The 53945-nt window shown below is 32.3% G+C and overlaps 3 protein-coding genes and 1 pseudogene across 5 annotated transcripts; 3 read left to right on the top strand and 1 right to left on the bottom strand.

Moving 5' to 3' along the window:
* LOC109358013 overlaps nt 1-2514 on the top strand; it is an 8640-nt pseudogene extending 6126 nt beyond the window's left edge.
* LOC109358703 (U5 small nuclear ribonucleoprotein 40 kDa protein) lies at nt 23875-26916 on the bottom strand. Its single transcript, XM_019603101.1, has 2 exons — nt 26785-26916; nt 23875-25271 (listed from the first exon to the last, which is right to left on the bottom strand). The coding sequence occupies exon 2, from the start codon at nt 25206-25208 to the stop codon at nt 24171-24173; it is 1038 nt and encodes a 345-aa protein (XP_019458646.1). The 5' UTR covers nt 25209-25271; nt 26785-26916; the 3' UTR covers nt 23875-24170.
* Nucleotides 35203-40594, top strand: LOC109358888 (uncharacterized protein At3g03773). Of its 2 annotated transcripts, none has more exons than XM_019603370.1 (6): nt 35203-35321; nt 36019-36202; nt 38607-38766; nt 39640-39685; nt 39793-39838; nt 40396-40594. In XM_019603370.1, exons 1-6 carry the CDS (start codon nt 35317-35319, stop codon nt 40510-40512), a joined length of 558 nt encoding a protein of 185 aa, XP_019458915.1. In that variant the 5' UTR covers nt 35203-35316; the 3' UTR covers nt 40513-40594. The 2 variants fall into 2 exon arrangements, with proteins under 2 accessions (XP_019458915.1, XP_019458916.1); XM_019603371.1 differs by having other exon boundaries at nt 35204-35321; nt 39660-39685.
* LOC109358886 lies at nt 43222-51201 on the top strand. 2 transcript variants are annotated; one of them, XM_019603369.1, is made up of 11 exons: nt 43222-43372; nt 44596-44833; nt 46110-46211; nt 46869-47038; nt 48010-48143; nt 48250-48427; nt 48933-49339; nt 49382-49530; nt 49755-49867; nt 50136-50388; nt 50914-51169. In XM_019603369.1, the coding sequence occupies exons 1-11, from the start codon at nt 43311-43313 to the stop codon at nt 51115-51117; spliced, it is 2010 nt and encodes a 669-aa protein (XP_019458914.1). In that variant the 5' UTR covers nt 43222-43310; the 3' UTR covers nt 51118-51169. The 2 variants fall into 2 exon arrangements, with proteins under 2 accessions (XP_019458914.1, XP_019458913.1); XM_019603368.1 differs by having other exon boundaries at nt 48933-49530; nt 50914-51201.

The following is a 53945-nucleotide window of genomic DNA, read 5'->3' as shown; positions in this document are numbered from 1 at the left end:
TAAGAAAAATAAATTGATAATTTTTAATTTGAATTTTCTACAATTAGTATTAAATTATTATTAACATATAAAATATATAAAAAGTAGGAAGGAAAAAATGTGAGGAGGATGTGACATGTGACATGAAGGAAAAATGTAAGGAGAAATTGACATGTGGCATAAGAGAGTTTTTTTTATTATGTTAATAGAGAAAAATTAAAATTCAAAGAATCTGAACTGTAATATTAAAATTCAGTGCGAAAAATGTCAAAAAACTTTGATGAGATGAAAAAATACAATTATTCTTATATTAATGGTAAACATTAAATTATATAGATATATTAATGTAAAGAAATAATTTGAATATGAAAAATGATTTCAATTTCATCTAATGTTCAATGACTATTACTTTTTAACATAACAAAACATAGATCTTGTAAACACTAATTAATATTAAATTATTATTAACATATAAAATATATAATATATAAAAAGTAGGAAGAAAAATATGTGAGGAGGAGGTGACATGTGGCATGAAGGAAAAAATGTAAGGAGGAAGTGACATGTGACATGAGGGAATGAGAAAGTGACATGTGACATAAGAGAGTTTTTTTTATTATATTGTTAATAAATACTAGAGACTTCAGTATTATAGAGGAATTCATTTAAGTTATATGATAGTTTGTGAGACCCAAATAAGAATAAAAATAAGAAAGATATTTATCATGTAAGGAAAAAAATATATATTATATTTAATTTATGAGGGTGTTAGAAATGTGTATTAAATTATAAAATATTTTGTGGAATATAAATAAACATAAAGTTGATATTCTCTAATTAAGATGTTAGTCGCTCATTACTCTCACTTGCGGCATGAGGTACCAATGTCACCTTAGTCTCGAGTTATGACTTAGGGAATGACACCTTAGTATTGAGTCATTAAATACTCACATTGGAGACCTTGGTGTCATTGCCTTAATCTTCTCATTCAACACTCACTTGTGATCAAGGATGGTGAAATTGATACTTTAGATTTAGTCCTTCACTACTCTCCCATTCCACTTTGGATTTAGTCCTTAACTACTCTCCCTTGTGAATGGGGTGCCAATACATGTTAATGTTGATTCATGTAATACTCTCAATTGTACTAGTGACACCATAATCTAGACTCTTGTACACCTCTCACTTTTGACCTAGGAGCATGGGCGGATCATCCATAGTGCAGGTGGGGTAGCCCCCCAAATATTTTTAAAAATTACCATAGATATATTTTTTTGGTATATTTTAAAATTCAACAACAAAACTCAAGAATAAGCATGTAATATTTATGTACTATCAGTATAAAGATTTATACGCAGTTATTACATCATCTATCGTTCATTTAAATTACTTCTTTAAATAGTAATTGAGTTGGATATGATTCGTATGCGGGTAAGGCCCAAAAATCAACTACGTCCTCTAAATTTGAATTAATTAACAGCGCCCAACTCTCACTTCATGTAGACTTGATTTTGGCATTTTAGCATTAATCCAAGTTAACATAACGCATATGATATATAAGGTAACATACTCATGTTATTGACTGTGATGATTACACAATGCCTATGATATGGGAGTAGTATTGAAGGAAAATATCATGTTTACAATATCACGAGATTGGAAGCTGAAATGAATTATTTGATTACAATTATGGTGGTGGAAGCTGGTCAAACTGAAAAGGCCCATGCATCACTGGGAAGTTGTGCAAACTGAATTATTTACAATATCATGAATTATTTGATTACAATTATGATTACAATATCTCTACTCATGTTGATACCAAGGAAGTTGTTCAAACGGGAAAGGCCCCTGCAACATTGGATCCATATTCTCAAGCGATCAAATCCAACATTCTTTTTGTGTCAGGTGTTCTTGGCCTTGTTCCTCAGACTGGAAGGTTCATCTATGATAATGTTGAAGATCAAACAGAGCAACTTCTAGAAGTGTGGAGAAATCCTTAAAGTTGGTGGTGCTAGCTACTCATCGGTTGTTAAAGCACCAATTTTATTGGCTATCTTGAAGGATTTTAGGATAGTCAAAGAGACTTATGCTAAAAACTTCCCTTCACCTGCCCTTGCTAGTGGAACATATCAAGTTGCTGCATTGCCAAAAGATGCCACAGATTTAAGAAAATGAAAACGAAAACCTGCCTGAAACATCAATGCTATAATTTCATCATAAGTGACAGTTATTCACAAGCAGTAAAAACGTTATAATCAGGTATGTCAAGGGGAATGCAACCAGCAAGAAACATCAGCAATGGGAAGCTAAAATGATGCTAAATCCATGATAATCATGCACGTATTCTTGGACAGTTACTGAATAAATGGCAATCAAGGATAAGTTATACATTTAGAAACCAGCTATGACATGGATTTCAGCAGGCAAAAAATTAAAGTCAGCCATGAATCAGCATAAAGTGATATGAAACAGATGCATGGCAGTGTTATTGTGATGTCAGTTACAATTTTGCTAGCAGTTATTTGGGCAGCCTAAGAGGTGCTCTGGATCAACTCCAAGACCCTTATAAAAGGCAGTCAAAACATACATTGCAGGGGATCAGAAGAAAAGTTCATACATATGAACATAACAGTCAGAGAGGAGAACACATACATATCACACATACATTGTGAAATCAGCATACCACAACCATACACACCATATAACAACTAGAGAGCAATCCCTATAGCACGTGCAGGTAGAAATCATATAGCACGTGCATCACATGAATTCAGGAATAGATACACACGGAGACATCACTCAGCAGAATCAGAGAGATATCTAAAAGGAAGCACAAGTTCAGAGATAATACGGTAAAACGATACAGCCAAACCAAATTGCTACCTAAGGTTAGTATTAAAATCCATATTCAGACTTCGTGTCATGTATTGAAACATTATATTTCCCATTCATATAGATGTAATATTAACATTAACTTTTGAGTGTATATGTAGAATATTAACAATTATAAATGTGTTTGTATAAGCATTTATTTGTTGAAATTCACAAGCAGTAAAAACGTTATAATCAGGTATGTCAAGGGGAATGCAACCAGCAAGAAACATCAGCAATGGGAAGCTAAAATGATGCTAAATCCATGATAATCATGCACGTATTCTTGGACAGTTACTGAATAAATGGCAATCAAGGATAAGTTATACATTTAGAAACCAGCTATGACATGGATTTCAGCAGGCAAAAAATTAAAGTCAGCCATGAATCAGCATAAAGTGATATGAAACAGATGCATGGCAGTGTTATTGTGATGTCAGTTACAATTTTGCTAGCAGTTATTTGGGCAGCCTAAGAGGTGCTCTGGATCAACTCCAAGACCCTTATAAAAGGCAGTCAAAACATACATTGCAGGGGATCAGAAGAAAAGTTCATACATATGAACATAACAGTCAGAGAGGAGAACACGTATATATGAACATAACAGTCAGAGAGGAGAACACATACATGTCACACATACATTGTGAAATCAGCATACCACAACCATACACACCATATAACAACTAGAGAGCAATCCCTATAGCACGTGCAGGTAGAAATCATATAGCACGTGCATCACATGAATTCAGGAATAGATACACACGGAGACATCACTCAGCAGAATCAGAGAGATATCTAAAAGGAAGCACAAGTTCAGAGATAATACGGTAAAACGATACAGCCAAACCAAATTGCTACCTAAGGTTAGTATTAAAATCCATATTCAGACTTCGTAATTTCCATGGTTGGTGTGTTAATGTCATTATTTTTCTACTGTTCCTGCACTTAAAAAATCAGCATAGAACATATATTTTATGGTATAATGTCTCCTCTTGGTTGTCATAGCCTTATGTGACACTATTGGCACACCCAAATATTAAAGTGACCTACCCATGTGTCCTTACGGAACCCCTTATCTAACCATTTGTCCTTGTCTCCTGGGTTACGTTTATCTGACATGTTACAGCTAATTATCAATGGTTCGAAACTAGAATAATAATCAAACAAGACTGTACATCATTGTAATGAAAGGTAATGCATATAGGTTTGTGTAATTAAATCAGAACGCGGTTAAACAAAAAAATGAGGTAGATCGTAAAGCGATAATAATGGAAGTAATGCATTACAGTGACCTTAAACCAAAATAATACAATTCATTTCCAGATTAACATCAACCCGTATACGTTTTTTTTATATGCATATCGTCAATCAAAAATAGCATGCAATAAAAGAAACGTAAATACCAATATGAGGGATTTGGTCCCTTACCGATTTCCCGCGGATCTAGAAAACCACCGCGAGCCACCACACAATACCGTCTTCATTCTCCCTTAATTCACCTATTGAAAAAAAAACCAAACAGTAACCAAAACCAACGAAATAAGAACGAAAAGTGAAGAAGAAGGAGAAAGGGAGAAGACAACATTGTACCTTATCATCGTTGCTGGACCCCGAAAATAAGAAGGGAAACCATCTCCGGTGACCCTGTCCAACCTTCATAAAGGATGCATGGAGAGAGTGGAGACTAGGGATTCGAATCCCTTCTGGATTTAAGAAAAGGAGAAACCGCGACCCCCCTCCTAACATCATTGAAAGGAAAGGAAAGGGAGAATATAAGCCAGGGGAGAAGAAGATTGGTGAAGAAAAGGGCATTAGGGAATCCCTTTTGGGATTTTGGGTTCTTAAAAGCCCGTATGCCACACCCCTGTTGTTTTGTTTTGTTATGTATGTTTGTTTTGATTTCTTATTTGTGTTTTATTATACTAATTTGCTTGAGTAATTTTTTTGTTATGCTTAATTCTATATATAATTAAACTCAAACAATCTTAATCCAACATATAACCATATCCAATTAATTCTTATCACTTAGTGAAATTATGGTTCGAGTTGTATCTAACTTCTCCAAAAATGAGAAGAATGTCCACGACCTTATTGTCTCTAAACTATTAACTATATATATATATATAATTAATAAACTATTTTATTGCTAAGTTCTATTTGTATAAATAATTAGAAACTATTTTACCAAATAAATTTTATGAGATTTTTATAGTAACATCATGGTTCGAGTCGTCTCTAGCTCTCCTGAAAATGGGGAGAAGGTCTACAACTAAATCAAAACGAATATATATTTTAAACAATTTCAAATCAGTCAATTCAATAAATCAATACTTTCAAACATATTGGTATATTTCTAAATCACTGACAACTAACCAAACTGATTAAACAATTTTCGAACTAGAACTACGTAATCTTTTGTCAGACTTAAAAATAAAAGTAAATAAATATTTTTTTGTATACAAATTTAAATTTAAATAATTCAAGGGTATTTAAATCATACAATTGGTAAGGGTACCGTTTAATTACAGGCAGACGAGGTGCTAATACCTTCCTCGATCCGTAATCGACTCCCGAACCTGAATATTACAATCCAAAAGCCCAATGTGATTGGGTTTTAGAGATTTTTCTACATTTTTAACCGTAAAATGTAGTGACGACTCTAAGAGTTCGCGTAGCCGCAATTTGGGGCGCAACAGTGTATAAAACTCATACGTTAAGTACATACATTTTTTTCCAAGAAAAATACTTCTACACGACCTATTGGACAAGAAAAAATTAACTATTATCTTCAAAACTCTCACCCCTTATGAAACTTCACTCTCTTGAGTATCACATGACACATTCTCCTATATTTCGTATAACTTCTGATAACTCTCCAACTAAAACCTCATTTATTTTCACCTTAAAAATATCATATTTACTTTTTATAAATCAGTTTTCTTCAATTGATTTTTCCATATGCACATTATTATATGCCTATGAAGTCATGACATGATTACTTATGATTTGTTTGTTTCTTTCATCAATTTTTATTCTTCTGGGTTTAAAATATAGTGAACGTTTATAAGAGATAAGAAACTTATTTGTGCTTATGAATATTTGAAATTTCTTGTTATGTTAAATTTCCTATTATGTTTCTTAGGAATTTAAACGAGAAAATAATTCATTTTTACATTCAAAATTTATATATATTCTAATGATTCTATATATTATTTATTTATAAATCATAGTAATACCCTTATAAAATTATGGTCAAAATCTGCCACTGCCTAGGAGTACCTTGTTGCTCTAGTCTCAAGTCATTCACGACTATAAATATATTTTTTAATCAATACTTTATATATATATATTTTACAATTTTATTTTACTCGATCACTCTCTCCTAAGAAAGGGTAAAATTTTGAAAAGTTGAAAAGAATAATGAGATCATGTTTTTAATATTTCATCTAACATATCAATAAAACAACAAAATTTAGTGATTGAAATAAAATAATTTTTATAGTATTACTTTTGTGATAATTATTTTAATATATATTGGTTATTAAATGATATATAAATATATAGTTAGAGTTAACATCAATGTGTTCCTTCATAATTTTTATACTAACCAAATTAGTTTCAAATAAATTTAAATTATTATTTTAATTTTCACTTTTTAAAATCATGACTCATGTTAGTTCCGCAGTTAATGTTTGTCAATTGATATAATGGTTGATGTGACAAGTTTTCTGCACAAGCGAACATACTTAGTGTTTCCATGTTGAAAAACTCTTTACCCAGTCGAGATTATGTCATTTTGGTCAGAAATATTTTAGAAAGATTTAGAAATGACATCATTTTATATTATCTTTTTTCCTTCTTCACCAGCTTCAGCTATAGAAAAAATTTCTGTTTAATCACTAAATAATTTTTGTAAGTATAATATTTGTGTTATTTCATTTCTTCTTGATTTCTAAACCACACTAAGAAAAACAATCAACCTAAAATCATAAGAAACCACAAAATCTAATATTTATAATAAGGTTTCGCTTCACGTGCCATTGTAGCGACGATTGCTAGTGTTCGATGGGGTAGCACCTTGCACTCATTCTGCATAAAGGGGAGTTTTGTAAGTTTGGTCTTGATTGCAAACATGGTCATCCTTTAGCAACACTAAGTTATAGCCCATCTTTACTTCTATTTCTCTCATATTCTTCTTCATATTCTTGAGATAAATATTGTCAATATTTCATCTATTTTTTTGACCAAGAAACCAATACGATATTCTGAAGCATTGTTATTCTTCAACAAATATTATTCATATTTCATCATATTCTAGATTTCTCTCATTCTTGGGGTCAAAAAACCAAGATGGTATTCTTGAGCATTGTTATTTTTTAACAAGCATTGTTATTCTTGAGCAAGCATTGTTCATATTTCATCATATTCTAGATTTCTCTCATTCTTTGGCCAAGAAACCAAGATCATATTCTTGAGAATAATATCATCTGATCTTCTTTTTATTGTGTTGATTCTTGATGAACAACATCGTTACTTACAATTTCAATTCATTTTCTTCTAAGAAATCTTCTATTAATTCTCTTAGCACAACATTTATAGTTTCATGTGCTATATTTTGAAGAATTCTTCTATTATTTTATATTTCTTCTATTCAATAGTTTTCTTTGGCTGTCATTCTATGTAACCCTTAAGTTGCATGAGTGTTAGTTACAATTGGTGAACAAAAACCTCCTCACGACATATACAAATTAGACAAAGGGACAAATATAAGTGCATGCATACCTTAAGTCAAAGGCTTTAGATCTTTCTTTATTCATTTATATTTTATCAAGAGTTGTCAACGTCCACTCTCCAACTTAAGGGGGTGTTGAAATACATTTTTGATATTTTGAGCTAATATTGTGTTGGACTAATAATTAGTTTAAACACACTTACCTTGCATAAGAACCAGCCATTGTAAATTCAATTTCAATAATTAAAACATGTGCACAATATATCAGTTAGTTAGTTAGGAGTTAGAAGGTAATATTTGTTAAAACAGGTTGTTAAGATCCGGAAGAAGTTTCTGCCTATAGTGGTTAAGCGTCAGTATTGCTTCACATTCAGATTTCAAGACTGGAAGACGAAGATTCACTCACCAACAAGAGGAGGTATTAGAGTATATCATAATGTTCAACACAATCATTTCAACCTTGGAATGTACGATACATTACAACTTGCGGGGATGTTAAAATAGTTGTGATTCTATTTTATATAATCAATTAACAATATTGTTAATCTATTATCTAGTTAGTTGCTTCATTTAGTTAAGTTGAGTTTTGTATACAATAATCGATCATCAACAGAGTTAATCAATTACATTGTTAACATTTTTTCTATTTTATGTTTTCTTCTCTTTTAGTATAAAAAATCATTTTTGCACCTTTGTAATTGATTCAATTCAATAATTATAATATTATTCATTAATTTCTCAATATTTCTTGTTTAATCGAGATTTTTTATAGCCTCCTTCCATTTTAACAGGATTAAGCCTCTTCTATTTTCTATATTATAGATTGGTTAATTTCTTTGTAATCCAATCCATTCAAATGATTTAAGTTCAATGAATTCATTCATTCTGAAATACATAATTTTTTTCTTGCTCTTTCATTTCTAATACATAATATTACACTTAAGTTTAAAAATGTTGATTCAATATTATGAAGTTTGTGATCATTTGTAACTTATCTAAAATAATGATGGTGGGTTAATAACATGAATTTAAGATTTGATGCATGCTCTTTCATCGTGACCTATGAGTGGTAGGAGGCCAAGTGATGAAATATTATCACTATGTAATTGCTGCTAACTTAGGATGAGATTGATGAGTTACAACAACATCTCCACACTCTACAATCTTGGGTGGGGACATGGTAATTTGGGTCTCTAGATATTTGGAGAGTTAAATTTTAGGTTAATGTGTTTAGGATTATTATTTTAAGTAATCAAATTAAAGTGGTCTAATTCAAATAAGGTATATGACTATAAATATAATTGTCATGAAAATTATAGTATATATACTAAAAGTCTTAGAGAAAAGATGTATGCATTGATAATGTATGAATTTTATATATTGTCACTGAATCATCCACTATTTATATTTAAGTATCATTGGTTATTCAAAAAAAGTAATTCAAATGAATAATGAATGATATAGTGACTGTGTATAAAACTGACGGTGCATAAATAATATACTAAAAATTCTATTTATATTTTATGATGGGCAAAATTGGAAATAAAAGAATCAAGTAGCATCACCATTTATTGAAGAAGATTATAAACTTCCTATAAATAAGGGGTTATGATCCTCAATTGATGACCACGTGCTGAGACATGCAAAACATTAACTAAGCCAAGTTATCATCTTCTCTTCATTCATTAGAGGAGAAACTAAGGCTAAGTGTGGTATCCAATTGCAAGGTCAAAGGACCTACATATTCTACTATGAATATGCATTTGGATACAAGGATAAGGGGCGACATTTGGATACAAGGATAAAAGACATATAAAGTATATTCGTCGTATTCTCTATGGATATAATAATTTACGCTTCCGCTCAAACACTAGTTTTATATTCTTTCTCAGTGATTTGACTATATGATGATAGTATTGTTCATCATCTTTAGTATGTATTATGTATCTTTTAAGTTTAAAGTCTCCTATCATTGAAGTCTATTAAATATTTCTCTACAAGTGGTATAAGAGTCACTTTCATGTCATGTTATTGGAAAATAAGATTTTCAATTATCATGTAATACTTTTGTGAGTATAGTTGAACTCTGTTTATGAAAATTCATTGTCTTACAATGATGTCATGTTAAGATTAAACTTTGATTTCAATATCTTAGAAATATTATTATTCTTCTTGTTAGAATCTTTATGTTATATAATGAAAATATGTCTTATTGAGTTGATTTAGTATTATTTATTGTCATGAGCCAGTGGCAGAACTTATTAAGGGCGGGTGGGGGCAACTGCCCCCCTGATATTTTCTTAGTATTTTTCAAATATATTTTTTAATTTATATAATTTTGTGTGGTCCTTCTAAAAGTTATAGATAATATATTAAATTGTATTATCAATATAGATGTTAATATTGCTTATAAATACTATTATTTTATGATGATTTTATACATAAATAGATTATTGGTTTGCAAATTATCTTTGTTAACTTTACTACAATAGTCTTAAGATTCAATGAATTTTTATAAATCACTTAATATTGGTAACGTGTATTTTATGCAAAAATCTATCTTAAGGATTTCAATGAGAAAAGAAAATTAACTTCTGATGTCAATTCCAATATTTTATTGTTGACGTCATTAGCTATTCATGTTTGAAAAACCCTCAACAATATCTAAATTAAGTGCAACTTTAACAATATGGGGAAAGTGAATGCATATTATTTGTTTGATTGAGTTATTCTGAACTATTATAGTTTAACTACTATAGAAATATTATTTTTAACAATCAAGATATCAAAACAAAATCGTGTAGTAAGATAGAAGATAAATTTCTTACTGACAAAGAAAATAGCTGAAATTTTATCTACAATTCAATAATCGATGAGTTTAAGTCTTTAAAAGAACGAAGAGCAACGATTCAAATTAATGTACATTTTTCTTTTAATGTTTTTAATTGTTAATTATTGTTATTTAAAATTAATATGTAATTTTTAAACTTTAAAACAATTATATATATTTCTTTATATTTTTTGTTACTCTATTAATTATCTTAATTTAAATTTTAATTGAACATTGTTGTCCTCCTAAACTTTATGTCAAGATCCGCCACTGCATGAGAGCATAAATTATAATTTTGATTCAAGTTTTTTTTTGTTTCCACAGATATTCTCGCACTGAAGGAAGTCATGTCCAAGCCGAAATATCTGCAGATGTGTAGGGCTAACTCTCCAGCGGATATTTTTCTATCTACAAGACTCGAACCGAGATGATACAATAGATTATTGATGGATATAATAGATAATTCTATAAAAATAAATTATATTTGTTGTGTACACTTCTTACTATATTACTATGATTAACATTAAGAATATCATTATTCAATTCGTTTGGTTCATATGAACAAATTTAACAAGTTTAGAACCATATGGGCTATAATGGGCTAATGTCATAACTATGCTGAGTTACCACTTAGGAGACAAAGAAAGGTTGTGCTATAATGGGCTAATTGAGAAGGTTTATGCACCAATTCTTGGTTGGTATAGAAAAGACCATTCATGAAAAAATGACAAAACTCCTTCTAGAGCCCGGTCTATGTATTATTGACATCTTAATTATGTTTTTGATAGAAATATGATTTATTTATATACATGTACAAATATAAATATAAATATTTATACTTACAAACACACATATAGATATTGCAAATTAATGTGTAAGCCTCCCAACCATATTATCAAATTAAAGAGCAATAGTTGATAACAATTACTTCATAAGCAAATGAATCAAGGTATAGGGAGAAGTACCAAATGTACCTACATGCCATTTCCTTATGAAATTTTGGTCACGTATCTACACTGAATGCTGAGTTGCTAAATTTTGTCATGCACAATGGTCACTTTTACGATGTTATCTGTAAAAAGAATTAGGTTGTATGGAAGATAAAAACAACCACCCACCTCTAGTATCACAACTTAAAGGAGAATACAATCAACAACACCATGATGCATATCCAATTAGGGATGGTAGTGAGTAAGTGCGGGTACGCGTAGTAGCTATCCGCTACCCGTTTCAAAATAGGAGAGCATTGCCCATACACGTCCGTACCCGTAAGGGTACTCGCGTGCAGATTTTTCGTGGATATTTCTGAGTATCCGTGGGTACAACAGGTACCCGCGGGTTTCCTATATTATAAATGAATTTCTAACTTCTTACTTCTATTATATTTCAAATGAGATAAAACTTAATTATTTTTGTGCGTTTTGATTGAATATTCAGCAAAATTGCTAAATCTATTGATGTGTTCTATTTGTGTGATTTGTTATTCTCATTTTCTTAACAAAAAGTATATACTTTGCAAGACATGTGTATTTCTACACATGTAATAATATTTGTAGGGCGTTTCACCACTAAGTTTAATAAAAGATGTAAACAAGGTAAAAAATATATACATAGTATAGTCTAATGAAGGTTAGGATAGTTTATTTTTTATTTTAATTAAAGATAATTAAACTTTAAAACAATTATATATATTTCTTTATATTTTTTGTTACTCTATTAATTATCTTAATTTAAATTTTAATTGAACATTGTTGTCCTCCTAAACTTTATGTCAAGATCCGCCACTGCATGAGAGCATAAATTATAATTTTGATTCAAGTTTTTTTTTGTTTCCACAGATATTCTCGCACTGAAGGAAGTCATGTCCAAGCCGAAATATCTGCAGATGTGTAGGGCTAACTCTCCAGCGGATATTTTTCTATCTACAAGACTCGAACCGAGATGATACAATAGATTATTGATGGATATAATAGATAATTCTATAAAAATAAATTATATTTGTTGTGTACACTTCTTACTATATTACTATGATTAACATTAAGAATATCATTATTCAATTCGTTTGGTTCATATGAACAAATTTAACAAGTTTAGAACCATATGGGCTATAATGGGCTAATGTCATAACTATGCTGAGTTACCACTTAGGAGACAAAGAAAGGTTGTGCTATAATGGGCTAATTGAGAAGGTTTATGCACCAATTCTTGGTTGGTATAGAAAAGACCATTCATGAAAAAATGACAAAACTCCTTCTAGAGCCCGGTCTATGTATTATTGACATCTTAATTATGTTTTTGATAGAAATATGATTTATTTATATACATGTACAAATATAAATATAAATATTTATACTTACAAACACACATATAGATATTGCAAATTAATGTGTAAGCCTCCCAACCATATTATCAAATTAAAGAGCAATAGTTGATAACAATTACTTCATAAGCAAATGAATCAAGGTATAGGGAGAAGTACCAAATGTACCTACATGCCATTTCCTTATGAAATTTTGGTCACGTATCTACACTGAATGCTGAGTTGCTAAATTTTGTCATGCACAATGGTCACTTTTACGATGTTATCTGTAAAAAGAATTAGGTTGTATGGAAGATAAAAACAACCACCCACCTCTAGTATCACAACTTAAAGGAGAATACAATCAACAACACCATGATGCATATCCAATTAGGGATGGTAGTGAGTAAGTGCGGGTACGCGTAGTAGCTATCCGCTACCCGTTTCAAAATAGGAGAGCATTGCCCATACACGTCCGTACCCGTAAGGGTACTCGCGTGCAGATTTTTCGTGGATATTTCTGAGTATCCGTGGGTACAACAGGTACCCGCGGGTTTCCTATATTATAAATGAATTTCTAACTTCTTACTTCTATTATATTTCAAATGAGATAAAACTTAATTATTTTTGTGCGTTTTGATTGAATATTCAGCAAAATTGCTAAATCTATTGATGTGTTCTATTTGTGTGATTTGTTATTCTCATTTTCTTAACAAAAAGTATATACTTTGCAAGACATGTGTATTTCTACACATGTAATAATATTTGTAGGGCGTTTCACCACTAAGTTTAATAAAAGATGTAAACAAGGTAAAAAATATATACATAGTATAGTCTAATGAAGGTTAGGATAGTTTATTTTTTATTTTAATTAAAGATAATATAATAATCATATAAATAATGGGTACCCGTGATCACAAGTACCATAATATTCATACTCACTCGTATGTACTACGAGTATTTTTAAATCCTGCAGGTCCCATTTGTGATCTGTACCCATGCCCATACAAGTTTTACCCATGGGTACAAGTTTTTTTGCCATCCTAAATCCAATTGAAGTAATGTGGAAACAAATATTAAAGTATAAAATATGGTGGACATATGTTGTTCTAAGACAGTGTACCACTTCATGTGACATGACTTATGATTGGTCGGACAAATAATTAGTTATTACAATTTTAATTTTAATATATTTTTTCAACTAATCGTAAGCAGTAGCACATGGAGTGACACACTTTATGGAACAGCAGATGTACTCCCATAAATATACTGTATAACTTTGACTCAATCTCCATTAATTTACAACCATAAATATGCAAAAAAACTAAAAATAGTTTAACACCTTCCTAAATATATTCAGCAAGTTAATGACCCTTCTCAAGATTCTAAAAAACTGTTTTACATTCATGTTCCCATAGAAATGGCATTTCATTTATTTGTGGAAAACAGTAATTTGATTACAATGTCATTATAGTCTATGGAGATTGGGTATTCCAAGTATAAAGAAAAAATCTTATATTATATAAAAGTTGATGAGTTGAATAACATGTAAGTAAATAAATTAATAAACTCAACAACTTAAGGTTTAAGGTTTTGAATTAAGATGTGATATCAAATTTATTTATTTATTTTATTCACTTGGCCCAAGAAAAAACAATCTAGTTCATGAATGAGAATCTCATAACGGTGATTCTTGAAACCCGCTCACAATTATGATTATGAACATGCAATTTGAAAAGGTACCTCTAAACATCATCACTAATCAATTAATAAATTACACCATATTGCCAAATTATAATAAATAAATTTTCAATTTTCACACATATCACAAACATGTTTCCCTATGTGCACCAATGACCCTCGAACTTTAGAAATTTATGATAGTAAAAATTAGTCAAACTCAAGTATGAGTTAGTCCAAGTGACTTATTATATAAGCAAAAGTTGTTACAAATAATAGGATGATAAACCCAAATAATAACTAACTAGAAATAAAAGTATACTAATAAAATGGAATTCACTAAATCCTATATATGATAACAATCTATATATGACTACATCCTCAAGCTAAAGCTTAGTAAGCTTTAAGCTTATTACAAAGAATTCATTTAACATGAAAAAATCAAACTAATTAGATGGAGTCCCTAAAAAAATAGTTGAAATGTGTTGTGAACTACAAAATCTGCATATATAATCAACACTAGATTGATCATCAATATGAAAGGAAGTCACGACTAATATAATTCACCATTATAAAAAAAAGGTGTCACCAGAATGATCATAAGTGAGAAGGAAAAGTATTGGTATAAGCACCATCAGAATGATCGTCGATGAAAAAGAAGTCATTACTAGCAAATTTTTCAATTAGAGAAAAAATACGTCACCGGAATGAACATCAATGGGAATAGAACACAATGATATAATCACCATTGGAATTATCGTCGATGGAAAAATAATCACCACTAATATAATTTGTCAATGGGAGAAAATGCATCACCAGAATGATAGTCGGTGAGAAGAGAACTCACTAGTATAATCACTATCGGAATGACCGTCGATGAGAAAAGAAGCTAGTCCTCATATAATTTATCACTTGGAGATAAAATATCATTGAAATGATCATCATTTTGAGGAGAAAGCAATAAATATAAAACGGAGAAATGTATTTTTGTATTGGAGCCTAATTATATTTGTTTATTTAGATGACTTTTGTATAGAATTTGGAATTATTAGGTTGAGGAAAAAATGAATAAAAGTTGACACGATGTGATAAACAAAGAGAGATGACTAATTGGAGTTCCCAATTTTTGGCATCTCGACAGCAGAATAATGAACAAATAGCTCATGGAGGATGAGATCACTCTAATATCATATACACTCCTCAAATTGTTCTTCATTGTTGGCATCACAAGAATCACTTGGTAAACTTTATTGTGTCCTTTAAAATCATACTTTAATTATTTATGTCTTATCTTCCTTTTATCTTCACTTGACTTTGCTCTTTAACACATGCTTTTGTCCTCACTTTCACTATCACCATATTATCATCTACACATTCCATTACCTTTACAAGGCATTCCACTAACAATTCAAGCTTCCTTATCACAAAGAACGCATGTTCCTTAACATTGTGTGTGTTTTTGGACTATTTTGGTTTTGACCAACTTGTAAGGTTGTGTTTGGTTTTAATGAAAATGGAATAAATGAAAAGATGGAAGGGAAAAGGGAAGAAAAATGATTTTTCCTATGTTTGGTTGACAAGGAAAAAGATGAGGAAAATAAAAATTTATGGGCCCCATGCAAAAATATTTTCTTCTCAAATGTGAGAGAAAAACACATAGAAAATAATTATTTTGATGAAAATGACTATAATGTCATTGTTTTATATCTAAACTCTCACATTTCTCATATTATCTTCTCAAACTCACGTTCTTCTTTTTTTATCCTCAAACTCACTTTCTCCTAAAATGAGTTTGTCACTATAATAACAAAAACAAATAGAACTTTAACATTTCAATTCAATTTTTTTTTATAATTTCAATAAAAGAATATACTTATTTTCCTACTTTTTTTATGGATAAAAGGGAGCTAAAAGCTCCAAACAGAAAACATATAGAAAATGTTACATTCCTCTACTATAAACAATATAGGCACAATCCAATAACAGTTTAACCGAAAAGAAATTAGGAGCTATATCAAACAATCAAAAATTATAGTCAACCTCAAGGCCAAACTTAGCAAGTTCGTCCGTCACTGCATTAGATTCACGGAAAATATGACCGCAAGTGACATGACGAAAAGATGCCATGAGAGATCGAATTTGTTCCACTAAATTTGCACAAGGGTGGGTGTGGGAACAACCAAATTTGATAAGGAGGATACTACTTGCAGAGTCAGATTCAAGGGAAACATGCTGAAAACCCCTTTGGTGAAGTAGCTTCAAACCAATTAATATCCCCCAGAGCTCCGCTTGAGTCACTGTACAATGACCCAGTTTTTTGGTGAACGCGAAGATGAAAGTCCCGAAGTGATCCCGAATAACACCTCCACAAGCAGCCATTTTTTTGAGGTAGAGAAAGCCCCATCAATGTTAAGTTTAAACCAACCGTAATCATGGGGAAACCACTTTATTATGGGAGCATTCGGGAATGCAGACCTCATGATCGAATCATTTCACTAATTTGTAGCTTTGATAATATTGTTGCATCTGGCTATAATCTCGTGACAAATATGTTTAGGAAGGACCGTTAGATTATCAAATATCATATTGTTTCTAAACCTCTATATTGAGTCAATAGCAACTCCAAAAATTTGTTTCCACTCCACATTACCTCCCACTAAGTTGGAGCACTTTAAATTGAGCGAGCACCATGCAATGAGATCTCCCCGGAAAAACTTATGAGTGGCTAGAATTTTAAGGAGGTATTTCCAAATAGTAGCTACAAAAGGGCAATCCCTAAAATGTAATTTAGTTTCAAGAGTTGGGCATCTTGGACAAAAATATGAATCAAACATATTCCGGTTATGACGCTGCACATTTTTCGGAAGGCCTTTACGCATTAACCTCCACAATAGAGTGTTTATGCGATAGGGGTCCTTCTAATTCCAAACCTCCATCGCGAGATAATTAGTAGGGAGATTGCAGTATCTAGCTAATGAAGAGTATGCCGAAGCTACAGATAATGCTCCATCAGGAGACGACATCCAAGCTACTTTATCTTCTAAATATGGATCTGAAGTAGTCGGTAAGGCCACATATCTATTCGCAATCTCCTCTAGAACAGTAGCAAAAATCAAGTTTATATTCCACTCCCCATAAATAGTTATAAAATCAGCCACAAAGTATTTCGTTGAGTCGACTCTGTGCTTAGCCCCAAAATGCTGAATCAAGGATCCAACATTAGGAACCCATTTATCCTTCCAAAAATTTATGCGCCTACCATTGCCTAACCTTCATCCCATATTGTCTTTGAATGTGGTCTAGCCCTGCCTGATGCCTTTCCAAAGAAAAGACTCCCTCGAGAATCGATTTTTTGTAGGGATTAATTCTGAGCCACACTTATATTTAGCCCAAACTACCCCAACCCAAAGGTCATCCTTGTTATTGATTAAATTCCAAGTTGCTTTCATCATAAAGCTTTGGTTGATTAGCCGAGAATGTATAAGACTAAGCCCGCCGTTCTGTTTTGGTTAACACAGAGTCTCCCAATTCAGCCAGTGAGGCTTCCTGGGGGTTGAATTCCCACCCCAAATAAAGGATCTACAAATCTTGTCCAACCCGTCACAAATAAATGTTGGGAGAGTATTAGTCTACATTGCATAAGAAGGGAGAACATGAAGGACTGAGCGAGTAAGGGTCAATTTGCCAGCGAAGGAGAGATGCTTAGCTTTCCAATTACTCATACACTTCTGGGTGTTTTCCAGGATATAGTTATAATTTTGCCTGCGAGATCTCGGATGAAAGATGGGAACCCCCAAGTATCTACCCAAATCACAGGTTTTGGAAAAGCCGAATTCGGAGCTGATTTGGTAGCTGACTGCGTCGTGGACATTGTGCGAGAAGAAAATTCGAGTTTTGTCCTTATTTATTTTTTGACCAGAGCGCTTACAAAATAAATCTAGGCAGGAATTAATAACGGATACATGGTTCAAGGAGGCTTCAACGAAGAGGATAAGATCAGGAGAAATCTCATGACCATTTCTACAATTCTTGATAGGCTTCCAATGCCCTGAGTTAGTAGCAGCTGAAATCAAATAGGAAAGTCTTTTCGTACATAACACAAAAATGTAAGGTGAGATGGGATCCCCTTGTCTTACTCCCCTTTCGGGTTTGAAGGCATCAAGGGCGTCACCATTCCAAAGAACCTGCATGCAGAGATTTGTAATTCATTCCATAATCAACCTAACCATGAAGGGCAGAAGAGCTGCATCCATTAAGGAATCTCTCACGAAATTCCAATTCAACCTATCGTAAGCCTTTTCAAAATCAATTTTTATGGTCATCCACCCTTTTTCCCCTTCTTAACATGCATGGAATGAATGACCTCCTGAGTTATTATAATATAATCACTACTCTTTCTTTCGGGGATAAAACTGCTTTGGTACGGACCAATTAAAGATTGCATTACATAACGTAATCTGGAAGCCATAATTTTTGTAATGATTTTATGCGAAACATTGCAAAGGCTTATAGGGCAGAAATGTTTCAAATGAGAAGCTTGATCAGATTTAGGGATGAGGGTTATTAAAGTCTTATTGAAATCCCTTACAAGACTAGGTTCAGCGAAAACATTTTGTACCAAATCACAAAGTTTAGCGTCTACCAGATTCCAGTGGTTTTAATAGAAAAGGGCCTGAATTCCATCCTTTCCTGGCGCTTTATAACTTCCAATACTATAAGTAGCATGTCTGATTTCCTCCACTGAGATCAGAGCTCCCAGTTGGGCAATCTGATGATCATCCAGAGTAGAAAAGCAGCCATATATGCAGTAAGGAGTAGCAATATCCTCCTGCTTATACAACTTCTTATAGAAGTCCATAGCCATTACCTCCAATTGATTTCTATCAGACACCCAGTGGCCATCATCATTTGAAAGGCAATAACATGTTTCTTTCTTCTTCTAATAATTGTGGAAGCATAGAAAAAGTGAGTATTTCTATCCCCATAGGTGAGTCAGTTGCTACGAGACTTTTGGAACCAAAGCAATTCCTCCTGACCCAACACCGACTGATGTTCTTCCCATAACTCCTTGTGCAAATTTTCATAATAAGTATTAGGGCCATGAGCTAACTTCCTTGTGATGCCATTGAGTCTTCTAAGCATGGATTTCTTTCTATGGAATATATTTCCAAAAACCACTTTATTCCAAATTTTGAGATTATCTTGCAGAGGACGGATAGTGGCGTTCCACGGTTGGAGCGACTCTCAAGAGATCTGCACTTGCTCCACAAAATTCGGGTGGGAGAGCCACACTGCCAACAACTGAAAGGGTCTTCTATTTCTGTTTGGATTTGGGATTCCGTCCAAGTCGACGAGGATGGAGGAGTTGTCAGATTTTAGTGGACTAAGATGAGTAACCGTGGCATTAGGGAACATTAGCCTCCAATCCAGATTAGCCAGACCTCGATCTAGTCTCTCCTTCAGATTTCCTTTTCTCCAAGTGAACCAAAGGCCGGAGAAACCCAAGTTAATAAGATTACACTCACTAAGCAAAGAGGCAAACTCTAAGGCACCCATTGGCGGTCTAAGGCTCGAACTCCCTTCTCTTTCTTGGGGAGAGGGTACAACGTTGAAATCTCCCATAACACACCAAGGTCTGTCAAAATCTTCTGCCATTATGCGAAGGTCATCCCAAAGGCTAAGCCTTTGAGAAAAGTGCGGTCTAGCATACACGACAGTGAGAATCCAAGAATGCCCTCCATGTTTAGTAACGTCCAACGTAAGGGATTGATTTGTGGCTTGAATAACCTTGAGGTCCCATTTGCAACTATCCCAAAGGACCCAAATACTACATCTACCTTGGCTGAATCATCAGACCCAAGAGAAGCGATAACCTTGTTTGTCTTGCTTCCACTGATCTGTGTTTCCATCAAAATAAGCATGGACATCTAGAATTCTGATCTTAAATCTTTCACCAACAAACTGAAACCTTTGCCATTTGTGTCTCGACAATTCCAACATAGGATCTTCATAAAGAACCTGTTGAGTGGTTGGGGTCGGGATGCTCCCCATCGTCAAGAAGCATTTGCTCCTCACCATTATCGTTAGACAATTGACCAAACTCTTCAAACATTTCATTCTTCTAAAAAATGACTAGGCTAAAACACCCCCTTTGGGTCCCAACACTTCAACCCGGGACACCACGATTATCGGATCTTCTTGTGTGACCCAACCCACCTTGCTAATACGAGTTAGAATTCTTAGAGGACCAGTAACTGGGCTATCCGAAATTTGGTGCTTTGGCCCAACAGGCCCATTCTCTAAGTGCAACCTTTTTGGCGAGGATGTATGTGCATTGTAATTGTTTTCAATTCCCTTTGTCAAATTATTCAATCTCATCTCTAGGTCTTGCTTCGTGGGTCGATTGTCCATTTTTAAAACAAAGGAATCATTAGACTTGTGACTGCCTTTGGAAGAATCTTCCATTCCCAACTTCTCTCCTCGTTGTTTGTGTTTACCTTTAATTCTCTGCACGAGCATCCAGGGTCCAAAATCCCCCTCATCTTTCTATTCATTATTAGCCCTTGTATCATTACTTTTCGTAACAGTTGTGTCCATAGGGACCATCATTCTTTCCTCATTCCCGGAGTTGATTTTAATATCGCCCCCTTCCAACTGATCAATGATTGGTGAGCTTTGCGAGGCATTCCCTGACACATCAGGATTCTAGCATGTAGGATCAGCACTGGCCAATTGATTTTATTCCTTATCTGAACATTTGTCCCGCTCATGACCATACTTCCCACAGTTGAAACAAATCTGGTGAAGACCTTCATATTCCAAATTCAGTGTTAGACCCATCACTTTAATGTTTGGAACAAGCTTCTTGGCTAGGTTAATTTCTACACAGATGCGTGCAAACTTTCCACTAGAATGAATGGAGGTGAGGTGGTCAATTTTCAGCATTTTACCCAGACTTGATCCCACTCGGTTTAGAAATCGCTGATTATACAACTCAATAGGGAGATTGGGTATACGTATCCAAACTGCTATCTTCTAGACTTCCTTCTCGTTAAAGAGAAAGAAGGGTCTCCATCTTTATAATATTAGATAATGGTTTGCTATCCTCCAAGGACCCTGGAAAAGAGCGTGGTTGTAGTCGTCTTCATTGGTGAAGTGAAAAAGGTAGCAATTTTGAGGCATATCAATAACCTGAATGGAAACTTGGTCTTGCCAAAGTTGTTTTAATCTAGATTATGTGAGACGCATAGGTACAGACATACCCAACAATTTAACCACCAAGGCCTGCTTCCACGGTTTACACCATGACTCAAATTCCTCCTTTGAAACCGAAATCTCAGGGCAAGGATCAAAAACGTTCTCCACATCGTCCTCCTTATACCGTCTATTTTCCATCAGATCTTCATCATCATCATATTCTAGCATAAAACCATCGCCTTTAGGGAGAGAAATGATTTTTTTCTCTGTACGTAGACTTGCCAGGACGTGAGCCCACTACCTCTGCATTTGGGATTAGAGCTTCCATAGTTAACCCATCTTCTCGTCCCTTGTCCTGACTTTTTTGGTGCTTCGTAGCATGAGGTCTTCTTCTTAGGGGGGAGACTTCTTTTGCTACTTGTTATAACTTATGCAACCCCATTTAATTTTTTATTATTTGATTCATTCTTTTTTGTGGTAGAGTATGAATGTTTGTACAACAATAAAATACACTTGTTTTTTATTTTACTTTTAGTTTTAATTTTTCCCCAGAACTTATCATTTGTTGAACAATACATTTATATTATTCTTTTTAGTAGTGTTTTTTCTTTAATTGTTATTTTCATTACTCTCTTGATAAAAAAATCAATATATTAATTTCTTTTTGCATAATATTTACATTATTTAGTCTATATAAGTGTTTGTTTAGTATTTGTAGTTCTGGGAATTAGTTTGGTCAAAGAATGTACGGATCTTTTATGATTTGTGCATACTAAAAATAAATTAGTAACAACAATATTGGAAATGAGACATTTCTTATTTAGGGTGTTTATATAATTTCACAAGTATAAATTTTTTCTTTCACCTTTTGCACGACCAAATAAAAGGTGAGAAAATTTATTTTTCTTCCATTCGTTTTTCTTTTAAATCAAACAACTAATTTTTTATATCAATTTTTAATTCTTTTCATTTCTTGAACTTTCTTTCCTTCCATTTTCTTTTCTTAACCAAACAGAATGTTAAGATTTTGGTATCCCATTTACACCTCCCTACAAAAAAAATGTTGTTAAGTGATGAATGATGTGTCACCATGTTGGTGCCAATAGATGACATATTTGTTATTCATGTGATTATTTTTGGGAAAATTATAGTAAATACAAATAAGAATAAATTACGCTGACATCTTCTGAGTTTTAACGAAATTACACAAATCACTTGTCTCTTTTCTATACCCACACAAATCACTCATAATTATATACATGCATTACACTCACAACCCCTGTAAAGAAATAATTGTAATTTCTTAAACAAAATATGGTCACGAGTGTAATTAAGTTGAATAAAATATAGTACATTGTGAATACAAATCCAAATAGTATAAGAATCAATGTTTATTCGTTATTTTTTGTTGATTACAAATTGCATCAATAATTCCAAGGAGTTGTTTAAATAACTCTTATACTATATTGTAACTAACCAAAATAATGTATAGACATCGACTTTTACACTATTTAGAATTGTCTTCACAATATATCATATTTTGGAAAATTTAATTACACTCGTCACCATTTTTTGTCTAAGAAATTATATTTATTCTTCTACAAGGTGTAATCAATGTAACATCTCTATATAACAAGTGTAGTTTGTGTATATTTAAAAAAGGAAGAGTAATTTGTGTAATTTCACTGAAACTTATAAGGTGTGAAAAATAATACTTTATAAAGAATGAAAAACAGGAGGGAAAAAACAGTATCTCTTTTTTATGGTTTTAAAATACGAAATTTTCTTATAGATTTTCCCTATATTTCTTATTTTTTGTTCATTTATTCTAAATAAATTTTCCACATGGATGACATATATCATCCATTGGCATGGTTGGGTGCAACATGACAAATTCAGCTTCTCTCGGAGACTCCAACACTAAAAAATAACTTAGAATTATGTTTATTTGTGTAATATGTTACAATTTTCATTGAAGGGGATTTGAATTCCAACATGACACACCGTTTGCCACACCATCACATACGAACAGATTTTAGATGATAAAGAGATAAATATCAAAATCTTAAACTTTACGAAGACCGGAACAGTAAAAAAAACTTAGAGGAGATAATATGATAGCTGATTTCTTAGCTAACTTTGCTTTTGTGGTTGAATGGAGGATATGCCCTGTCAAATAAATCATCTAATAAACAATGATGTACCTACTTCAAGTGATTAATAATACATATATATTCGCACGTTTAAATAAATATCAAAAAATACCACATTTGAGGAACAAACATAAAAATCTTGCAAAGGGAACTACTTTGTCAACTTAAATTAAGAGATCAAACCCAGAGGGATGCAAAGTTCAGTATGAAAAGGTGGAACATTTTTCACCAATGTCAGATTTCAGATTACATCCAATGTAACAAAATAAAGAGGCAAAATGTTTTGACAGAATATTATATAGTCACTGAATTGATACACCAGTAAACAACAGAATGAACTAAGCATTTCTAAACTCTACCAGATCTTAATCACTGTCAAAAGCACAAAGATGTTCATTTCATTTTTGGCAGGTTTCTAATCAGCACGCATCATATCTCTCCCAGATAAATCTGTTTGTCACTACTGCAAGATCCGATAATAGGTTCTTTGGGATGAAAATCACACTCATTAACAGATCCATTGTGACCAGGAAGCTTGTACAAGATGCGCCGAGTGGTGGTATCCCATATGTAAACCATTCGATCTGAACTACCAGCTGTGACCTTGCTTCCATCAGCTGACCAATTACACTTGAGCAAGTTCTTTTCGAAGTTGTGTTGGTGCCCTTCCAAGACCTTCACACAGCGATTTTGAGGTGCATATGGGCGCATATCCCAGATGCAAAGCTTGCAATCCATGCCATTAGTAAGAAGGTAGGAACCATCAGGACTCAACTGCATACCCGTAATCATATCTTGGTGACCTTGAAGTGTCATGATAACCTCACCTTTACGCAAATCCCATACCTTGACATCATTATCAATACCACCAGTGTAGATCTTATCAGATGCATCAGAGAAGCTGACAGCAGTAATCTGGTATTTATCTGGGAATGTTTGGATAGAACCCCTTTGACGCATGTCCCATAGTTTAGCAGTTCCATCGTCAGAGCCGCTGACAACAAGAGGTGGCCCCCTCCGAGAAGGACAACATGAATTAACATACGAAAGATGCTCTACCATCTTCTTAATTTGTTTTCCTGTTTCCACATCCCATGCCCTCAGAGTTTTATCAGGGCTGGAAGAGACTATCTGAGTCCCATCTGTAGTCCAGTGAAGATCCAAAACTGCATTCTTATGGCCTTTTAGAACCATGAAGTTCTTACAATCACCATGCACATTCCAGAGGAAAATTTCTCTGTCATGAGATCCAGATGCAATGACTGATCCTTCTGGATTGAACTTCATGGTATATATAGCACTTTGGTGACCTGCCAGCAACATGATTGGTGATTCCAAACTCGACGTCCGCTGCTTTCCATTTGGACCGGGAACATGAGGACCGCTATATGGAACAGTAGACCATTCCATTGGCCTTGGACCAACAACTGACAAAGCATTGTCACCTCCACCGGGAAAAACTTGCATTTTGACTTCCGCTTAGAATTGATCTTGACAAACTTCAATTTCGATAAGCACAAGCCTCCAACACTGAAATGGAATAAGAAGAATTAGCAGTAAGATCTCAAATATTACAGACATTGCATTACATTAGTTAAATAGCCTTTTTAGGACATCTAACGTTTTCCCTTCTTCATCTAACATTTCCATTAGTAATAAAATCAGAAAAAGATAAACCCCCTCCCTGCCCACCGACATTACCCTCAAAACAAATGAAAAAAATAAAATATAAAATCAACACCCAATAAAGCAAAAAGATGAAATAACAAAAACATGAAGGGGCTATCTATTAACTACTACATCAAATATAAAACACACAAAAAAACCATCTTGAACACCAACCTATAAATAATATGGGGAAACAAAAGGTGAACAAATATAAAGAAGGGATAGTTCAGAATCACGTTTGAAGCACACTTTCTTGTTAAAGTAAACCACGAAAAGATAAATTTTCAGTGTATTCATAACATAGTACATCAAAACTCAGATTTTAATTACCCCAGATTGCAAAGAACTAAGAAATGGATAAACCTACCCCTTGGCCCATCTTATGCAGTTCCCTTCACAAAACTCTCCTCTCTAAAAATATTTGTTATTAAAAAAACAACATTCAGTTAGAACAATCAATAACGCACCCCTCATCCAAATGAAAGCTTTTTCATATTATTGGATTACGGCTTGACTTCCAAAGCCGATAGTTCAAAATAACAACACAACATCCAAATGATGTCTCGATAGTAAAAAAAATTATGCAGGTTCAGTGCACACACAATATTTACAAAACCAAGAGCACAAAGAAACAAGGTACACCTTCAGTGAAAAATCTATCAATGTTGAGAAAATATTGTAAAGATAACGTCCAAACATCCAAGTTGCAACCTAACCAACCATATTTACGAAAGTAAAATTCAGACACTATAAAATATTGGCTTCTAGAATTATCACAAAAACAATAAGGTAGCTTTGGTAGACGTGCCAAAACGTTATCGAACAGAGCATATAGATCCTATTCTATGTATGGGGTATACTGTATAAACATAAGTTATAACAAAACAAGACATTTCGTATTAAAATTGTAAAGCTACACCTCTATTTGATTATATGAGAAAATGATTGAAACTTAGATGTAAATAATAAGTGTCAAGTTACAAGTAAATATCAAAACATTGGTATAGAAGAAAAAGAAATGGAACTAAAGCTATAGTATGAGTACCAGATCCAGTAACAGTGAATGCAAAATTCAATTACTACGAAATCTGAAAGCTTTCACAACATTCCCAAATGCAACAAAACAAGGTTATTCTATGTGAAATAAGCAATTTTTGAACAGTAATTAGGGTTTACTTGATTGAAAATGTGGAAAAAATGATTTGAAAGCAAAAAGGGTTTATGGTTTCCACCAATTCAATGTCAACGAAGCAAGAGAAAGATAATAATAACACACGAATCAAGAAATTTAAAGAGTGAATAAAATAAACCCTAAAAAGCACGCGATGAAGAAATTAAAAGTTGAAGAGGAAAGAAAATAAGGGTAAGGAATTACGAAGAAAGGAAAATAGGTGAGAATCGGAGAGTGTTGTTCCTGTGGTGCACTTCTGAATCAGGGCTCAAATAAAAGCTTATACTAGGAAAAACGAAGTTCGCCAAAAAAAACCCACACTAGAGCATGTGGATTAACTCCAAACCTGATTTATTTTTTTAGTTTAAATTCTATGCACTCACGGTATAAATTTTTTCACACTATCATTGATTTGTAATACTACTTTTTGTTTGTTTGAAAGTAAGTTAATAATAACTAACATATGAATGGTGGAGATTTTTAGGTAAATGATTTATAAAAAACACTTACATTGTCAGTATATACATATTAAATCCTTTATTATTATTTTTAGGTAAATGTCCAATTTGAATCATATAAATTTTATATTTGTACCCAAAAAAAATTAAATTATATATTAGAAAAAATATTCTACATTAATAAAAAAATTATATATGAATTAAAGTATTAGAGTCATAAAAAATATTAAAATAATTAATTTGATCAATATTTGATATATTTTGGATTATTTTAAAAAAATTCAATTTTCTATCATCCACATTAGTGCACACAAAAAGATACATGAAACAAAAAGATATTTTCATAAATTTTCATAAGAAATATGTCATAAAAAAATATATTAAATAATGATATAGTTGAAAATATATAAACTAGTCTTAAGTTTAATTTAAGAGATTCAAAACAAAAAGAAAATGTGAAATCATCAAAATATATAGAACAAAAGGAGTTATGTTATTGTTTTTTTTCTCTTTTATAGATGATCTAGTCCTTCTTATCAATTTTTTTTTGTTAAGCAAAATGTATTAAAATCAGCACAATGAGTGCTAACCCAATACAAGGAAAAGATCAAAAGTTGATCTTTTTAGAAGAAAGCAAAATACAAGATTTTGGGTCATTACACCAATTAGCAAAAACTAATGATGTAGAAGTTACTTTTACCAGAAACCAAGTCCAAGATCTAGCTTGAATCAAATCCATAATATGAACATAGCTCACAGGCTTATCTAAAAAAATAAAATCATTCCGCATAATCCAAATAGACCAAACAACAGTAAACCAAATCATCCTCTAGAGATGTGATCCTTTGGTAGTAGACATGACATCATCATGCAAATTAAAGCAATCAATTAAAGATGTTGGAATTGAAGTTGACACTTGAAGCCAATAATAAACTCCTTTCCAAACAGCAGAAGCAAATTCACAAGATAGAAAACGATGCTCAATAGATTCTTCGTGGTTCAAGCAGATGGCACACTTAGCTTCATCAACATTAAGAAGAACTTGTCTCTTGAAAAGTTCCAACTTAGTGGGAAGCCTAAGTCTAAGTAATTTACACACAAAACAAGAGATTTTTGATGGCACACGATCAATCCAACATTTATTTAAAATAGTACCTAAAGGTGAATGACTTTGATCCCCTTGGATGAGATAAGCGGATTTGATAACATACTTCCCAGATGCACGAAGACTCCAATTGTCCTTGGTGTTCTTTTTACCGGCATGCGGTAAAATAAGGTCATACAAATTCTGGACCAATGTTTCCTTTCTGCCAAACAAAACTTTGCGCCATTTGACCTCCCAAGACCACTTATCGTCAATCCAAATACCACAATCCCCTACGATTGCCCTTATATTCAAAGCTAAAGCAAAAAGTCTTGGAAACTCTGGTTCCCCACCCAAATATCCATCCAAAAAAGAATTTGCGAACCATTCCCTAGAGTCCTCCAAACGTTCTCATCAAACCAACCCCTACCATTACGATGAATAGAACCTACTTTACATAAATCCTTCCACCACGTAGAAGCAGATCTATTAGCAGATAAAGCTAAATTAGTTCCATATTTCAACTCAATTACCTTTACCCAAAAAACATCATTCTCCTGCAATATGCGCCATCTCCATTTCCCTCATCCACACACATCTTATAAAATTCAGAAATTGATGGGAAGTATTTGAGACAACATTATTACTCCACCCATCATTAGTTACTCACAAACACATTAATCTTCTAAAGAGTTTAAGTTGTTTAACAATATATTTTTAAGTAGGTTTGTAGGTGGGGTTAAACTGAAATGTACTAGGTTAGGCCAAGTCTTAAAATTTCATTTGTTACGCCAATAGGTCATGCTTGAGACATGGATTTAAAACACATAAGATTTGTTCATGTCGAGTTCTAGCTCGACTTGACCTATTCCCACCATGTATAGCCTATTAGTGATGCTAATCTATACCTTATGATGGCTCCTTCCCACCATGGGATGCTTCACACCCCTTACATGAAGATGCAATAGATATTCTCTGTACTTTGTGATCTCACGAGTCATGTGGACCCTCATCCTCTTACTCTTGTCATATTTGCATAGTGGATATGAAACCAACCGTGACACTTCCAAAATGTACAATACTGAAAATATAGAAAATAAATGATAAATAGATTGTTTTTTTATTTATAGAGAAAATATGTATATATTGACACTGTAATAATATTTTACACTATCAATACATCATATATTATTCATTCTCAATTATCATTACCTTTTCAAATAATGCAATTCAAATGAAAGGTGAATAACACAGTGACTATTTATAGATCTTTATATTTGAGTGCATATGTATATAACTATGATATAACTTATAACAAAGTCATTTCAAATGCCTCTTTTGGACTACTGGTATGTTCAAATTGCAAGTGTGTAATTGCTTCGTTAATTAATAAAAAATTGTATCACACAAGGGTTGGAATGTCTCTCAATCACAGTAACTAATTATCTTTAAAAACTTGTTTTAATTTAAAATTGAATTAAAAAAAGAAAGGTAAATAAACATAACTAAATTTATATGCAAAACACTTTAAAGATAGAGATTTTGACGTGTATGAATCATAATTTAGCGTTTTCTTCTAAGAAATTTAAGTTGTGAAAGTGAGTCACTTAATAGTAGATAATTTTATTTTTTGAGATAAAAAAATATGTGTTCGATTAAAGCCTATACTTACTCTAGTAGTACAAGGTTCAAGCAAACTCTTTACTTACTCTTTTTATAATTGGTTTGTGGTATCCAAATGGCATTGTCCATAATCCTAAAATTACTCTCATGAATTAGGACCCAATCTTTATTGTTATATGTGTTTGTATTTTGGTTATCTCTGCTTTCTCAATATACACATGAGGTGTGAATCTATGACTAATGAACACACATAGGTTTGCTCAGTAATACTCAAACCACAATGCTCAATAAAATGAAATATGATAATCAGTCTTCATTAATAATCAAAGGACATAACCATATACTAGAAATAAAAATAACTACTCACATAATATATAAATTGAATTAATTGAAACACACCAAGAGGAACATAGATCCTTTAATTCTTATCGCCTTTCTTAAAACATAAGCAAAACCCTAGGTTAAAACTATCTATAAGCATCTTCACATTTGATTATGGATGTTAGGAATTACAAATTTTGGGTCTAAGCTCATTGAAAATATTGATAAAATCCAATCTAAAAGGGTATTGATCCACAAACATGTGTCAAAACACACGACCAAGTTGTAGATCGTGAATCTTATGCAGATTCTTGACTGTGGGATGACACACAAAGCTTGTCATATGATACACGTGGAACTTACCGTTGTGTTTTAACATACAGTTAGGTCGTGGTTGCTTCATGGAAAATTTGAAAGTTTGAATAATGAGACTAAGTCATGCATCAATACTCCTAAACTCATTTAGGCCTTGATTCATCTTTATTTTAACATTAAGTACATATTTAGGGTAGAGATGAGAAAACAGGTTGTCCGTTTCATTTTGTTTGTGCCTATGTTATGCTCGCAAAACTTAAGCGGATGCGGGCATGCCCAAAAAATCATAATAGACAAAATCACATGTCCTGCCTATTTTAAAACAAACAAACGTATGTGTAGATAGCCCAAAGATATTTTCCTATTTACTCTAAAAAACAAAAATTGTGACATATATTGCAATAGATTCAATAAATCTGAAATATGAATAGTCTATAACTTCATATATTGAGTTGGTCCAGTACAAGACACTTGGTGCTCCCCATAAAGTCACATAGAATGAAAGAGTGAGTTAGATAACCAACATTTTGTGGTTTTATTAATATATGTGGGCTTTCCATGTAGCTCGCTTGAAATGCCCGCAAATGTAGCGAACAAGCAGACCAGACAATATAGGTTAATAAGCAAAAATGTGATACACTACCGATATATTTTTGCGAGCAATGCAGATGGACCTGTGGGCAATGCGTATATTATTATCTCTAATTTAGGGTTCCTTGGAGTCCAATTCTTAATTCCTCACTCATGGGCCTAATTTTCTACCCTCTAGAGCCTATTTAGCATTTCATACACAAAAGCCCACACTTGACCCGATAAAAGGGAAATAACATAAAAGCTAAAGTAAAAATAACATAAAAGGACAGATGTATACAAATCATAAGCTAAACCTACCACAAATTCACATACATCAATTACCTTATCCAAAATTCTTTAAAATGAAATTCAAAAGTCAATTTAAAATGATTTTGATGAACTACCCGAAAAGTCATTTCAAATTAATTTTTTTGATAGGATTATAATAAATGAATTCGTGATAAGGTGCTCATAACTCATTTAAAAGACTATGGAGATATAATTTTAAATGAATTTTGCATAAAGCTATCCAAAATGACTTCCAAATCGTATGAGATAATGTTTACGAATAGAAATAGATAAATGATTGGAGTTTTAAGAGAGTAGAGAAAGTGCTTTATTTTTGGAAAAGAAGGAAAATAAAATGGGATTGGAAAAGAAAGAATGACGGGTAATACCATGACTAATTTTTCTTGGAATTTTAAGAATAAAAACAAGATAGTAAAACGTATTACATAATGTGAATTACATGAAAATAAATTTGGTGTTTTGGTTACGTCCATATACAAATTAATCTTCTTCCATTTTTAAACGTTGAGTAAATTTTGCAGTTGAGAACTATGATATAGTAATTTTATTTATGTCAATGATGCAAGAAACCATAAGGGGCCACATCTTTCATTTGATTGTATCTAGATGGTTCAAATGTACATACATGTTGAGAATCGAGAATCATTGTGACTAAATACAAAACAACATTCATAAAAGTTTTGATATGATTAGTGTATATGTGAATCAATAGAAAATATATAATTAAAGAAGTTGGATATTATAGAATGATTTATATTATCACTTTAAATTTTAAAAAAAATGAAGATATTGGTTTAGTAAGAAAGACACATGAAGATCAAGGTCCCTACTTTGTTCTAGTTGAAAAATGATTTATAAAAAAAAACCATTAACTATAATAACTAGGCTACTTTTGTTTAACATTTGTCTTTTTAGGAAAAAAATTATGCACTGAAAATGTATTGTTACTGTATCATTAATTATTTATGTTTAATTATCATTAACCTTTCAAAAAATAATACAAATGAATAATAAATTATTTTAATGATTATGTACAATTCTTTACACCGACAATAATTAAATATTATGACTTTTATGGTTTTAGTAAATACCATAAATTTTTGAATTAAAACTTGATCAGTGTTTATTTTGGAGACTATGTAGCTGTCTCTCATTGAATTCTTGCACTGTTGCATCTGTATACTATCATATTTCTTCTTGTAGAAATAGAAATGAAGAAAACAAAAATTTAAATGATTATCTTTACCATGATATTTAGTACCTATTGATTTATAGTTTCCGCAATTTAAATAAAGTGATAGTGTTTATTATACCATCATTTTATTTTTCCAGTCATAATTTAAACAATTGATTATCTCATTCATTTTATTTTAATAATTAATTGCAAAGTTATAATTTTTTTAATCTACAACCATTTTATGTTCTCATTCAACAATTGTAATACCTATCAACTTTATCATAATTATATTATAGAATGAAGGATATAATAGTTAATAATTTATTGAGAATTTAGAAAGTCCTAATATTTATTAGACAAAGGAAGAGTACGTTAAGGTATATATCAATTATACCACTTTATTTAGTGATATTTTCTTTAGGTAAATTTTACCTTTATATTTATACTAATATATAAAGCCAGAAAGTGATGAAGGGACAAATATATAATTGAATAGACATAATATATAAAAAATGTGAATAATTCTCTAAAATAAAATATTTAATAATAGAAAATAGAAATGTGGATCGGTAGACATAAAATATTTGTCAACACGCTAGTAATAATAATATTATATAATAATAACTAGCATGTTGATAGACACTTTGTGTATGTTGATCTACATTTTTATTTTATAGTATTAAATATCATTTTTATATAATTTATTTTAGAAAATTCAAATTTTTTGGATTGGGTGTATTTTATGTTATAATTTTTTGTAATGAGTGTATTTTAAGATAAAATATGTGATTATTGTGTTAATGGTGGTTATCTTGGATTATATTTTTTTTGTAGAAATTAAAAAATGTTTAGGACAAAATAGAGAATTTGAAATTAGTTCACAGTGGTAATTTCACTATATTTTGCCTTTATATATAACTAATGTGTACAGGCACTTCGTGTCTGTCGGCGAATATTGTGTGATACTACATATTCAATTTTTATATATTATATATTTTTTTTGTTTTTGATAATATTTAATTTAAGGTAAGATATGTGGTTAATTAATGTATTGGTGGTAGTTGCTTAAGATTATATAGTTTTTTTGTAAAAATTAAATAATGTTAAGGGCAATATAGGAAATGAAAATTACACCATGAGGGAAGTTATTTCAAGTTTTGGCTTTATATATAGTATAGATATTTACATGTCGACATGTACGAATGCCCACCCCACCTTCTTATTCTATGATATTAAGTACTCAATTCTTATATATTTCATTTTAAAGAATTAAAATGTTTTTTGTATTGATCATACTTTGTGTTATAATTGTTTTTGTGTTGAGAGTACTTTTCATGTTATAATAGTTTTTATATATATACTATATATAAAACCATATACATCTATATTTATCTATACTTCTATACTATATAATATCTATATACTATATATAAAGGTAAAACATGGTGTAACTTTCACCATGATGTAATTTCCACTTTCTATTTTGTCATTCACATTATTTAATTTTTATAAAAAAATCATATAATCATAATTAATCACTACCAACACATTAATTAACCACATCTCTCACCTTAAACTAAACTTACCATAAACATAAAAAAATATAATATAAAGTACACTGAATACAACAAATATATTCTAATTATAAAAAATGAAATATATAAAAGTTAAATACATAGTACCATGCAATATTAACCTGCAGACACAAAGTGACTGTACACACTAGTTATATATAAAGCCAAAACATATTATAACTACCTACATGAGATAATTTTCAGTTACCTATTTTGCCCTTATAATTAATAATTATTACAATATTTTTCTATAGAATAAAAAATATAAATGGAAGTTAGAAGAAATTATATCTACTAAATATATCAAACTACTGATGCAATTTTTAGCAATATCAATATTCATTTTTATATTTTTATTAAAAAATTATAATATTATATACAAAAAATATGATATAATTCTCTAAACTAAAATATATAAAATTAATTGTTCAATACTAAAAAGTAAGAATGTGGGTCGGCAGATACAGAGTGACTGCCTACACGCTAGTTTATTATAATGTGAAATTTAATGTGAGATATGTGGTTATTGTGTTATGATAATTACGTAAGATATGATTTTTTTTTGCAGAAATTAAAAATTGTTAATAGAAAAATAAAAAAATTGAAATTAGTCAAAAAATAGTAGTTACATCGTATTTTGTCTTCATATATAACTAGTGTGTCGATCGACATTTCGTGTCTATCTACTCACATTCTTATTTTTCTGATATGTATCATTTTGTGTTACATTTTTTAAAGAAAAATAATTTAATATAAGAAATGTTATATAGAAGCTTAATAGAGACCAAAGAGATAAGAAAATTAATCAAATATAGAATTAAATAAAGAAGATAAAAATAAGAAAATATATGGAAAAATAATAATGTATTATGAAAAAGAATAAAATTAATATTTGAAAGTTTATGATGGTTATTATTGGAGAAGTTAAAAAATGATAATTTTCGAATGTAAAAAATTATATCATAATAGTTACTTATAATTTTAGCTTTATATATAGTACAGAAGTATAATAGATATAAAAATATAGATATAAATATAAATATATAGAATTATAGATAATATAAAGTTGAATTTATATACACAGGACATTATTGATCAATTAATTTATATTGGTAGTCATAAATAATATAATTAATATGAGGGCAACCATCCCAAAAGAAACAAAGAGAGACAAAAATACCAAACAACAATCCAAAGAAAAGTTGACGTTACTGTTGTACTCACACATTTCATTCTTATTTCTCACTCACACTTGCACTCACAAATCACCCACTCCCATTTTCGTCTTCTTCTTCATACCAAATGAGGTACTCACTCGTGCTTTTGCACTTTCAATTTCTCACTTCCACAATACCCTCAATGTTTTTTTTTTAATTTTTTTTAAGTTTTTGCTATCAAAACCCATGAGCAATCCCAATATTGATGCACACTTGAGTTTAACATTGCCCCCATTTCTTTCTTTCGTTTTCTTTGTTTCCCCAAGGTTTTAAATCTGAACTACATATACATATAGGTAAGGTTTTGGGAGTAAAAAATATTATCGCTTGTTCGTCCCCTTCTTATCAAAATCATTTTTTTTGGGAAATTAACATTTGTTGAAATGTAGTTGCCCCATTTTTTGTTTAGTTTTTGTATGAGAAACTTTCTTGCCCCTTTTCATTATGGAACAAAGATCTGGTGTCTCAAACCATGTCACGGAAGCTGTCCCCGCCAATGAAAACATGACATGCCAGTTCAAAATTTAAACATTTATTATTATTGTTGTTTTTGCCTCATTGACAATGGGGCATGACAACATTTGAGATATGGTTTGAGACAACAGATCTTTGTTCTTCATGATGATGCTTTTGTTTTGCGTGTGTGTGAGAAACTAACTTTTTTTTTTGCAACAGTTGAAAATTCAACAGTTCCATGTTACAAGGCAAATCTATGCTGTTTTTGTTTGTTATACTTATTTATTTTAAATTCAACAGTTGAAATTTTTTGTTGTTGCTTTTGTATCAGTCGCCATCCTGAAGTTCTGTGGGCACAACGTTCTGATAAGGTTTATCTCACTATTGCACTGCCTGATGCTAAGGATGTTTCTATTAAGTGTGAGCCTCATGGTTTGTTTACTTTCTCTGCTTCTCATGTTCAAGGTGATTCCTACAGCTTTACCTTAGAACTTTATGGCCCGATTTCGCCCGAGGTGAGCTCTTTCATTTCCATTTTACACCATATTGACATTAACATAATGTAATATAATTTTCACATGATTTGTGTTATGTAAGCATGATGATGGTGGCAAAGCTTTAAGGCGGGTTGTATGCATTTCTAGTTGCAATTATTTGTGATCTACATAGATTTGCCTTTTTCTTTCATTGTCTTGGTATTTTGTACTCCTTTAAACTTTTGTGTTTGGAATCTATGTAATTATGATTTGTGAGTGTTTTGGACCATTTTTTATTTTATCTTTGTTTGCCTTGTGACCTAGAGGTCATGGTTTCAAATCTTGGAAATGACTCGCTTGCGAGGGTAAGGCTATGTACATCTATCTCCAGACCCCACTAGGTGGGAGCCTCGTGCACTTGGCCACCCTTTTGGATGGTCAAATGATACTTTATATGTAAATGAGATTCTTGAGATCATAAACTTAATGAGATGTATATAGAAGAGGGGAACTCTAGATCATCCCGGCTCAAAGAGAATAGATGAAACACTCACGATAGATCTGGTGAGAGGACCAACTGGAATGTCGTGACCCACGTAACTAAAGAGATCCTTGGCAGCCACTCTCTACAATCAAGAACATCATTTTTAGTGAGAAACATGGTGGTTTTTTCCCGAGGGGATTCAAAAGTGAAGAACACAGAGAGAGATAGTTTTGTTTGTTTTCATTTTGTTTCTTTTATTTTTCTGATTCTGGTTGTTCTTTTTGGGATCTATTGTCTCCATTTAACAGAGCTTTAGAGTGGTAAAACAGTAATTAAGTTAGGTTTGATGTTGTCTTGTTGGCGTAAGGTCTATTATGCTTTGTAACTGTTCGATTGGTCATCTTTTGTGGGTTTCAAAGTGGTCGGAGCGAATAGAGTGAAAGTGAGAAATCAAGGTTTTGGTTCAAGGTTGTCAGAGTGAACTGGTTAGAGAGCGATCAAGATCTCTAAGTAACTTGAGTAGTGGTGTCTTCATCCCTTGTCTATCATGAAGGCGCTTTCACAAGTATGAACCTCTTATGCGCTTCCTTCATCCAAAGATTTTTATACCACATTCCTTTTGGTTCTGCATATATCAAGGCATCGTGGTGTCCTTGATGTGTCAAACTACACTGAAGAGGCATAGGTCCACTACACGTCCTACTATCTCACTTCAATCTTTGCTTTGAGTGTGTTTATTTTGTTGTACACGCTTTTGTAGATGTTTAAGGATTTGGTCTCAAACAGTGATCTTCTTAGTAATAAGTTCTTACCCTCTTGGATTGTGACATTGTTCTGGTTCTTTCTATCGGGACAATTTGAAGTTTATCTTAATTTCATCTAAACAATATATGATAATTCCACCTGCCTGGGTGGTGCAATGGAAGCAAGCTGCATCTTCTTGAATCGGACTTGTTTGATTGCTTGGTAAACCTTGTGGGTGGATGGCCATACCATTTGCTTCTGGTCTGAAAGTAGCTTGGGTCCTGAAGCGGGCTATGCTCATGTATGGATTGTGTAACATGTTCGTTACTGCCCCAACTGCTATGATAATAAAAAAATGGCCGGTCCGATGCATTAAGCTCCCACCTAGGCTATGTTTGGGAGTTATGAGGGAAAATGATGAAGAGGAATCAAGGGGTAAGGAGGGGGGAGGAAGGGAAGGAGAAAGGAAGGTAAATCAAAGTAAACCTCTCCCTTGTTTGGGAGTGTGAAATTTAGATGGCAGGAGACTAAAGTAATGATAATGCAAGTATATTGTTTTACTTTCTCTTTAAAAATCTAATTAACAATTGGAAATGAATAAAAATGTAATTATTAAATTTTACTAAAGGCATTTAGATATTTTGACATGTTTGTCTCCAGAAAACCCCAAATTGGGGAAACCATGAAAATGAGCATGTGAAGGGTTTTAGAGGGCTTCAGAAAACCTTCAAAACATCTCCCTCTCTTTCCCCCAACTCTCAAACAAGCGAGACATTATCCAAAGCCACCCCTTCCCCCTCTAAAACAAGACTCCCAAACATAGCCTTAGTGGTGTTTAGGGTGGGTAGACATGGTCTTACCCCTACAAGCAGAGAGGTTTTTTCTTGGACTTTAACCTGTGAGTGTGACCTCTATAGGTCATAAGGCAATAACTTTACTGCTGTGCCAAGGCATATAGTCAACTGCATTGCATAATCAATTAAGTAAAAAAAGAATATATGATGATTCTGCTTAATTTTATTTTGTTGAAACTAACCAAGGTAGTGCAAGTTATGATGCATGAAACTTTAAATTTGTGATTGTTGCATGCAGGGCTGTAAGACAATATATGATGCCTTCGTGCAAACAAAATAGTTTTGATTTCTTTTGATATCATTATATCAAAATTTGAAAAGGTTGGATGCTCATAGCAGACATTTGTATTTTGATTTATAGGGTTGTAAAAATAAAACCGGTTTAAGGAACATACTATGCTCAGTTCAGAAAGCGCAGAAAGGTTGGTGGAAGAGGCTGCTGAAGTCTGAAGAGAAACCTGCTCCATATCTCAAGGTTGATTGGCACAGATGGTGTGACGAGGATGATGAAGAATCAGCTTGTAAGCTTGAATAACTTCTCCTAGATGCATGATTTATCATGTTGACGTTTCCTTAAATTCTTACTCTGGAATCACACATGAGAGTTTGCACCTGTTTGCATACATTTATTATCATGTTACTGTTAAGAATATTCTTGCAATTGTGTTCAATGTTTCAACTTACAGTAGAAACTTCTTCACTTTGACGATACTTAAGATCCTAAGATTTGTATGATAATGATAGAGTCATTTTTACCTTGATATAGCATTGAACAGAATATTTGCATTCATATTTGTTGTTGCAATTATTATTATAGATATCATTATTTTGAGTTTTCTGCAGTTCTGTTTAAGTGGCTAAAACTTGTCCAGATCTTCTTCCTCCCTTATGAAAAGATGCTTACTAATTCAATCTTACCTGCTTCTGTTTATTAGCTGCTTCTTAGTTATGTAGACGTCTAATGATGTAGGACAGCGAACTGCTCAGGATTTCATGGATTAGGGCCTTCATTGATGAACAAACCAATTAAGGGTAAAACATTGTAGATTAAGGGGCTATTGTAGTTATGTTACGTAAAGCATGGTAGTGAAAGCTATAAATGAGCTTTAACTGTTAATGTTCAAGAGAATGACCATACATAATGAAACTTGTGGCAGATTTATGTAGCCGAACTGATATTTTGACCATCCAATTCGGAAGTTACTATGTACTGCTTTGGGGTCACCTCCAGCCATCCAATGGCACTCTAACATGAAGTTATTTTATTCCCATAATTTGCTTCGCATGTCAGATCACTTGGACCATCATGTTTTCTAATTTGCATCAGCATTAAGTGTTTGAAGATTTAAATTAACTTGATTACTTCTTCTGGGTATTTAACCTGTCTCATTCAGCTTTTGTTGATCTTTTGCAGCTGATGCTGACGATGATGATGCCAGGGTAAATCAATATCTTCTGGTTACCACATTTAATGAAGTTAAATACTTAAATAGTATAACAGACCTTTTGATACTTAATCTCGTACAATGCATCTTGTTCTTTTGCAGTTTGCCGGTGAAGATGGTGAAAGCAGTGATGACGAAGGAATGTTATGTGAGTATCCCCCTTGTATCTTTACTTCAATCATAATTACAATGATGCTTTCAATTTCTCACTGAAATGGTTTTAGCTGGTAACATTGATCCATATGAAGAAATATGCTGAGTTCATTTAAGCTCTCTGGTCTCCATTATTTGGTTAGATACTAAGAACATGCATGCCTTCTGCTATGTTTCTATCACTTTTCATGCTATAATAAGTATAAAGTCTTTCCCACAATTACATATTTTCAAGTGGTAAGACTTCTGGGAAGTGATTTTATAATCAAAACAACTGTTTGACCTTGTAACATGCGGGAGCACATCTGCTGTCTCACAAGTTGTGTCACTGCATGTACCATCTGCCTGTGATTGGTTGAAAAAATGTATAAATAACTATTTTTTTGACCAACCACATCTGGTGGCACATGCAGTGACACAACTTGGAGGACAGCAGATGTGTACCCGTAACGTAGCTAAAATCATAAACTTGGTTGCCCTTTCACCCCTTCTTTATTTTATTGTGATTTTTCTTCCCATCTTATACCTAACATAAATGGAAATTATTTGCAGATCTCCCTGACTTGGAAAAGGCTAGAGTGTAGTTATAACAAAGATCTAAGCAAGTATTCTTATGATGGAGTCATATTAAACTATTTAGATAGGTACACTAGGGTAGAGTACTTTTGATAAAATGAAGTTTAGCATCATTGTGACTGTCCTGTATATAGAATCTAAGTATTGCTCTAAAAAACATAGGCAGCCTTTGATCTTTTGACTGTTTGGTACCATTTTTTGATCTTTTGACTGTTTGGTACCATTTTCTGGCTTCTGACTATGCTTCTTGATGCTCTTTCTGGTTGCATCATACATATAATTGAATTTGGAGTATCCAACTTTCAAGCAACTCACAAGGAAAAAGACTTGGATAAAATGAGTTTATATGGAATGTGTGCAAATAAGGATGTTTTAAGTTTCAGATCATTGAATGAGTTGAGATTTTGATGCTTTTAACTTATGGAGAGTGAATATATTTTTACTTATTAATTTTATAGACTTATTTTAGAGGAGTATAATTCGGTCTTGAAGGTAGTGGTGGATATCCACCCAACCATTAGAGCCTATAGGCCTTGTCTATAGTGTCCTTTTATGACTCACTCCTCATCTTAATGAAATATGATATCACCATGCAAAGAAGGGAAGCAGAGAAGTTGAGAAGTTTTAATAATATTATTACAATTATCTTTTATTGTTATTTTTCTCTCATATCAAATAATATAAAACCGTTAAAGAGATGATTTATTAGTTAGGCAAAATTAGATATCAGATATTGTACAAGTCCAAGGGTTGAAGTTTAATTCCTAGGGGTAATTTGTTGGGAATGAAAATCCATGATAAAAGAATATGCTAATAAGAATCTAAAAATACAAAATAATTGGAAAATTTAATCTAATTTGTAACTTCTTTCTCCTTACCCTATTTGTCATCTCTTTCTCTCCTTATTTTTTACTCTTCAACCTATCATAGTAAGCAATTAACCCACTTGTTGGTTAATAATGCTTTTGACACCCCTCTCATTTTTTTTTCAAAATGAAAATCTCAAAATATCCATGCCCACTTCCTTTCTTCCCCTTTGTTGTTTTTTCACTCCCACACCATTCCTTTATTATATTCCATCCTCCCACCATCATCACCCTTCTATCCAAACCTCAATTAGTGTTTATTTTTTCCATCCTTAACCCTTCCATCACCCATACACACCACTTGAATCATTGCAGACAATGAAGATGCATCACTAAGCCTTCTACAAGGTCCATATTAAGTAAGTTATCAAAATTGACCAAATAACCCTACTTGAGTCATAGGGTAGGGTGGTCAAATGGTAAGGGTGAATGACTTAGAGCGTGGAGTAATCAAAAGGCTGATAATTCAAATTCCACCCACCATAAAATACTAATATAATAATATTTGCATATAAAAAGAAGACTAGATAACCATACAAAACTCTAATTGTAAAATTGTGAAAACAATTCAAAAACCAGCTTATAAAAATAAAAAACTATCACATGATTATTTTTTTGGTTTCCCACATATATCCTCACACTAGAAGCAATCATGTCCGAACCAGGAACATCCAGATCTATGTGAGGCCAACTCTCCCAGAGGACATTTTTTTCATCCACAAGACTCGAACCGAGATCTTACTTAAAGGGAATCAAACATGTACCACTTGAACAAACTCTGATTGATACATGATTTCTTTTAAAAATGAGACCACCATAGTTAAAAAGTATATTGTTGTAGAAAATTATGGTGGAAATAAAATATTGTAAAAAAATGAAAACCTTACTAGATGGTTAATTATGGCAAAATCAGATTTGGATGACCTTTACAAGGTTATCTTACTCAGAATGGGGGATTTCCTGTTGGTAACAAGTTTAGCTTAAATTTCGAAAGTAAAATGTTGAAAGATTACTCCTATTGTCTAAAAATCAAGAAAAATGAAACATGCACAAGATATATGTTAATGCGTCAGAAATGCTCCTAATAGGATCAAGACACACCGAGTGTGCTCTACAATGACCCCAATTTTACAAGAGATTGCCGAGATCCACTAAAAAGGGAAAAAAAATGTATTCATCGAAAATATACGAGTTCCTATTATATTATTTACCATTCGTTTTTACTCTTAAAAATTTAATACGAATGAATGATAGATTATGTACTAATTATACAAGTATCTGACAATGCAGCGGAACCACACAGACAAGGATAGTGTTGTCCTGTTCCCAAACCCACAATATTTGCATATACCCATGTGAGTATTGAGTACTTACGGATACCAATGAGTTTTTAATTTTATTTATATATCTATATACTTTGTACTAATTAATATATAAAAATAATTATTACATAAATAATATGATAAATATATAATGATAGTCAAATAAATGTAATTTATTATAAAATAATAATAAAAGATATATAATTTTAAAATAATAATAGAAAACTATAATATATATCAAAGTTTAATTGAAAATTAAATTTATAAATTTACAGTCTTACATGAAGAATATTATAAAACTTATTCTCACCCATAAACTATCATTGTAATATTTATTTCGGGTACCCACGTTTTTTTTTTGTTAACATTAAAGAATTATATAACTTATAGTATAGGAGAATGTTGCTTCACAAAAAACCATTAGTTTCTGAGCCAATTATTTCTTCCCCGAGAACCGCAGTAGACAATAATGTAGATAGATCTAAGGAGGATAAGAAGAACACTGTTACATTGCATGCTTCAGTTTGCATGACAATAATGACGTGGCAACACCTGAACCCGCCACGTATCACCTTCTATATTCTATAAAATTAAACCATAACATTTCGATTTTCGGTGTCTTCTTACGTTACTAAATAAATTGAGATAGAAAGAAAAAATAGATCATTGCTCGAAGAAGAAGAAACCGCGACGTTGAGTTATTATGGCAATGAAACTAAAGTATCTGTCCTCCTTTGCTGAGGATGTTGTCAAGAGATGTTCAGAGTAATATACTATTTCTCCCGTGTTTTAAATTGCGGTTTATGTGTATCAGAATTGCGGGAAATGTGGTCACATATGTGATTGTAGAGTACAATTTAAAACACGACTTGTTATCGACTTTATGTAATTGTTATTTTTAAATTGGGGTTGTAAATTGTGTCACAACATCATAGTTTTGGTGGTTTTTACGAATATAACTGTGTTTGGAGTCGGATCAGTTATATGTTTCTGTAATTATTATAGTAAGTGCAGTGCAACTACAACCTAATATGGTCATAATCATAACATAACACTACCATATATAGAGAGGCTACAAATTTAAGCGTTCTTGAACTATTTTTTTCAACAAAAACAATCAACTCAAAAATGGCCCCAAGAGGATCTTTTCCGTGATGGCTTAGTTTGGTTTATTTGTAGGTTTCTAGATATGTTGGTGTATTACTAATGTTTTTTATCTCCAAATTTGTCATATAAAGACTATATGTAATGGAAATGTTTCTTTTACATTCTTACAACCTACCAAGACAACTATGGGATAACATTTAGTACTCCTACCTTGTGTTAAAAGCCAAAGTTGTCGTTGTAGGTAGTACATATAACCCTGCTTATTTTACAAACTTGCATGTTCCAAGGGAAATTCTACACACCTTAAATCATTACTTTTCACAATGGATGAATCCTTCAGCCTATTACAGATGTACCATCCTTTCTGGTGTGTATAGAATTGTCTGAATTCTAATAGACTGGTCTTTACTTATGAAGCTGGACACTTATGCTATGTTTGGGAGTCTAGTTCTGGAGGGGAGGGAAGAGAAAGGGAAGGTTTGGAGCCATAAAATACAATTGTGAAATGGTTCTGAAGCCCCTTCCATTTCCATTATTTTCCCTCCAAAACCCAACTTGAGTGTTAATTTGTGCATTGAGATTTGAAGGGGAAGAAAGGAAAATAGAAAGCTTTAAAGCTATTTCATAAGTGTGTTTAATGGCTCCCAAACCTCCCATTTCCCTCTAAAACCCAACTCATAAATGGACCTATCCCTTAGGTGTCAAAAGTTGTGGTTGTAGGTTCTATATATTTATGCAAATGTGTGAATCTCACTTTAGATATAATGAAACTCTAATGTTACTTATAGGAATTTAATCATAAGATGCACATTTACAATTCCACATATATTATTATCAGATAAACTTTGTGTGAATTCTAATAAATGCTTGCTTTTCCTTAGTAAGCTGGACACTACGGTAGAGAAATTGGTTGAAGAGTTTGAAGCTGGATGGAACCCGGATTATAAAGGAAACTACTGCAAAAACTTAGTGGAATTTTGCAGTGGGATGGCTCTGAGTGTAATGTGCCACAACATTGAGGAAAAGATCAATGATGGTTCATTTAGCAGGTTGACATATGATATGATGCTAGCTTGGGAAAGACCTAGCTACTATGACGAACACGACCCCAATCCAACGGTGATATTCATCTTCTATATAAAGTTACATACCTAGTTACTAACATATAAGCTGTTACTTGGTGAAACATAAATTCCTTTGTTAGTGTGTGTGCTTTTCTCTTAAGTTCTTGTGAAGTATGCACACCATAATGATAAATTCATTTGAAAGATTGAAATGTTCAAAGATATTCCATGAATATTATCATATTTGCTTGTTTTTTAGTTTGCTTTAGGCACTATCAAATAGCGAGATTATTAAGAATTAAGTGTTGTCATGTTTACAACTATAATTAAATGCTAGTAAACCATAGTTTCTTTGTCAGAATTTTACGCCGAGCCAGTTGGTATGTTTTCTGATTCTTGATGGATGAATGATTTATATCTCTTACTGTGCTCATCTAGATGAAGTTTTTTCGAAGGTGCACGCAATTTTTCCTTGCTATGTAGCAAAAATAAAAGTTAGTATTCTTGGTACTTGAGAAGCACCAAGAGGTGTGGTTGAGTCAATAGATGACTTTGTATTAGCCGAAAGGAAGTAGGGAAAATGAAAGGTTGAATTTATATAGGCAGCATGAATGCTCTGTACTCTGTAGAATGATGCTAAATGATAAGAGTTTTTCACATATGATGAAAAAGTAAATCAAGCCAAGAATGTTGTGATTGAATCATGTCCATCCGCAAAAAAAAGCGGAATAATATCCCCCCATTCAATAGAACCATTGATCAAATGGGATATTCCACCAAGAAAAGCGTGGGTGTTTAATTAGTTGATTGAAAACTGTTGACAGTGATATAGTTACAACTTACAAAAATGAACTTTATACTGCCTGGATTGATGAAAAATCGAGCATATCAACTGTCAAATTAGCAGTTACACTTTCATCCTTAACTTGATAAGTATCCTATAGATGGGAGTGGTTCGATATCGATCTTTCTCTCAGAACACACATTTCCTATCATTTACCATACTCTTTGTCTTCAATATTTAATTAGTGAAGTTTAATTGGCTGTGACATGAAGCATATCATCTCTTAGTTTCTGTCTTGCAAAATCTGTTGCCACAAGATAATTGAGGCCGCATCTAGGCACTACCAGATTTCGTAGTATGAATTTATGTGTCATTGAACATTAGTCTAAGATTTGATGATAAGAAAAGGTGCAAACAAGGATCTGCTACTGCTTGGTCTCAACTTTTGCATTATCACATCTAAGATTTGAACTCAAGTTTTTTTGCTTTTTGTCTTCTATAATTGATCAGATTAGATGGTATTATATATATTTTTTGAGGTTTTCAGGAAACAATAGCAAAGGAGAAAGAAGAAAGGAGTATAGCCGTGAATGCCGCTAAAGAACAGGAAGATATCCCTCTTTTTTATTCAGATATCATGCCCCTCCTTGTAAGACCATCCTTTTCCCTCATTTTTTAGATTATTAGATTAGCCAATACAAATAATGGGTTTATGTAAGGACAATGGAAAAGATAAAATAGTGAATTAGAATAATATGAGATATTGAAAACCTCACCTTTTATATCATTAAGTTAGAGAATACAAATAATGGGTTTATTTATGGACAGAGGAAATAGAGACTTAGATAATAGGATATGATGATGATGTGATGAGAAATTGATACAAGATAAACCTAAGACTCTTATTTAGACTAGTATGAGAAACTTTGTTCTAATTAAATAAGGAAACAAATAATGAGATCATGCTAAAATAAATAGAAAATAGCTTCTAAGAAATCTTATAAGATACTCTGAAGTATTCTCTCATACAAGAAGGATACTTTAAAATACTCTTCAGAAATTGTAACACCCTAAACCTTCTATATCCTTTCTTTGTAATCTTAAGTTTAAATTACAGGCTTTTGAAGCTCTTCTCTTCTTAATGAGGCTCCTTACTCCTTGAATATTATTGTCTTTAAAAAGGATTGTCAGTGTTTTGTTGCGTCGGAAATATTATAATTTTAGGTGTAAGATGTTTTGCTGTCATAAGTTACTCCTCCTTTGTGCATTTTGTTTTCTAATAATTTTTGAAACACTACCTTGCCAGGTTACAAATGAGCCCAGTATTGGAGAAGATGCATTTGTATGGTTAGGATCATTAGTTCCATTGGTTTCAGATGTAGCAAATGGAAGGTTCACTTTTGAAACTCTAACAGCAACAACAGGCTTCCGACTACATTTTCCAGCATACGACATGTTCTTAAAAGAAATGGACAAGTAACGTATCGATCTGATAGAGGATTGGATTTTTTTCTAGTTTACTTTCATGCATCCATAATTCAAATTTATAATTGATAGGAAATCCTACTGTGCTTTTAGGCTTCATAAACTTTGTCTGATTTAGTATATATGGTACATAAACAAATAAGACATGCTTGATATGAAATTATGAATTATCCAAGCAGTCTTGAGATCTGCATGCCAACAGAAACATTAGGATCGCACAACATTAGTTGGTTAAGGGAGTGGATTGGCCTTACTGAAATGATAGAATATATGATATAGATTAAAAATGTTACATGATTAGGGAAATATTTGGTATATTTATTGACCACAAATAAAATAATGGATGTTGTGGTTAAAAAGAGAAAATTGTAAGTAGTGATTGGAAAAAACAGAAGAGTCTATTCTTTCTGAAAAAATGGGTGGATCGATTTATATCTTTGGATAGAAGATAATCTTCATTATAAGCCCTAATCTTTTACTTTCCCTAGCTAGATCAATTATATGGTACATGCTGCACAATTTTTTTTTGTATAACAAAGGATATCCTCTCACCCTATAGGTAAAGAACTAATCCCTTTCGGAGTGCGTAGATGCCCCTCTTGCTCCCAGGAGTCGAACCCTTGAACTTTTGGTCTATTTGAGGATTCAGTGAGGCATTACACCAATAGACCAACGCCTTGTTGGTACATGCCACAATATGATATTGTTGAATTTTTATTGTAGCTGTATATGGATATTTATCAAATTGGTTGCTGATATAGAACAAACTGATATAAGGTTGACGAAGCAATAATTTGAAGTTTCTAGTCTATTCTTTCAAGATATTTGACATGTAGAAAAAGCAGGAACTCCTTCCATAACTTCAATACTACAACCAGAATATGCCATGATATAAATCAGAATTCATGTGTAGAAAAATCACTTCCTTATTATCCTTTATTTCTAAATTCATGATTCTATAGGTGTATAAGACATTTGCAGAAACAAGCAACACCAACTGGTGTCGAACTGGCTGATGATGAATATATATTACACGTTGAAGGAACCGCCAGCAGTCAGAGAGTAGTCCGCCACATCAGAGGAACAAGTTGGCCTGGTCTGAAGTTTGGTTTTTCTGACTATTATTTTTTTTATAGTCATTGGAGTACAGTAGATTAATTTACTCATAATCTTGTGAATGATGCTTTGATTTTAATTGCCAGGAAGGCTTACACTGAGTAACTACGCTCTTTACTTTGAGTCCTCTGGTGTAATAAAGTACGATGATGCTCTCAAAATAGACTTGTCTAAAGATATCGAGCAGAGTGTTAAACCAGTAGCCACAGGTCCCTGGGGAGCTCAACTTTTTGACAAGGCCATAGTCTACAATTCAGCTGATTTGTAAGGACACTAGTATATCTCTTTTTATGATCTTCCATAAATATTTTGGAACCATGCATGTAAAATGCATATCTAAATATCAGGTAAGGGATAAAGTTCCAAAAAAATATGTGCATGCTTATATATCGCTTACAGAAAATACTTGGCTTCTGATAATTCAGCAAGGTACCCCATATAGTTTCTGAGTTCTAACTAAAGCTCTAACTGCAAATTTTTACCATCACAATCTATTGAATGAACTAAAATCCCAAAGGAAAGTAAACTACATTTGTGGAATTATGTATCTGATGAGTATCAAAATGATCTTAAAGATGGTCAAAGGTAATCTTTTGCTTGGGAAGTAAGTCTGTCATCACCTGCCTTATTTTCCTAGGCATGGTTTAAATACATGTTCGCTATTCCTCTCATTGCCGATTGGTTTTGAGATGAAACCTTAACAAATATAGTAATTATGACTAATCATTTTGTTAGTAATATAAATAAATATTTCTTCTGAATTTTCTAGATCAGAGGATATTGTAATAGAGTTTCCAGAGCTTACAAGTTCCACCAGACGTGACCATTGGCTTGCACTGATACGGGAAATAATGTTTCTGCATCAGTTTTTATCTAAGTACAACATAAAAAGCTCAATACAATCATGGGAGATGCATGCAAGGACAATGTTGGGAATCATAAGGCTGCATGCAGCAAGAGAAATGCAAAGAATATCACCGCCGGTGCCAACGAAATTCCTAATATTTTCTTTATATAACGAGGTACCGAAGGGAGATTACGTGCTGGAAGAGATTGCCGAAAATCTCAATAAGATCAATAGTGGACACTCATGTAGTGCAAGTTCAATCCTCAGGAATATGAACATTTCTAGGAACATAGTTTCGGATGTTATAGTAGAAGAGGCAACTCAAGCAGATGACAGTCCTCTTGTTTTAGATGACAGTCCTCTTGTTTTAGATGACAGTCCTCTTGTTTTAGATGATAGTCCCTCGTTACATACTGCTATCGATCAATCTCGGGAGGAAGAAAAGGAAGTTCTCATTGCTAAAGCTACCACTGAAGAATTAAAGGATGAAGGAGTCACTGATGCTGTTCTGGTTTTAACGGTAAAAATTTAACTTAAAGTTTATAAGTAACCTCAATTTCTGATCTTCCATGAGCAGTAATGCATGGCACACAATCTTGTAAGTGTTATTGTTTGCCTGAAAAAGTGTTTTAACTTTTAAGATGTTATTCTGCTTTTGAGAATCAGTTTACATGATTGTCTTAAAGTGGAAAGGATGGGAGACTTAACAAATAATCTTTTGTTTTCTCTGATTTTGTTGTATAGGAACTACTAAAGCCACTTAAAAGTGTGGTCCCTAAGTTTCAAGAAATCTTCACATGGGAAAGGCCAAGAAATACTCTTGCTGTTCTTGCTGCATCTCTTATAATTACCTTCATGTAAGTTCTTTATTTGTTTTAGCTTATATACTTGATAAATTGTGTAAATGCTTAAATATTTTTCATGACCAATTCTACCATGAGCGAGTTTTGCTCATAAGTATCTGGTACACGGTACATGGTTCACTTGGTTACGCAGTTCATCATTTTTACATTAATTTCACGAGACTTTCTTTATGATGTACCCAGTAAGTGGTACACGGTACTATGAACTCGATATACGCTATGTAGGGTAAATGAGTGAATTAACACGACTTAGACAATGCAGGGAGTGGGTTGGCAAGGCGATTGCGGCCTTCTTGATTTGGGTAGTGGTAATGATGCTTGAGTTAAGACGAAAAAGGATTAACGAAAAATGCAACGAGTTAGTAATCAGTCGATCAAGTATGTCTTCGGATCAGTCTACAATGGAAAGCATTGTCTCAGCCCAGCATGGATTCTATACTCTTCATGAGATGTTGCAGATAGCAAACATAGCAATACTAAAGATATGGTCAATACTAATTTCCAAGGCTGATAAGGTACTTTCTTGTAAAAGATGTTATCCTACAGTTATCTTTACATTTGTATTGAAGTGTATCTGTTTTAATTTGCTCAAGTTTCAATGACAGAGATAATGGATAGTAGAATAAATACACTTTGAGGTCAATGATCTATTAGGAACAGATGTTAAACCCATTGGCTTATATAATAGGGGACCTTGTATACAAGATTGTTCTTTTCCTGAGACTGCACTTCCAAATATTTTCAACCTCTTTGTGATGCTTTATTTTAGTTGAAACTGCTGAATATATGATGTGATGGATCACATCTGCTTTCCCACAATGTGTGTCAGTCTATATGTCATCAACTATGATTGATTAAAAACAATGTATTTAAGTTAAAAGTTTAATAATTAAATATTTTTCTGACCAATCATAACTGATGGCACATGGAATGATACATTTTGTAGGACAATAGATGTGATGGGTACTTGTTGATTTCAATTTGCATGTTATTGTCTAATTGGTTTTAATAAACATAAATCATCGTTTTTATTATGGCAGCATGCAAATACAGTAATGGTAGCAATGATTGGTGCTGCAGTCTTATTAGCAGTAATTCCATTCAAGTACTTCCTAATGGGTGCAATATTGCAAAGCTTCATAATGACATACCCTAAGACAGGGAAATCTTCTGGACCAGGGAACAGAAGATTGAAGGAATGGTGGGATTCAATTCCTATAGTTTCTGTTCGTGTAGCAGACTAGTGAAAGTGCTAAATATTTCTCATAAATTGTTGCTTATAACATTGTCTTGTGTGTGAGTTAATATTTGTAGTCTTTGGGTGTAAAAGAAAAAATGTGGGTACTTGAGAACAATAGAGGAGAAACACATGTATGAGAATCATAAAAATAAATGATATTGGAATTTGATTAGTTCTTGTAGAGATTAGGTTAAATTAGAAAAATTAGGTAAGCATTGATTATCATGGTATCCCTTCATGTGCAACAACACATTCTATCTTTTAAGTATCTCATTTCAGGTTGGGGGTAAATATTTTGGTACTTTGAAAGATTGAATTTGCCAATATAAAAATGGACATAACATTTGCTCCCATTATCGAGGTTTATGATGTTTTTAAAGACTTAGTTTGTGGTAGAAATTTTTGAGGGATTAAGTTGGTGAACATCCAATTTTTCAAAATTCAAGATTTCCTTGTACTCTTCATTTGACATATAAACATTTTTTCTATTCTAATCATTTTAGATGTTGGTGTGTTCTTGATGTGTTTTCGTGAGTTCTTGATGTGTTTTACAATTTTTGGTTGTGCTAATTGGTCCATGAAGAATTGAAAAACTTAAAATGGTACTTATAGAAATTAAATATGAGTCAAATTAATTATTTTGTACCGTCTTTTATGATTATTGGCGGGAATATTTTGACTCACAATTCCAGTTTTTGGATACTATCTAGATTTTTACGGGTCAAAATAGATCAAATTGTGTATTCATTCATATAAAATGAAAGAGTTATGGAAGAAGTAATTAAAAGGTGTTATTGTAAAAGAAATAACAAAAAAATTAGAGGATGGAGAGATGTATATGTAGATAATAAATATCTAATGTATAAATAAAATTGGACATAATGTATAAATAAAATAGGACATATAGATCAACTGTGGATATGAAATTATGGATACGAACATGAAATCTACAATTAAAAGTAAAATAATAGAATTCTTAAGCACAACTAGTTTAAAATCGAAAGTTGATAAAAAGAGTGTATGTTTGGTATAGAATCTTTTAGCTGCTAAACAAATAGTAGCTTATCTTAGCTACTAACGAAATTGATTGTGCTATTATTAATCCCAACTTTAATTTTTCATATCTACTCACTTTTGCTATCTACATAATCTTATTTCTGTCATATTTCCAAAGATCCTATCTCATGTTTTCTTCTTAATCCCTTTTCACTCTATTGTTTCATTTTGAAGGACAGAGATCACCTGTCCTAATTCTTGTTTCATTTTCTTGTACCAGTCTAATGAAAAAGTGACACTTCATTAAAAAGAAAAATTCTAAAAACATAAAATAACATATTTACATTACTTAAAAAAATCTCATTGGCTAGGGACATTCTCATTTTGGGACAGGTGATCCCCAATACATTTTCAAAACCGTGTCTCAATCACCTCTCTTTTTTCTCATCGCTCTAAGTTATTGATAATATTGCCACCGAAGTATTTGTTTTCTTTTAGTTTTTAAGGCAACATATAAATTGTATTCATATTAGAATTAGAATAGTGGCCCCCAAAAAATTCCATCACGTTCTACATTGAAAAGGGAGTACAGTAGTTATATTTCAAAATTGTAATTATTATCGTAGTTTTTATATAAATATTTGTATTTAATTGTTGTTAATTTAACACTTTTTGTTGTCAATTTCATTTATAAGTAGGCTATGCATAGAAAATAAGTTAGATAAAGAAACATGGACTTAGAACCCATCTTGGTAATTGTATCCTGAAAAGCAATTTGAATTAAATTATCAACACCATTATTTAACTACAATATCTCTACATAATCAATTTTTTTTGCAAATGTTGACCCAAACAAACTTAAATAGAAGAATTTGTAGTAAAGTGAGTTAAAAATATGTTGATTGCTTTGAATCGAATTAACTATTAAAAAAGTGACTTGGCCCACACACATCTTATTCTCTTCTTCCACCTTCACTTGTTTAACACGTAAATAATGAGCATCTCCTTTTTGAGGCCACCAAAGAGGTAACAAGGTCATGTTACTGGTCATGGTAGGGTAGTATACATAACTTGCTCTTTAAGTCTCCTTTTCACATTGTCTCTCCATATTTGGCTATGGTGTTGGTCACACTACACTAACTTTGGTCATGAGTATATTGTTCGACACTCGATGGTCGTGATGGAGGATGATGATGTTGTTTATAGAAATAAAGTTGATGAAGGTTTTTGATAATTTGATATTGGTAAAATATATTCTAATTTAATTAGAAATTGTTACTGAGCCTAACAACAGTTTAGAGCATGACATAAATAATGCAAGGAGACTTAATGACCAAACATGGACCTGATTTTCATATAACATTTACATATTAACCTTAAGGAAATTTGAGTTGATTTTGATGTCGGTGGTGGGTCTTTTCTCCTCACAACCATTTTTTGTAAGATAATAAGATAAAAAGTTTCCCAATAAAAGAATCTTTCGTGAGAAAGGAACACCGAGCTTAAATTACTTGATAAGGAGTGCATTGAATTACCTAGTAAGGAGTAGAATTATGCTCAAAGAGTCCATAAAGAAAATGATCCTAACATACTCCTTTTAAACTCTAAAGTTAATAACTTTATTTAAGAGGACAATCTCTGGCCAATACAAATATATATGTATCAAACAAGTCAAAAAATATGAATAATAAAAATACCATACAGTATTCTCAATTAAAAAAAATCCTTAAGAATCCTAACTCAATTTAAGAGAAGAACACCGATAAAAAAGAAGAATCTCATATTTATTATTCAACTTCTTGATGGCTAACTTGCACATGCATAAGTTACAAAAAA

This window comes from Lupinus angustifolius, chromosome LG10, assembly GCF_001865875.1.
Source record: "Lupinus angustifolius cultivar Tanjil chromosome LG10, LupAngTanjil_v1.0, whole genome shotgun sequence".
Taxonomy (NCBI): Eukaryota; Viridiplantae; Streptophyta; class Magnoliopsida; order Fabales; family Fabaceae; genus Lupinus; species Lupinus angustifolius.
Note: the sequence above shows the minus strand (reverse complement) of the source record. Positions and strands in the feature narration are given on the sequence as shown.

What these genes read in the sequence shown, in the direction of transcription:
- LOC109358703 (XM_019603101.1), bottom strand. Translation starts at nt 25,208, where the DNA reads ATGCAAGTTTTTCCCGGTGGAGGTGACAATGCTTTGTCAGTTGTTGGT.
- LOC109358888 (XM_019603370.1), top strand. An exon ending in ATGGCCCGATTTCGCCCGAG is followed by an intron (nt 36,203 to 38,606) that starts GTGAGCTCTTTC and finishes TTTGATTTATAG; the next exon opens with GGTTGTAAAAATAAAACCGG. An exon ending in TGATGACGAAGGAATGTTAT is followed by an intron (nt 39,839 to 40,395) that starts GTGAGTATCCCC and finishes AATTATTTGCAG; the next exon opens with ATCTCCCTGACTTGGAAAAG.
- LOC109358886 (XM_019603368.1), top strand. Translation starts at nt 43,311, where the DNA reads ATGGCAATGAAACTAAAGTATCTGTCCTCCTTTGCTGAGGATGTTGTC. An exon ending in CAGAGGAACAAGTTGGCCTG is followed by an intron (nt 48,144 to 48,249) that starts GTCTGAAGTTTG and finishes TTTAATTGCCAG; the next exon opens with GAAGGCTTACACTGAGTAAC. An exon ending in ATGCTGTTCTGGTTTTAACG is followed by an intron (nt 49,531 to 49,754) that starts GTAAAAATTTAA and finishes TTTGTTGTATAG; the next exon opens with GAACTACTAAAGCCACTTAA.